General features: G+C 45.7%; 1 protein-coding gene across 1 annotated transcript; it reads right to left on the bottom strand.

Moving 5' to 3' along the window:
- Positions 1-38,926: 38,926 nt before the first annotated feature.
- Positions 38,927-71,431, bottom strand: LOC133083811 (uncharacterized). The gene is made up of 10 exons (XM_061179808.1): positions 71,378-71,431; positions 67,681-67,849; positions 67,341-67,583; positions 57,964-58,065; positions 53,949-53,992; positions 52,220-52,254; positions 51,717-51,819; positions 44,519-45,019; positions 41,219-41,391; positions 38,927-39,161 (listed from the first exon to the last, which is right to left on the bottom strand). Exons 1-9 carry the CDS (start codon positions 71,429-71,431, stop codon positions 41,347-41,349), a joined length of 1,296 nt encoding a protein of 431 aa, XP_061035791.1. The 3' UTR covers positions 38,927-39,161; positions 41,219-41,346.
- Positions 71,432-72,089: the final 658 nt, after the last annotated feature.

The following is a 72,089-nucleotide window of genomic DNA, read 5'->3' as shown; positions in this document are numbered from 1 at the left end:
AATGATGTCGAGCATTCCCTCATGTGTCCGTTGGCAATCCCACAGTATGTTTATTCATTCCCCTGTTGATGGGTGCTCGAGGTTGTTACAATTCTATTAAAAATAAACATGCTATGATGATCCACGTACAAGTCTTTGTATGAACATATGCTTTCATTTTTCTTGCATAAATATCCAGGTGCAGAAAGGCTGGATCATACGGTAGATGTATCTTCAACTTATAAAGAAACAGCCAAACTGTTGACTGAAGTGACTGTACCATTTTCCTTCCCACTAGCAGTGTAAAAGACTTCCAGTTCCTACACTGCCTCACCAATACTTGGTGTGCTTGGACTTTTCTAATTTTAGCCATTCAATAGGTGTGTAGTGGCATCTCCTGGGGCTTTCATTTTCATTTAGATAATAATTCATTACATTGAGCAACTTCATGTGCTTATTTGCATCCGTACACCTCCTTGGCAGGATCTCTTTTTAAATATTTTTACCCATATTGTTAATTTAAAAAATTTTTTCTCATTACTGAGTTTTGAGAGTTCTATACGTGTTAGAGACACAAATCTTTTCAGGTATATAATTTGTACGTATTTTCTTCCAACCTGTGGTTTTTCTTTTATTAATAATGGCTTCCAAAGATGAAACCCAATTTATCACTTTTTTTCATTTATGGATCTTGTTTTTGGTGTCATCTCTAGGAAATCTTTGCTTAACCCAAGGTCAAAAAGATTTTGTCCAAGTTTTAGAGATTTATGTTTTGATCTACATTTAGTTAATTCTTTATATGGTGTGAAGTAGGGATCAAAGGTCATACTTTTGCATATGGCTATCTATGCACAATATCCGTGTGCTATATGCTTCCAGCACCATTTGTCAAGAAGACTATCCTTTCTCCTCAAAATTGGCTTTGCAGCTCTGTTGAAAAATCAATTGTCCTTATATGTGTGGATATGTTTCTGGGATCTACATTCTATTTGACTGACATATTATATCTGACTCTTGGTTATAATATATTCTTTCACTGATGTCTTTTCACTTGCTCATGTAAATAGTCTCCCAGTAATATAGCCTTACCATTTGACTGGAAATACTTAGGTATACCTGAAATGCATTTGATAAATCGATGGATCTTGCACTCAAACTAGGGTTACTTTCCAAAAACACTTAAAATGTTGAGGTGTAAAAACGATGTATTCTACAGCCTTCCTGCCTCAACCAAGTGTATGTTAACACATCCCCACGAGCTATTTTGCATGTGTATGGGGCTGTAGAGTCTGGGGAGTATGAGAGTGGTATGTGCTGTCTATCCCAAAAGATCATCATACGAGGCAAAGGAAACATTAAGGAAATAGATAGGAATAGTCAAATGCCAAATGTTAAAATATTTCTCATGCGTTTTTAATATTTACATTGAGATAAATAAGCAAATTATTATAAAATAAAATACAAAACTTTAGAGAATATTTCAAAATGCTCTTTTTTGCCAGATGCAACAAGACACTAGGAATAAATAGAGGAATTTTCTGGAACCAGCTTGTCTTTCCTTTTTTTATCACCATCGAGTGATGGGGTTGTATTTTATTCAGTCTATTGTACATGTGGGTGTGAATAAGATGGAACTTATCTCAAAAAGAGAAATGAGCAAAGAATATATGTTGTCAACTTGTCTAAAACATTTTTTCATGTTCTGACTCATTTTTCCTTGTATTGGCATTTCAAGGGATTTCGTTTTTTAATTTGACTATTAAAAAACCTTGATAACTTCAGTGAAATCCCATGAAGATAATATAAACAACTGTAATGGAAAATGAAAAGATGATAATAGCAACCAGCACTGTGATATTTCTTGTCAGTGTTCTTTACTATTTAGAATAGTAACAAATCCCATATTAATTTGACTTTTTGAACTTTGGCCTTTACTTTGGTGGAAAAAGTTCCTTTCACTTTGCTTATTATCTGTTTGCAATGAAAAACAATTAATGACCCTACTTTGATATGATCATCTTAGAGTTGTATAGAGGGAGGATAGTTATGCAACTATTTATATATCTATGGGTTCAAGGAAGTTTAAAGGCTTGATATTTGAATCCTGTGGAATGTAGCCTCCTTTCCCACAGGGAAATGAACATATACATGTACTTAATGTAGTTTAAAATAAAGCAACACCTGTTCATAGAGGCACCTTCTATTCCAGGCATGTTTAGGTATAGGGAAGGGGAACAAAAGCCATAAAACATAATTCTTGTCTATAAGGAGTTTACAGTTTAGGGGGGTTGAGGGCACTGAATGACTCAACGGGGATGAGCCTGATGCAGGTGGCTAAAAGGTCACCCTTGGATAAACTCTGCTTTAGGAAAGACCAGCCTACTCTTATTCTGTTAAACTCTTTAATGCAGTGTCCAATAAACCTGAATATCAAGCTCAAACGCCACTTTAGAAATGTTTCCAGGGGTGCTAACAGCCAACAAGTTAATATGATTCCTACACACTTGACACAACTCACCAGAGGTCTTGAATTCGGTGAGCATATTGACCTCCTTTAAGAAAGATCACCATTGAAACTTCGAATGCTAAGTTCTAAGAGAATTAAGTAAGTAATAAGTGATATTCAGGTTCAGAGGTGGAAGAGAAAAGAGGTCTCACCTTGAGAAGAACATTTTGTTGGATTCTCCAAAGTGGCAAACAATAAGGAGAACACTAACCAACTAAGACTCTGAATAAGTTGAGAAATAAGATGAAAGCCTAAGATGGAGGTCAAAATGTCCCCTAGATTGAAGGATACACTTATGCTGAAAGGGAAACTATTGAAAAAGATGTAGAAAATGCTAAATATTTCACAAAAAATTTATTAGAACTAATAAAACAACTTAGCAAAGTTTGTTTGCAGAATATGAAATCAACATATACACATCACTTGCATTTCTGCACATTAACAATGAACAATCCGAAAAAGAAATTAGGAGAACAATTCCATTTATAATAGCATCAAAAAGAATAAAATACTTAGGAATAAGCTTAACCAAAGACATGAAAGACTTGTACACTGAAAACTACAGTGTTACTGAAAGAAATTAAGGAAGACATAAATAAATGGAAAGACATCTCAGGTTCATGAACTATTGTTAAAATGTCCGTATTACACAAAGCTATCTACAGATTTAATGCAATGCCTATCAAAATCCCCTATTTTTGCAGAAATAGAAGAAACAACTCCAAAATTGATATGTAATCACAAAGGACCCTCAATAACCAAAGCAAACTTGAAGACCTCACACTTTCTTTCGAAATGAAGTTTTCTTGTTATTGTGGGTTAAAAATCCAAAGTCCTAAATGTCCATAAATTATCCTCCTAAATTTACATTTTGGTTCATTCTCAGTGACAGGGCTTTCAGTGCCTGAGTGGCATTGGGGGCTCCTTCAATATCTCTAGGTTGGACTCCTGTCACTGACATGGTGTGGGTATCTCAGAGCCTTGGCTCTTTTACCAGTTGATCAAGTCCCGCATGAACCATGCTCAGAAGGGCCCCACGCTTGCTTGCTTTCATGCTCTGCTATTGCTGTCTTGAAATTCTTAATGATTTTATCTTTGAACTTACATTTTGTAAGTAAGGTTTATGGGACAATAAAATATACGCATGAGCAGAGGAGACATGTGCAATATGTGTGTCTGCCACCATTCCTGCTGCCCCATTCACATATAGTTTTCACCCTGCTTATGCTGTGCTTTCCATGACATGCTTATTTGGTACCCATTTGGAGTCTTACTGAGTTCCACCAGAATTCTGTGCTACTGGTCACATCCAAGACTAAGTGAAGGTGTTAACAGCTCCGGAAGGCCATGCTTTCCATTTGAATCTGAACTTACTTCTAACACAGAAAGAAAGCAGTTGTTTTTTAAGAAACAAGAATGTCCAAGGAATCTTATCATATCCTTTCTTACTCGTGTTACTTCCCAATATTAGCCAAACACTTCTGCTGAAAAAGATGACATATACGAGAAAGAGAAGAGAGAACAACCCATAGAACCCATTTAGGGCTCACCCTAATCTAGTATGATGTCATCTTATCTCGATTCTATCTGAAAAAAGAATTTACTTGGGCACATTCACAGGTTCCAGGTGAACATGAATTTGGGGAGGACACTATGCACCCCAGTGCAAATACTTTCAACAACACTTTTTCTTTGCAGTTTGAACAAGAGGCACTATATTTTCATTTTGCACTGGAGCCCACACATTATGTCACTTTTTACTGTTAGAGCCCATGTTGGAAAAAGGAGCTTCATGAGACAGCCAAGTGAGTCTGTCAACTGAATTCTAGAATTATCCAGACTTACCCACTTTGTTGCAGCAAGTTGGTTCCAGGCAAACCCATGTGAAAGGGGCATGTCCACAGTGGAGCAGAGAACTTTTGTCTCTCTATCACCAGACTCACTCCCAAGATGAAGGAAAGAAGAGCTTAGCAAAGCATGGCCAGTTATTCTTCCTAACTTTGCCAGTCAAGTAGGTCACCTCACCCAGCCAGTGTCAGTGAATATAAGAGCAGGGAGGTTAAAAGTTATACTAATCAAATTCCCTTCACATGGAGGTACCATTAGGAACGAGAAGGGAAATTGTCACTAATGCTTCCCTGTTTTTTTTAATCTCTTAACCCACTCAACTATGCCTTTAAGCCTGTAATTAACGCAATATCGCTCTCCCTTCAGGAAAAAGAACAGACCTTTATAGGACAGTCCTGCTCACACTTTTATGGGGCTACTCATTTGAGTGGCCTCCGGGAACTGCTGGTGGACGACTTAGAGTTTCATCCCAGAAGTCTCTGATATGGGTGAGAAATTGCATTAATTTAAATTAACTCCAGGGCTACTCATATCCAATGATCAGCAACAACTTTTTGTTCTACCAGCCATCCACAGCACAGCTAACCACAGAAAGTTGATGAGGTTAAATGACACACTAAGGTTAAATACATAAAAGCATCCAGTAATACAATTCAGAAATCATAGAAATGTTGCAAATTTGAAAGTACACCTTTGCCAGTATCAAATTCTTCACAGAGAAGTTAAAAGGGCACACATTAAACGCTCTTATGAATTAAGGTCCCAAAGTATTAAAGCCCAATTTTGAAATCAAGTTTCCTTGTTACTGTGGGTTAAAAATCCAAAGTCCTAAATGTCCATAAACAATCCTCCCAAATGTACATTTGGTTCATTCTCAGTGACAGGGCTTTCATTGCCTGAATGGGACTGAGGGCTCCTTCAGTATCTGTAGCTTGGACTTCTGTCACTGACACGGGTGTGGGTCTCTTAGGGCCTTGGCTGTTTTATCAGTTTATCAAGTCTCTCACGAACCATGCTTTTTTTTTTTTTTTTTTTTTAAAGTAAAGCCTATCTATCTATCTATCTATCTATTTATTTATTTATTTATTATGGCTGTGTTGGGTCTTTGTTTCTGTGCGAGGGCCTTCTCCAGTTGCTGCGAGCGGGGGCCACTCTTCATCACGGTGCGCGGGCCTCTTACTATCGCGGCCTCTCTTGTTGCGGACCACAGGCTCCAGACGCGCAGGCTCAGCAATTGTGGCTCACAGGCCCAGTCGCTCCACGGCATGTGGGATCCTCCCAGACCAGGGCTCGAACCCGTGTCCCCTGCACTGGCAGGCAGACTCCCAACCACTGCGCCACCAGGGAAGCCCCAAACCATGCTTTTAAAGAGTCTAAAGAGTTACTAAGATACAATTTGATTTTACAGCACTATCCCCAAAATTTAAAAACAATCTCAAAAGCAAGCCAATCCCCCACTCCTAGAAGAGTGAAACTAGCCACATTTTTGTTCCCAGAATCCAGTACAGAATTTGACCAAAGAACATAGCAGAAACTCAATGGCATTTGAGAGAAAGATAAAGTCTCTTTCGTTTTAGCCTCACTAGCATGTCCATTAGTCTATGCCATTTATTTGAAATTTCTGACCTGCGAACTTCGAACCAGGAGGAATCTTTGAAGCCTGACATTGATTTGTCACTATGAATTTGCCATGTGCAGTGCACAGCCCTGAGCATCTGTCACACTGGACTCTTGAGTTATCCTTCCTCCTTGATGACCTTGTGGTTCACACTGCAGTACTGAACTGATTATGGCTTCTGTCGAGTGACATTACACCTCCAGTTCTGATGCGTAGATTTGACAGTCCTATGCCGCCATGGCCATTTTCACTGCCTCCTGCTATGGAACTGCATAGACCAAAGGCGGCTGCCTTTAAGAGAACATTTCTTTCTCCAACATAATTGACAAATCCAGTGTCAGCTTGGGTCCACATGTAAAGGGAGTCACTTGAGCCTACGGTAGACCATATGTGTCAATGCCGACAAGTTCTACAAAACATGTTTTCCTTACAATTGAGTCTTTGTCTCAGTCAAGCCTGCTTGGGAAAAACTGTACCTGAAGAGTAAGGCAAGGTGGACGGCTGCCTGAGACTTTCCTGCCCTGTAAACTCCTGCACACTCTCAAGTCAAGTGCCAGGTAAAGGTGTCTGTATACTAAAGACCCTCCAGGTGCCTTATTCATTCCGCTCCAGGTATTGCTCAGCCACCTGCAACTCCCTAACGCCCCTTTTCTTTATGTCAGACCTTTACTTAAGTGGCTCTAAAGAAACAGCCACTCTCCCACGCCATAAGCTGCAGCCATCAGCCAAAATCAAAGTATCATACGGCTGGTATAGTGGGTTGGATGGTGGACCCCAAAAGGATATATCCATATCCTAATCCTTGACTGTTACCTCGTTTGAAAAAAAAGGTTTTGCAAATTTTATTAAGGATCTTGAGATGGGATTTCCATCCTCTATTATCTGGATGGGTCCTAAATAGAATGACAATTGTCCTTATTATACAAGAAGGGCAGAGGGACATTTGAGACAGACAAAAGAGAAGATACAGACACAGAAAGGGGGTTATGTGAAGACAGAGACAAAAACTGAGTGATGTGGCCTCAAGCCAAGGAAGCTGGCAACCACCAGAAGCTGAAAGAGGCAGGGATAGAATCTCCCCTAGAGCATCTGTAGGGAGAGCAGCCTTGCTGACACCTTGATATCACACTTCTGGCCTCTACAACTGTGAGATAGTAAATTTCTATTGTGTTAAGCCTCCAAGTTTATTAGTCTCCCAGCAAGCACGGAGGACACTTATACAGCATGCATTAAACCTTTTCTAGGCTTCAGCAGTTTACTGCACAAACCTAAATATTTTCAAACAGTCAAAGGTCTCAACTTCCCACCATACATTAAAGACCAAGGCACTAGACTACCTTCCTTGGCAGTACCAAAATATTTTCCACATGGACATTTTCCTCTCCAAAATGTCTGCTCCTTTCTTTTTACTTCTCAGTGTTCCCAGGTAATGCACCAAATGTTAGGGTCTTTTAATTACCTTCCAGCAAGTACAATGCCTTAATTCCATTTGGTTTGGAATAAATTAGGAAATAAGATAAAAGAGAAAAGATGGAGGGCCAAATATTCCGTTACTGTTGATAACCCTGGCTTGAGAATCCAGTTTCAATGAAATGATCACATAACAGAACCCCAGAATTGGGCAGATTTACTAACTAGTAATACACAGAATGAGAGAAACAGAAGACATTCACTCACACTCTCAAGGGAGAGAACAGAATTAGTCAAGGCAAGCATGCTCACTTAATTCTTTTCAAGCTTTCTATATAAGTCACTTGATCACCCTGGGGCAGAGTCAGTAAAGAAGCAGGGCTGAAATGACACTAAGAGCTCTCTTGACAGGACTGAAACATCAGGAGCAGGAAAGGAACATTCCCTCACTCCCCACCACCACCACCCCCAGCAGTAAAAAATGATCATCCACATTGACAATGTAAAAGAAATCAGAAACTACGCTAACTCTGATTCACTCTTAGTATACCAACAGCTAATCAGGAGCCTTGTGCAAAAGCATCTTGATTAGTTGCTAACAAAACTCTTTAGAAGTAGACCCCTCCACATGCCTCAAAGGGAAGATGCAGACCTGTATGCTTCAGGATTTTCTCACCAAAACCCCACACAATTTCTTTACTATTCCAGCCAAGTATGGCCTAGTCCTACCCTCATACCAGTTTTTCTTGGTTTAGCAATAAAGAAACATAGATGGAAATAAAGAAGAGCTATCAGGTAGAAAGATATAAAATAGTGGGAAAAATATTATAAGTAGAGTCAAGTACCACCACCATTTACTAGAAGTGAACTTTCAGCACCAACATTAATATTTTTTCCTGTTGTATCTGTAAAGTGATAATGATAATAAGTAATATGTACATAACAATTTTTAATTTATTCAAATCTCATTTTTATAACTAACTACTTCACAACAAGTAACATGCTAAGGCAGCATCAATAGATGAAAAAAGGTAGTCCCTGGCCCCAAGGAATGTTGCCCAGGAGAACACAGAGATATGTAAAAAATACAATCACAATACAGTGTAGCGAGTGCAACAATCAGGCATGCAGAAGTGCAAGGGTAGCAAAAAGGAGCGTGTGATCACAACACTAAAAAGAAGAGTGCACAAAAGACATAATATGTAAATTGAGTTTTGAAAAATGAAGTGGGTTTCCCAGGTGCCCCATAGGGAGAAAGGAATTCTTGGAGGAGGGAAAAGCATAAATGAAGACAGTGAATTGTTCATATAATCCAGAAGTGAAGTAGGCAATGGCAGGAGAAATGAGTGGACACAGGCGTCATGAATACTTGCATGTCTGCATTTTAGCAAGTCCATTCTAAAGGAAACTTTGAGGATCAACTCGGGGGTGGGGGGCCGCGGGGGGACAGAACTAGTCATTCCTGCAAGAAACACTGTACAGTTGTGCAAAACACTGGAACCAGTTTCTACCAACCCACCAAAAAAAACGACTTCAAAGGCAATGTGGTTATCACAGGAAGGGCTTGTTTTTGTGTTTGTTTTTAGTTCATTAGGCCTCACTTAAAATTCTGATTCCACAATGCACTTGCGCTGGGATCTTGAACAACACTCATAACCTCTGCAAGTTTCAGTATAGTAAGTTTATGTGATTACCTTCATCTGTAATATCCCTGGGTTGCAATCTTAATTAATTAAGATTAATTCATCTTAATCTTAATCTCAAGTTCAGGTCAAAGACTAGTTCCTCTGTGACTTCTCCTCTGAACTGATTCAAAAGCCTTCTCTCCTGTCCTCATTTGGCTTCTGTTCTCTTATGGAATCTCATAAGAACTTCTACGACCTCTTTGGGGTTTTTTTGTTGTTGTTGTCTGTTTGTTTGTTTTTTAATTGAAGTATAGTTGATTTACAATGTCGTGTCAGTTTCAGGTGTACAGCACAGTGATTCCGTTTTCAGATTCTTTTCCCTTATAAGTTATTACAAAATATTGAGTATAGTTCCCTGTGCCATAGAGGAGATCCTTGTTGTATCTATTCTATGCCTTCTTTGAATGACCGTAGCACTTGTTGTCTGTATCATTTTTATGTCTGTTGTGGCTTTGTGACTGAACATGAAAATTTTCTATTTGTTCATGTCCTGGCCCTTCCTTAAAAATGTGTTCATTTATCTATTTCATATTTATTAACTACATCTTAGACACCGTGTTAGCTGCTTGTTCTAGATGTTAGTAAAATATAGACCTTCCTGCTCAAAGGGTCACAGTATTTGTGGGAAAACAAAAAAATGAACAACCTATGTCTCAAATAGCTTTGTACTTCCCGAAGAGAACACACCTCGTAGGTACAATAAATATATGTATTATACGTAAATGTATAAATAGTTAATGGCATTAAAAACTTGAGATAACTGCTTTTCTATTCTGAGGAAATGATGATTATATTTCACCAGGAGCTCAATACCACTCTGAGAATGAGGGCTTAACCCCCATCCTGACTCACTGCATCGCTTTCTTAGATGAAAATAGACAAGTCTGTACATACTCTCTACAAAAAGGCTTATCTGGCATGAATTTCAGATAGCAAGAAGAAAAATTCAGGCGGTTCAGAGAAGCATCCAGAAGCTCAGATGTTGTCTGGCACTAATACAACTTGCTTGACAGGAAAATAGAGCTGTAAATCTCACAAAATTAGATGATCTTTTAAGAATTTCAAAACCTCCTGCTATTAATTGGAAATCCTAGAACAATAGCTTCTTTTAAACTATACTGATAATATGCTTTACAGCTTAATATTCAGAAGCCTATGTTTTGGCTAAGTGAGCGTCAGGAAAAAAGGAAACTTGTGGTTTAGTTCCATTTACTCTGGAACCTCTGGTCAAAACATCTACTTCTGTGCTCAGCCATCTTATCATCTGTAAAATGGAGGCAACTCTAAGAAAACATAGTTACAGAGATGTTGCACAGCTTCATGTGTCATTGTCTTCATTTGTTTCAGAGAACCAATAACATCTAAGCTACGACTGAAAGAGTGCAATGTTATTTGGGGTCATCTAGTGCAGCTCTGTCAAAGTAAAGAAAAGGAAAGGGGCCTAGAATAACTATAATTTTCCCAAGAGGACACAATTATTTTATGGTAAATCTGGGTCAAGAACCCTGATCTCTTTGATGCCATTCCACTGCTCTTTCGTTGGGTTCTGAACAACCCAGGGAAAGAAAGAGAAATAAAATTCCTATGTGCTGTGTCACTGGTACAGGACGTGGCAAGATTGGAATTAGAGAACTACATATTAACAGGTACCTGGGAAATTCTTCAAACTAATTGAGATATATACCAGGTACATAAAAAACAGTATGTATTCTCAAGATGATTCTGTGGAATGAACAGAACTGGTAACTGAAGGTGTTTGTGTGCTGCAGTTCCAAACAGGATGGGTGAATTCTTGTTTTCTGGCACCTTGAAGACTCCACCCCAACATACACATTAAAATAAAATTAACATTTCAACTGGGTCATATTTAACTCTGCATGCTCCTGTAAGTCAGCAAAATATTCCATATATCATTTAAGTTGTCACTCACTTTTTAACTTGATTTTTAATTTCTAAAAGTCTTTCCAAACACAAAACAGAGGTTGGAAAATGGTATATGGGAAGCTGCAGAGATGAAATAAGCTTATTTCATTCGGCGTAAAGATGAATACCCAAACAACTTCTTCATAGCTGAAAGTGTCCAAATCTGCTATCTTCATTTTGTAGTCAAGGCTTCCGGAAAAATATGCTAACGGATTCCTAATTACCCAAATGCCCCATATCTGTTTCAGTAAGTATCATTATATATTATGGAAATTTTTCTCAGTGACAGAGAAAGACATCCTGGCTGAACATCCCCCTGCCCATGACACAGAGATGATGGTCTCAAGCTATCTTGAAGGCGTTGGAACCCACTTTATCCGTTACTAATATTAATGGAGGACAAAACTTAATATTCTGTTTGCTCTGTATTTGTTAAATCACTTCTTCCCTTCATTAAAATGGATGACCCATAATTGAGTCTGTAGTGTGTGTATCATTGGAAACTGAACAAATTTTTGTTGGTTTTATTAATGTCATAGGTTTCTAGGGAGGGTCTACTCAATAACTAAGTCTGGTTTCTCAGTTACAAATAAATTACGATGTAACTTCAAATAAATTAAGCTCATCATAAAGGAAGGATACTGATAGTTGCTACTACCCCTTCATTTAGGGGCTCTTGTAAAGCACTAAATAAAGTAACAGAGGTTTATATGCATGCATATGTTTTCAATGATATTTGTACACACTTAAAAAGAACTCTACAGAATGCATTATAAAAACCTTGATGCTGTGTGTCCCTAGTTCCCAGATCTCTCATTAAAACTATTTAAATGAACAAAATGTTATCTATTAGGATAGCTATCAGAGTACTCCAAATACTACTTCTTGCAGTACCCTGTCCCAACCATTTGCCTTCCTCTTCCCATTAGTCCTTAATTCAGAAACCCCAGAGATTTGTTCATTAATTTATGAACATATTTCTTCATTCAGCCAAGAAAATTGATTGATCCCTTACCAAATTTCAGGCACCCTTCTTCAGTATGTTTTATAGGCATGTTCAGGAAACACAGCAGTGATTAACACAGATGAATATAGCCTCTCTCGAGCTGAGGGGAGAGACAAAAGTAAAGAAGCAAATATAAAATCATAAGTATAAATATGTAAATAAAAATTAAATAAATGGGTAGAATAACTAGTATATCAGGTAAGTGCTGGAGAAAAACAGCAAGCAGGGAAGGGAGATGGAGATTGTTAGCTGGTAGGAGGAGGCTGCGATCTGAAACTAAGTGATCAATGAGGGCTTTCTGGGGAAGATAAAATTTAAGAGGGAACTTAAGGTTGTGAGAGGGAGCAAGGTGCATATCTGGGAAGTGAATAGTACAAGCAGAGGGAACAGTCAGATGGAAGGGCAATGAGGCAAGAGTGGGCTTGGAGTATCCAAGGAGCAGAAAGGATGTCAGTGTGTGGAAAACAGAGGGAGCAAAGTGGAGAGGGGAAGGAAACAGTCAGAGAGGAAACAGAGGCCCAGATTTCTAGGGCTGTGGAGGCACTTTGAGGACTTTGCTTTTCCTGTGAAGAAGCCATTGAAGAGACTTGAGTGACGTGATCTGACTTATGTTTTAACAGGATCTCTCTGGATGCCATGTTGATTAGAGACTGTAGGAGAATAAGGACAAGCCCCAGAAGACCAACAGTTGATTCAAAGAAGTGATTTACTCAAAAATGCCCCTCCCCCTCAGTGAGGATGTAGAGCCGGGATCGGCAAATACTGGCCACAAATCAAATCAGGCGCTCAGCATGGATCTGTGTGACTGTGAGCTAATAATGGTTCTCACGTTTCCAAAGGTTGTTGAAGAAGAAAGGGGAGGAGAAGCTACAGAAACTGTATATGGCCCACAAAGCCTAAGACATTTAAAATCCAGAAAATGCTTTCCAACACCTGATGGAAGGCATCTGGCTGGTAGGAGGTCCTCAGCAAAATTTGGAAGAGGAATACATGAGTCAATTAGTTCCTGAAAACATTGTAAAGTGATAGGTGTAAGAAACATTTATGCCTTCACCCTTAACCTTCACAAATGATGCCATTTCCATTGAGCTATTGAAAAATATAATCTGGCTTTCAAAACAATAAACCAGAAGGCATTTTCTCACATAAGCAAGGTCATAAACAACTGTCAGCTAAAGTTGAAATAGCAACAAATCAAATAATAACACAAAACATTTTTTTAGATTTTTAAACCTTACAAAGCATTTTCATGTTCATTATCTAATTTAATCCTCAAATCAACTCCATGAGATAGTTATTATTTTCCCATTAGAAATGACCACATATTAAATCCTTAGTGATTGCTCAAGAAAAGCTGAAATCTTGAGTGTTACATCTATTAATGCCAAGGTTGGGTTTTTTCCGATGGGAACATTGGATGCTAAAATCAACAGGGATTTTCAGCTCAAGATGGCAGACTAGGAAACATTTACTTTCTGTTTCTCCTGAAACCATATTTAAATAAAACTGTAGAAATACCAAAATTAAGCAACCAATAAAAGCCAAGACATTGTGGAAGTCATCAACCACAGAAAGATTTCAACACATTTTGAGAAGGCAAACAATGAAATGGAGGAGCCATGAATAAAATAATTAAGAAAAGACTACCCTAAGTAGGGTCTGCACAAAGCCAGTCAGCTTTTGCTGAGCTCTGGTTATAGTAAAGGGCAGAGGAAAGAAGAGGGGCTGAAAACAAGGAGACAAAAATCATTTTAGGAACAAAAGTTCATTTAATGAGCTCCAGGGAACACTCAGCCTGCTGCCATACTAACTCATGAATTACAATGGATTGTTGGTAAGCAAGACAAGAAAACAGGGAACAAACAAAACAAACAAGAATCAAGACATTGTTTCTTACTGAACTCTTCTCAAATGAGATCAAGGAATTATGGTTCAATGCCACAGCTGTAAATCATTTCTGCTACTGGAGAGGTTAGAAAGGGCTTATAATATTTACCCTTTTCTTTCAGACAGAATTTAGGTCTGAGCAAAACCTTTTGTGTCCTCAAACCTCAAAGTTTATTGGGGATGGAAGTCCAAATTAGCTGTCACATATCATAAAAAGAATCTCATGGGCAGAGGGTCAAACTAATTTTGGAATATATGAATTATGCCCAGTGTTACTTTCAATAGATTTTAAACTAAAATATATAAATAAATTTTTACTGATCTATATGACTCTGGGTTCTGAAACTTCTACATGTCACATGCGTGATACATAACACACAATGTCAGCCCCAGGAGAGAGAAAACACTCCAATGAAGCAAGCCAAAGAAACAAGTTTCAAACAAGGTAAAGTGATGTGTAGACCAGGATTTTTCAATTCTTTCCTGTCATGCTGAAGCTTCCAGCTCCTGAATAACAACACGTTTCCCTTGCCCTAGACACCCAAGAGTATGTCTCCTCTCTTGGGCATAAGAATCGCTAGAGTTACATATGTGTAGTAAACAGTGGACCCAGCTGGCATACTCACAATGACCAAATTGTGTTGATCGTACTTTAAACCAATACGTCGCTCCACGATGAAGTTGCAATAAATGATATATTTGCTTTCCAGACATGAATGAGATGCCTTACTGGATATACTCCAGGAAGGCCAGAGAAACTGGAATAATTTACTGGTGAATTTTTTTCCGGATAGCCCATGATTTATCTAGAATATAATCTTTACATATCTGGATCCTTCAAACTAGACCAAAGGGAAAATCTGGGCTGCAAGCCTCAATTAGAAATGTGGGATGCTGCTATGCTGACAACTGGTGCTCCCTGACCTGTATATTCTGAGACTAGAACCCAGTGTGGTGGATGACCAATTCATGAGTTGAACAAAAGAAGACCTCCTACAGGGCAGTGTATGTGTTCATTACACGTATGGCACTTAGGGCTACGTACCATAAGGGCTACAAGAAAAAAAAAAAAAAAAGTAACACATGAAGCATATATGATAAGGACGCGCCACAGTCCAGAGCACGAGCTCTGGAATCACACAGGCTTGCTTCGAATCCTAGCTAAGCCACTACCATCTGTATAACCTGAAGAACAGTCGAAGGTTTAAATGTTGTTTTACCAAATTTCGAAAAAGAAGTGAAGAAAGAACCTATCTGCCAGGAAGGGACATTGTGGGGTGCAGCATCCAGTAGGGTCAGGGCTCTGCATCCCCTGCTCAGAAACCTTCGCCACCTGGCTCACGGTGATGCTGGCAGCTGAGCAGCCCTGGAGAAGGTGCTCCCGTCATCAGGCCTCGCAGAGAAGCTAGGGAGGTCCCTGGAGGAGGCTGGCCACAGCCTGGCAAGCTCTGGGTGCCTCCTGCACTCAGCTCTGAGCAGGCTCTGGCCTCTGAGCCCCTTGTGGGGGAAGGGCTGGCCGATACATACGCAGGGCTGAGGGGCCTGCAGAGCCGGTGCCCAGGCAGGGTGAGCTCTGGAGGAGAAGGCTTCCACAGTCCCCAACAGTCTCTGCATGGTGGCCCATCCGGTGCTAAACACCTGCCACCCACAGCGAGAAGTCCCAGCCACTAGAAAGTCCAGAAGGGGTCGGGCTCTGGGGCCCCGCCCTTTGCCCTTGGGCCGGGGTTTCTCCACGGGCTGGGCTTGCATGCGCCCCCCGCCCCACCCCCTGCCCCACCCACCCTTTCTTTGTGACAGGTAAAATGGACATGTCACAAGCGCCAGGCTGAGCCATCCAGTGTCCAGTGCGTGCTAGACCTTGAGAGGAGGTGAAGCTAAGGAGAAGCTCTCCCAGTTTCACACTCTGTTCTCAGATCGCTTGGCGCACAACCGGTCCTACATGGGCAATTTACTATGCAAATTTCGTACCTGGCTCCACCACCGCCGCCGGCCCCGCCGCCCGCCCCGCCGTGGGGCCCCGGTGGGCTGTCACCCGCTGGTTTTGCCCTCCTGGGAGGCTGCCACATCTGACCGGGACCACCCTGCTGCTCCAGCGCCTGCCTTCTGCCCTGAGCAGGGAGTCAACGTCAGGAAGCCGGTACCATCCAGTCACCTCCCACTGAGGAGAGGGGGGCTGGGGAAAACAGGGGCAGAATGGAAAATGACAGCCCGGGAAGGAGGTGAGAAGAGGGAGGTGAAGGTCCCATACCATGCCGTGGTGTCCTCTGCCCCAACCGCTTGCTGCTCCCTGCTGCTGGAGAGGCCAACAAAAAAAGTGCTGGGTGAAGACCACCGGCCCAAATCACCAGGCTCACTGATGTCTGGGAAGGAGCTGCAGCGTGAAGAGTCTTCACGCATCCCAACAAGAAGCTCCTCTTCCCTGCTATCTACCAGCAGTAGGCCCTGCAAGCGGAAGATTCCCCTGCCGCTTTTTCTGCCGCTGCCAGGGCTGAGGTCGCCCCCGTCGGGGAACGAGGCACTGACATGGGATCGAGGTGAGCTGCCCCCTCCTCCTAAGCTTCCGTGCTTAGCTGCTGCCAAAAACCCAGGCACCTTGGAAAAGAACATTCAGTGTCGCTGGAAAAAGATCCCCAAGAATATAAGGAAGGTCCAGCCACCGTCCCATGAAAAAGAACCCCCAACACCCATCTGTGTAGATTCTACCCCTCCTTTATACTTACCTACCCCTCTTCCAGTCCCTACCATCAATCCCCCTATTTTAACTGGGCAGCCCATGACTTCTATGGCAATCCCTTCCACCAGCGTGGTCACGGCATCTGGAAGTTTGACCTTGCAGCCTAGTGTCTACATGGACACTACTGCCCCTTCCCAAGCTATCATTTTCAGGTCTCCCCCAGGTTTCAGGGTGGAGCAGAGGCACCCTGCAGGGGTACCAGTGTCCATCAGCCCACCTGTGCCGATGGTCCCCTGTGCCACCCCAATTTTTAACCATCCCTTTGGCCCCCAAACCAACCCTCAGCCCATATTTGGGACCTCTGATGGGCAGCAGAGGGCCTCTCTCCCTGGTGCTCCTGTTTTCTCCAGCCGCCCATTTACGGCTTCAGCTCCTGTTTTCCCCAGCACCCCATTTATGGCTTCAGGTCCTGCTTTCCCCAGCCCCCCATTTACAGCTTCGGCTCCTGTTTTCCCCAGACCCCCATTTACGGCTTCGGCCGTCATTGGTGCTTCAGCAGGCACCACCTCTGACACCAAACCTATGGACACCACACCTCCTTCCCAGGCTGTCATTTTCCATTCTGCCCCTGTTTTCCCCAGCCCCCCATTTACGGCTTCGGCCGTCATCGGTGCTTCAGCAGGCAGCACCTCTGACACCAAACCTATGGACACCACACCTCCTTCCCAGGCTGTCATTTTCCATTCGGCTCCTGTTTTCCCCAGCCCCCCATTTACGGCTTCGGCCGGCATCGGTGCTTCAGCAGGCAGCAGCTCTGACACTGTACCTATGGACACTACACCTCCTTCCCAGGCTGTCATTTTCCATTCGGCTCCTGTTTTCCGCAGTCCCCCATTTACGACTTCGGCCGTCACCGGTGCTTCAGCAGGCAGCAGCTCTGACACTGTACCTATGGACACCACACCTCCTTCCCAGGCTGTCATTTTCCATTCGGCTCCTGTTTTCCGCAGTCCCCCATTTACGACTTCGGCCGTCACCGGTGCTTCAGCAGGCAGCAGCTCTGACACTGTACCTATGGACACTACACCTCCTTCCCAGGCTGTCATTTTCCAGTCTGCCCCTGTCTCCAGGCAGAACCAATAGGCATTTAACAGGACTGTTCCTAGTTCTGGGAACACACCACCCAGTGGTAGCAATGACTCAGCCCATGCCTCGACTCATTTACCTGCAACGCCGGCCAACAGATAGACCAACACTTCAAGCTTCCTTAGACCCAGGTCTCCCGTCTCAGGCCACATTAGGCCAACGATGGGCAGAGGCCTAACGATTATTTTCTATTGGGAAACGCAGCAGCCTCAGCACAAGATAAAGTCCTAGTTGCTCCTGCAGCCTAGCCACCGCGAGTCAGCATCATGCCGTCAGCTTTGCCAGTTTCCCTATTCGCCACCACCAGCAACACGCAGCCAGCCTTTGGCGACAACCCAGGCATTCTCCCCAGGGCTGTGTCCATTGCTACTGGCTTTGGAGTTGCCACCAGGATGCCCAGTACTGGGGACAGTAGCTCACTGTTTGCCGATACCACACCGGGCCCACTGTTCATGGGACCTGCAGCCCCTACGGCCGGTGGGAGCCTTGGAGTTGGTGTGCCAGCCCCAGGCCTCACTCATTCAGAGGCATCCAGACCACTTAACTTTGGGGCAGGACTAAGTGGGGCACGCAGCACCGCTTCTGTTCCTACTTTGGGCCAGACAACCTGCCATCTACCTGACCACGGCAAGGCTGCTGCAGTAGGAGGGGCAGGCACCATCTCAGCATTTGGGAACATACCTGATTCCACCTTAAATCCAAATACCTGGGGCCTACCTGGGCTGAATACAGGGGGTACGGTGATGGCAGGGGACAACACCATCCCCACGATGGGAGGCCCTAGTGTTTCCACTTGCCGTCACTGCACACAGCGCCCATCTGGACGTAGAAAATCTACTTTTAAAAGTTCCATCACCAAGGAGAAGAAATCTGTGTCAAGGGACATGTCAGTTTCCACCTTCCATCAGAGCACACCACATCTGTTGGAGTTGCAAGTGTGCTTACCACCCGTGGGTTTCAACACACTTCTAGTTCTACCTTATTTCCAAACACAAGGGGCCCACCTGCCCACAATCCAGGTGGTGGCCATCTAGGAGGGAACAACATCATGCCCATGACTGGAGGACCTGGTATTCCCGCTTACAACTGGGACCCACCTGGCCAATACACAGGTGGTGCGGATGGAGGGCACAACATCTCACCGGTGCTGGGAGGCCCTGTGTCAATAACTGCCATTAGACTTGGAACCCATCTGTGCAGAGAACCGGGGGTGGGGGCATGGGGGACAGCACCACACCTGCTGTGACTGGATACACTTCTGGTGCCACATTCATACAAAGCACCTGGGTCCCCCCCGGTCAAAACCCAGGTGGTGCCACGGGGGATAGCACCATCCATATTTAGAGAGGAACCTCTACTCTCAGGAAGAACACTGGGGTCCCCAAATCAGGACACCCCTCTGACTTAGACGAGCCAGCATTATGTTTGGAGGCTCCTGGTCAGGGCAGCTGTGCCTGTGCTCATAGGAGTCTGGCAGCCTCATAACCTGCCCAGGGCTTCATAGGAGCCATCAGCTAATTCCTTTCTTCTATGAAGAAACTCAACAAATGAAGAGCAGATCTTATTCTGCAAACTGTGTGTAACCATGAATGGACTTTGCCTCACTGGAAAGCGGCTCAGCCCCTTTAAGTGAAACTTAACCTCCTCTCTTCCTACAGCAAGCCGGAGGACCACACCTCAGGGGTGTGCAAGAGTGTGTGTGTGTGTGTGTGTGTGTGTGTGTGTGTTGGAGGGTGAGGAGCATATGAGCCCACTTCAGAACTACACCAGACTTGAGAAGTTCCAGTTAGGAGAATGGAAGAGAGCTGGCTGTATCATCCACTGTGCCATCCCTGGCTTGACTGTTAACTTGGTGGACCCAAGCTCCTGGCCAGTTTTCCCTAGACTTGGAACTGGCGGGATGCCCACTGCTGTTTTCAGATGCTTCCTCTCCCCCTATGCATTTGCCTCAATGGGCCCTTCTCTTTCCTAGCTTTATGTACATATATATATGTCAATAAAACCTTGTTCATATTAATCTGCTTCTGTTAATGTGTCTTTACTCACTGACTCAGCTGTAGAGGAAGAACGGACATATGTGAGTGGTGATGTGTGAGCCAGACTTAAGACACCAAAATTTTGTGTCTCAGTGACTGGGATGTGGAATTAGGCACACATTATGGCTGCATGTGCTGACTCCTGAAATCTGTTTTCAGTGTAACGAGTGACAATCAGGAGGAACTAAGATCCAGAGGAGGGAGAGATGGGGTGACTCACCCTGGCTTCTCTGTATGTCTCTCTGTCCCCTCACCACTCCGACCACACTGGAGGCTAGAGAATCCCTGATGTGTGATAAGGAACCACACTTAATGACTGTACTTTTCGAAAATGTTGAAATGTCTTTTGGGGCATCTTTTTATTCAATTGAGACTTCGGCCAGTCATCTTCATATATTCCCTTTACACCCAGAGAGGACGGATTTGGCATCCAGGTTCATGTGTCTAGAGAAACAAAGGAAGAGTTCATACCTGCTCTGTAATTATTGAAAATTTAAGTTGACCTCAAATGTACCATGCTGCTTAAAATAGCAGAAAAGATCCTCTTTAATAACTGGCTTGGCTCGGAGCTAACCCACTAAAATATCAAATCACAGGAGTTACAATTGTGCCCAGTTCTGGCTGACCCTAGAGTTCTACGGGGCCTCCACTAGGTTTAATGATGGCAAAATTCCTGAGTCTGTGCAGCCTATCTTCCAGTTGGAAGGGAGAACAGAAACCCATGTACATTATCTGGTAGGTTCCCCAGGAATAAATGCTATGGAGATTATGCAGTATATGGTGAGGTGAGATTGTGGGCAGAGAGGAGCAAGGCTTTCAACGTAAACGGTAGACAGGATAAGTCTTACTGGGAAGGTGGAATTTGAACAGTCTAGAGGGAGGCAGGTGAGTCAGACATCTGAGGGAAAAGCATTCCAGATCATGGGAATAACCTCTGCAAGGCCCAGAGGAAGGATGCCAGTGTCCTCAGGGAAGAATTAGTAAATAATGTGGCTGGAATAGAGTCAGCAAGTAGGAGGGAGGGAAGGAGGAAAGGAGGACAGAGAAGATGTGTGTAGAATTCCCTGCATCACCATTTATTGACTGAGTGATCACAAACAGTTAATTCAACCTTCAAGTGTTTCAGTGAACTCAGTGCTTTTCCTATGGCCTATTGACCTCTCAAGAGTTTTGGAAGGATAAAATAATGTAGGGAAGTGACTTATAAGCCACTGTTACTGTTCTATACATAAGGACAGATGGATAGACAGGTAGATATAGATAGACAGATATGTAGATAGATAGATACATAGATGATAGATAGACAGAGAGATAGATAGAGAGATAGACAGAGAGAGAGAGAGAGATAGAGATAGAGAGATAGAGAGATAGACACACAGATAGATAGATACACAGATAGATAGATAGAGAGATGGAGAGATACACAGATAGATAGACACACAGATAGATAGATAGATACACAGATAGATAGAGAGATAGACAGATAGACAGATAGATAGGTAGAGATAGATAGAGAGATAGATAGACAGACAGACAGATAGAGAGATAGATAAACAGACAGAGACATAGATAGAGAGATAGATATAGATAGATACATAGACAGACAGATAGATACAGAGATAGATAGAGAGAGATAGAAACATAGACAGATACAGAGATAGAGAGATAGATAGAGAGATAGATAGATACACAGATAGATAGATAAGTAGGTAGATAGATAGATAGATAGATAGATAGATAGATAGATAGATAAATTAAGGACTGAATTTCTGTGCCCCCCCCAACCAAATTCATATGTTGAAACCCTATCCCCTTATGTATGATGGAATTAGGAGGTGGAGCCTTCAGGAGGTAATTAGGTTTAGAAGAGGTCATGAGGGTGAAGCTGCCATGATGTGATTAGCTCTTATAAGAAGAGGAAGATACACCAGAGCTTTCCCTCTCCACCATGTGAAGAGACAGCAAGAACGTGGCCCTCTACAAGCCAAAAAAGGAGGACTCACCAGGAACTGGATTTGCCTTGATCTTGGACTTCCCGGACTCCAGAACTGTGTGAAACATCTGTTGTTTAAGACACTCAGTCTATGATATTTTGTTATAGCAGCCTAAGCAGACTGATACAGATAGGTAAACAGGGAGATAATGATTGACAGATGATAGATAGATAGATAGATAGATAGATAGATAGATAGATAGATCGATCTACATACATTCATACTCACTTCAATGACAGATGGAGATACTGCACATATATGTATGCTTAATGAATTCCTTCTAAAGCTTTCACTTGGCAATTCAAATGGGAGATCCCCTTTTTAAAGGAAGCATAAAAGTGCTTACTATTATGAAGTACACACGTGGAAAAATATAACAGCCTAAAAATGCACAGCACTGAGCCTAATGCAACATTTATGAGATTAGACCTGTAAAAACAAAGAACACCATCACAGAGAGGCTTCCAGACTCCTCCAGGCACCCAGGCGCCTGATTCATTTACTCTAAGTTGTTTGTTACGGTTCCAGAGGATCAAAACTCCTGCTCCCGAACCTTTTCTGTTTTGATTTTTTTTAGATTCCATATATACGTGTTAGCATATGGTATTTGTTTTTCTCTTTCTGACTTACTTCACTCTGTATGACAGACTCTAGGTCCATCCACCTCACTACAAATAACTCAATTTCATTTCTTTTTATGGTTGAGTAATATTCCATTGTGTATACGTGCCACATCTTCTTTATCTATTCATCTGTCGATGGACACTTAGATTGCTTCCATGTCCTGGCTATTATAAATAGAGCTGCAATGAACACTGTGGTACATGACCCTTTTTGAATTATGGTTTTCTCAGGGTATATGCCCAGTAGTGAGATTGCTGGGGCAGGACAGGAATAAAGACGCAGACGTAGAGAATGGACTTGAGGACACGGGGAGGGGGAAGGGGAAGCTGGGACAAAGTTAGAGAGTGGCATGGACATATATACACTCCCAAATGTAAAACAGATAGCTAGTGGGAAGCAGCCACATAGCACAGGGAGATCAGCTTAGGGCTTTCTGACCACCTAGAGGGGTGGGATAGGGAGGGTGGGAGGGAGACGCAAGAGGGAGGGGATATGGGGATATATGTATATGTATAGCTGATTCACTTTGTTATAAAGGAGAAACTAACACACTATTGTAAAGCAACTATACTCCAATAAAATGTTAAAATAAAAAACAAACTCCTGCTACCTGGCTTCAGAGAATCTCCTGCCCTTGTAGTCAGAACTGCCTCCCAGAAGCAGGGTTGATATCCAGGTTGCTTCTAATAGTTCCACACCTTCTCTCTGGGGTGCCTGGCAACATTATCAGGGACAATTTTTAATTTTAAAAACTCATACTTCTTGGCTTTTTATTTTTAAAAAATGGCCTTCAAAGCTGATAAGAACGATCCTGATAAGGCAAGCATTTAACAAATGTATGAGAGATTTAAAGATAATTTTGAATTTCATGTTTTGATGCATTTACACAGTTGAAGCTATTTCTAAATAAATTAAAGTATTTTTTATGAAAATAATACATGAACATGATAGCAACTCAAATAATACTGAAATTCAACCCGTCTAACCCCAGTTCCCCTCTCCAGAGACAGGTTTTCGCTACTTCAGTGTCACCCCCATAATTCTAAACATTATGCTTATCCTGCTATATCCATTTTAGATCCATTTTAACACCCTAACATGAAGGAGGAAGATAAGCTCCTACCCCCACTACTACTCATCACTCTTCTTTTCCAATACATCATATTCATGTCATTACTCATGCTGCTTCTCTTTTGTAACTTCATGGAGTTTTGCTAGCTGTATTGATGGGAGAAGTGGTAGCATAGTAGCTAAAAGCACTGGATCTAGACATGGACCACATGGCTTGGAAGCTTTCTTCCTCAGTTAATTAGCTCTGCAATCCTGAGTAATTCATATAACCTTCCTGGGCCTCTGTTTCCTCACCTGTAAACCGAGGAAATGGATGATACCCATCGCACGGAGTTGCTCATGACGATGCAAATAATAATAAGGCATTTGCAGCCTTTAGTATCCAACACCCAGAAGCTCTCAAGAAATATTAGCTCTAGTATATAGCTATACTCTCAACTTTCTTATGGTATCAACTTTCCCCCTAATCTCATCATTTTCTTTCTGCCTGAGACTATTTGTGTCCCCACAGCTCTCTGTCTTTCCTCTCCCCTTGTACAGCTCACCTTCTGTCAACACCATGTTTGTTTCGTTTGTCTGTGCTGATCACATTTACATTTTCTTATGCAATCTCAGCAAAGGGTCCTGTGTTTTATCTACAGGTTGACAACAAGGGTTGAAAACCAAGAAGTTACATTAACTATTTAAGTTTCGCTCAGTCCTGGGGACAAGAGTATGGTAGGACTGTATTTTCTTCTCTCTAGGTATGACGCCCCTACTTCTGTCGTTACTATCAATTATTTAAACTCATGCTATATTTTAGTTTGCTTTTGACTTCAACTATTATCTTCTCCCAAGATTTCATTACTTTTCCTAAAATTTGACCCACCTTCTTCTTTTTTTCTCCCTGCACTATTTGCCCATAATAAATTATTTTTTTAATTTTCAAATTCAATATTGTTTCCTTGGCTGGGTCCCATCCTGTGCCAGAACGCTTGTCCCTCCCTTACTCAGTTTGGAAGCTGTAAGACCAAAGTAAGGATAAGATCTTAAAAGAAAGGGGACCAACTTGCTTTTAGGCTAGGCCGGAAATAATGACTAATTACTAATTATGGAAAATGCGTAATTCTGGCTCCATCATCCTAATTTCTTTGCTTTGTGGGACAGCTAACAATCTCAATTTCAACCAGCACTCCAGGTTATTATGAGGCAGGTAGTCCTTATTCCATATTGAGCCAAATACTGCTCTAGCCCATCAGTGAGATCTCACCAAGGGGGGGCCTCATGTATCTTGTAAGATTAAAAATTTGGTAAGGCACTGCAGGCTAAAACTCTGATTAGTAATAAGCAGGGTATTTTCCCTGCATATGTCTCTCAAGAATTAGAAGGTGGCTTGGGGAAGATTTGAGAATTTCAGACTCATGGATGCATGTCTTTCTTGTCCTAAATATTTTCTTTTTAGAGATCTAGAAACAGCCCTTGACTGTTATGAGACTGCCCAGGCCCTCCCTGAGCCAGTCACTGCCGTGAACCCAGGTTGATGTGATGTAGTGAGGCTGCCTGACCAGCAGTTCATACTTTACCTGAGACAGACCTGGGCGTGGTCCTCTCAGCAGTCCCAGGACAGGAACTTTCTCTAATTATTGAGAGACACATGCAGGGAAAATACCCTGCTTATTACTAACCAGAGTTTTAGCCTGAAGTAGTGCCATACAAAATTTTTAATCTTACAAGACACATGAGGCCCTTGGTGAGATCTCACTGATGGCCTAGACCAGTGTATTTGGCTCAATATGGAATAAGGACTACCTGCCTCAGAATTACCTGGAGTACTGGTTGAAATCCAGATGGTTTTCAGATGCCCCTCCCAGGTAGGAAAACCGAGGCTCGGAGAATCCCACAGGTGCTAAGTGGTAGAGCCATAATACGCATCTCCTGGATTTGTCCAAGGCTGAGGGGCTGGGAGAGACAGAAAGACCAAACCAAACACAGCCACTCATGAAAAGTTGTCTCTCTGAGGTAAATAGTACTTTTGCCTTAAATTCACGCTAAGTTGGAGATCAGAGAGTTTCTTAGAAGTAGGTTTTCACAAGACAGAGGACAAATGAAAGTTTATGTCTACAGATATGGGGATTGGTTGGGGTTGGGGGGGACACTGAGATAAAGGGTTCAAAACACGAGCTCCAGCAATTTCTAGTTTGCTACAGGACTCGCCCAGGCTGTTGTATAGAAACTTGGAAACACTGACTGTGGTGAAATATCTAAGCTAGCCACGTGGACAATCTCTCAAAAATACTTTTCTGTTTCCCTTGAAACACGATTTTATTGATTTCACCAAATAAATATCTCAAAGTTATGACAGAAAGTTGAGTAACTTATATGCTTGGAATTGCATTTATTATTCTTAACAAGCACAATTGTAGTGCTTAGACTATAACAAGTACTATTCTAAGTGCTTAGCAAATATTAACTCACTTAATCCTCATAATGGCAACCCTATAGGTAGGTATTATTCATAATATTCACCTTTTTTGGAGGAAACTGAGACCCAGAGAGGATGAATAGCTTGTCTAATGTCACACAGTAAGTAGGTGGCAAAAACCCAGGATTAAAACCAGACCGTCTAGACTTTCATCACTTTGCTGTGTCCCCTTATTATAAGTTGTGTTTAGGGAAGCGACTAAATTGACAAGACTCTGAACTAAAAGGAGAAGGGAGAAATGAGAAAATGAGTGATCCTAGAAACTAGACAGGATTTAGGCCCAGAAATTTCTGATGATGTGACCCGGAAGAACAAGAACTTGGTTGGAATATTAACTTGGGATAGTATCTGAATCCATTGAGAAATGGTTTTGTTTTCTTTAAAATTTAGAAAGGCCAGTTGGATGAAGATTAATGAAAAAAAAAAAAGTAGAAAGGAAAAGAAGAAGGTGCCTTAAGTGAGACATAACCTCTTCCCTCTAAGTACTAGGGGTGGGCGTCCTGTGGGAAAGGATGGAGCTCTCTCTACAAGTTTGTCACAAGGATGAACAAGGAGAAACATGGCAACCATTGTACTGGTTTTGATGATCCCTCAAAACCAAGGCTTCAGTTTCCAAGAACGACCTACGGTAGCATACCTACCGTGTGTCAGACATGCCACTAAGTGTGTTTCCAGTCACACATTTTAATTGGAGAAATAGTTCCTATGAGGTACGCATTAGTTCCCTATGGCTGCTGTAGCAAATTATTACAAATGTGCTTGCTTAAAACAAAACACACTTATTTTCTTATGGTTCTGCAAGACAGAGGTCCAAAACCAGTTTCCCTGGGCTGAAACCAGGAGTTGACAGGGCCATCCATCCTCCTTCTAGAGGCTCTAAGGGAGAATCTGTTTCATTGCCAGCATTCCTTGACTTCTGGCCACATCAATCCAACCCCAATTTCATCATCACATTCTCTTTGGAGTAAAAACTCCCTCTGCCTCTCTCTTACGAGAACACCAGTGGTTACAGTTGGGCCCATCCAGGTAGTCCAGCAGAATCTCCCCATCCCAAGACCATTACTTTCATCCCATTGGCAAAGTCCCTTCTGCCGTTTAAGGTGACATTCACGGGTTCTGGGGATTAGAATGTTGCTATTTGGGGGCAACGGTATTATTCAGTCTACTACAAGGTAGATACTATCATCTTTCTCAGATGCAGGAAATGAAGTTTAGGGAAGTAATTTGTCTCAGGTCTACAATTTCCAGAGTAGAGATTGAAATTCTGCCAGTGGGACTTTAGGACACACTCTAAACAACTTTAATCTGTGTCCTTAACTACTGCATAATCCTTGGTTAAGAGTCACACTTAGGTATCAAGACCCAATTGAATACAACACTATGTACTGTCTCCTCTTTCACTTTATTTGCCTGGTGTATTCATGAATCTTGCCCAGAGCAGAAGAGTTCAGAAAATTGTTATGCAGGTTTACTAAGAGAAAGCATTTACTGTTTGATGTGCACGGAGTAACGGAAGGCTTTTTAAAATAAAATATGCCACCAAATAGTGTTATCGCCATTTTACGTATTTAAACAACCAGACAACAACAACGAAAAGCTACAGATGCAAAGGTGTCAGGGACATGTCTAAAGGCAACCTGCCAGAAAAAGGGCTGGAACCAGATGCCAGATGCCAGGCCTGAATTCTTCCTATCCACTCCTGATTAAGCACCTGTTCAGAGAGCTTGTGGCTCATCACCCAACACCTGAGTCTTTATATCCCAGCTTCAAGACGGAAATTAGCCGAGGGATCACAGATATTGTACTAATCACTACTTCATAATCTGCTATCCCCATCCTTTGTGGGACAGAACTGGGGCACTTCTAAAATCCTTTTCTGCTTGAGAAAGAGCAGAGCAGCCTTTGCTCCTCTGACTGTGACCTACTGTGCTTTGCAAAGGTGATTTGGCAAGTGGAGCTGCAAACCCATCTCCAGTATCACACAGCTATGGAAAATTCCAGTCAGGTTTTAGACCCAGCCGCAGTACATTTTCCTGAGGATCAGTAATGATTTGCTGAGGATCAGTAATGATTTGCTGAGGATCAGTAATGCTCTCCGTATGCTGGCTGACAAGGCCATGATCTCTGCACTTACTATACTCCATTTGTCAGCTCCGCTCTGACACAGTTGTCCACGGGATTCCTTAGGAATATTGGAGGTATTTAGGCACAATTTCAGGGGCTGCTCTTGCCTGTTTCCTCTCATTTCTTAATCAACATTTCCCAGTTAAGACTATAAATAATTCAACTTGGGTGGGCTATCAGAGGCATTCTTCCCTACTCTACTCCATTTGAATCTCTGTGCTCTTTAAGTTTCACATACGTGGCATCACATATTTCCCATCATCGCTATTTTCAACAGTCAGGGCTACAAAGGTAATTGGCACGTTCATTAGCCTTTCCATTTCTTTCCCTCTTGATAGTTTAAGAGTGATTTGCTAAAGACTGTGCGTTTCGATGTTTTACAAAGCTCAGTGGTACAGAGACAATATTGGAATTCTGCCCTGGAGAAATAGACATTCTGTTAATTGTTCTCCTTCTCTTATAGAACAGAAAAGAGATTCATCTATCACACAGTTACTCAAGGTTTCTCTACTTGCATTGCCAAGGATCTGGATAAGACTGGTAATACTCCACATTTTCTGTTGGAAGGTACTTTGCATTCCATAAAATTAAATCCACACCATATGAGAACTTTAGTCTAACCTCTCATCTATTGATTCATGAGGTTTGGCTCACTGAGAGTTCCCCTCCCATACTATTGTGCAGAAAAGGAATTGTTGGCCAAAACCATGGTCAAATGTTTATATTACATTTCCCAGTTTGTCAGTTATTTTTATGTTTGGGTTGCCTTTTGCCGTGAAGAATTCTTTAATTTTTATGAAGTCGAATCAACTCTCCTTTTTCTTTATGATATCTCAGTTTCATGTTCTGCTTAGGGACAGACTTCCTCATAACAAGAGTATGATTTCTCATCCTATTTTACATTCTTCTAGGTATTTGTTTCTTGCAATGGAATATTACCCAATGTATGCTACACATGCAGTCCTCGCTCTGAACAGTTTACCCATGCATGAATTTCAGTTGCCATGATTTAGTAAAACAATCCCAGGACCACAACAAAACAATCAAATTTCAGTTACTGCCATATTAACTGTGAGGAAGGGCATAAAGTACAAACTTCACAGCTAGTTCTTAACTCCACAAATCACCTGGGATATAACAGATGTGTATCATGGTCAGTGAAGAATCAGGTCCCTTCTTTCAACGTCTGTAGGTGATTGGTCACTGTGCATGTTACTCAGTTCACATACAGACAGCAAAATCCATGTATTGCTTAGAATAGACCATTTGATCTTCAAGTTGGAATTTTCCAGCTTTGCTTTTGTTATTGATTTCCAGTTTGACCTCACTGCAGTCTGAGAACAGACTTTATATGATTTCTGATGTTTCAAATTTATTAGAGTGTGTTTTATGGCCCAGAATGTGTTCTTAGTGTATACTTCATGGGAGCTTGAGACAATGTGTATCCTGCTGTTGTTGGATGAATTAGTCTGCAGATGTTTATTCTATCCGTTTGGTCGACGGTGTTGTTGAATTCAGCTTTGTCTGTACTGATTTTCTGCCTGATGGATTTGTCCATTTATGATAGAGGGGTGTAGAAATCTCCAACTATGATAGTGGATTTATCTCTTTCTCCTTGCAGTTCTATCAGTTGTTGTGTCACGAATTTTGATGCTTCGGTGTTAGGCACATAAACATTAAGAATTGTTATGTCTTCTTGGATAGTTGACCCCTTTATCATTATGGAATGATAATGCCCTCTTTGTGCCTGATAATTGTCTCTGCTCTTAACTCTGCTTGGCCTGAAATTCATACAGCTTCTCAAACTTTCTTTTAATTAGTGTTAGCATGATGTAGCTTTCCCCAACCCTTTACTTTTAAGCTATATGTGCCTTCATATTTAAAGTAGATTTCTTATATTTGGATCTTATTTATCGATCCTCTGTGACAATCTCTGTCTTTTAATTGGTGTATTTATACCATTGGTATTTAAAATGATTATTGATATCATTGACTTAATATCTACCATATTTGTTACTGTTTCATACTTATTGCCATTGTTCTTTGTTCCTTTTTTATATTCCACTCTTTTTCTGCCATTTCTGATTTTAATCAAGCATTTTATATGATTCACTTTTCTCTTCCTTGAAAATCCAGACACGACGTACTGGTGAAATTCACTGCAGTACATAGTCCTTTAGTGATGTGGTGTTATAGAAGCATTGCATAGTCTTATGATTAGGTCTCAGTCTGGTAATGAGCATGTGCTCCTCAGCTATGAATGTCACAAGTGCCTCTCAGTATTTTCCCTCACCTTAGGTGAAACACAATGGCCGGCAGGGGTCAGGGTAGGATATTTCCCTTCCCCCAGGTCAGTTAGGCTCTGACAAAACCCCATAGGTTAGGCCGCTGGTACAACAGTTTCTCCTGAGGGCAGGCCTTATGAAGCATAGCAGAATGCTCTGGTGTATTTCAAAATTGCTCCTTTCACCCTCCCCCTGCCAGAATTCCAAGGGGATTTTCCTTTGACCTTCACCTGGTAGTCACAACCTGGTAGAGCTCAAGAGACAAAACTCACAAAAGGATAGGGGCTTCCCTGGAGTTTTTTACCTCACAGACTTTTCCACACAAGCCTCCAGCAATCTGTCAAATACAGTTCAGGTTTTCCTACCTCACTATTGCTTTCCACAGAGATTTCTGCTCTTGGGTATCTGTCCCAGCAAGTTGTTATTCTCTGTATCTGCCATCTGCCTCTCCAGTTTGGGGCACGGTGATTTTTCCTGTCACCTCACTTCTCTAATGAATCTAAGAAGAATTGTTGATTTTTCAGTGTGTTCAGATATTTACCTTTGAGGACAGAGTGGCAACTTCCAAGCTCCTTCCATGCTGGACTCAAAACTAGAAGTCTCATAAGTTTTTTACAATGGAATAAAACATGTTAATTCTCAATATTTCTAATGTTTTAGGTTGCACTGTATTAACTAAATCGAAGGTTTACTAATTTTTTACATCTATCTATAACTTCACAACCAAGAAGAAAGTTTCTAGTGTTTTTGTCAGAAAAATTTTAGGGTCATAGAACAATAATACTTTCCCCATCGATCATTAAGATCAACTTTGCACAGTTCAGCTTGGATGATCATTTTTGTAGTTCCACAGTGAGGACAGCCTGTACTTTACTTACCCTATATTTTATTTCTCATATATACATGGGTTCGTATTCTGCTTTAATAATATACTGGTGTACTGTTATAGCTTATTAGATTTTTTTAAACTACTGAAATTTGGAGTGTGTTTTGATATTCGATACGGACATTTCTTTCCTCGTTCCAACTTTCCCCTACTTTAAAAAATCTGCTTTATGGTGATAAATCCCTCTTGATCATAATGACTTTTTAAAAATATCTTGCTGGAATCTTTTTGCTAATATGGGGTAGAACTTAAGATCTTAAAAGAAATGTACTTCTAGTTACTTTTTGGGTAAATTTTCCATATCTGCTTTTTGTATTAGGACTCTTCTAGCTTTTTTAATACATTGGAAAATGACTGATGTCTTTCTAAGGTGTATATCTTTGATTATATTTTCTATTTTCATAAAGCTACTTGTATTCTCTACTCAAAATAGGAGTAAATATTGGGTGCATATAACTTATCAGTAATCAGCCATTTTGTCCAGATTTTCAAATGTGTTGGTATAAAGCTAGCATAGTATTCTTTTGTAATTAAAAAAAAAAATTCTCTCTGTTTTACAGCTAGTCCCATCTCTATTATACTTGCCAAATATTGCTTACTTTACTGGTCTTTCTAAAGGACAACGTTTTGGTTTTATTTGTCAAGTTTACTGCTTTTCTTCTCTATTTTTGACTTTTCTCTTGATTAATTTTGTCCTTCCACTCTTTTGGATTTACCTTGTTCTTTTTCTATGTCTACTGTCCATTTCCTGTAGCTTCAAGAGCCATTTTCAACAACTCAACGAGCTCTGCCGGCTGTGTCATGGCCACTTCATCATATGCCATTAAAACTTAATCTCATACACTGGGTGAAGACTCAGCAGTCTTATTTTGCTTTCAAAATTGTTCTATGGCCTTGGCTCCTTCTTCATCTCCTAAATTACCACTATCATCAGGGAAAATTCTACTGGGCCTCACACTGCTTATAAGGCTTGCCTTTCCTGCAGTTTAATAATAAAAGAAAAAACATTTCCACCCTTTTTTTGATGTTGATCGAAAATTTAGCAACACTTCTTTGCACTGTATTCAAATTCCGAAATATAAGCAAGCCTTCATGCATACGGGCTCACTGAAATGTCATAATTTTAAACTATGTATGACCTTGAACAATGTCCTTTCCAAATACTCCATGCTCCCCCTTTCTTCCTAGGTGTTCAGACTTTTTCATTCCTACAACATCTTTTATTTACACATGGTCAATTTGTGTCATAAGCTCTTCCTCCCTCCCACTTCTGAGTATATATCCAAAGGAAACATCATCATTATTTGAAGAGATATCTGTACTCCCATGTTCATTGTAGCATTATTCACAAGAGCCAAGGTATGGAAACAATCTAAGTGTCCATAGTAGATTATTGGATAAGGGAAATATGGTATATATATGCAATGGAATATTATTCAACCTTAAAAAAGAAGAAAATCCTATCATTTAAGACAACATGGATAAAACTGGAGGACACTATGCTAAGTGAAATAAGACAAATAGTGCATGATATCACTTATATGTGGACTCTAAAAAAAGAACTAAATAAATCAACTCTTCTTCCCTGGACATTTTCCTCAGCAGAAGCTAGAAGCCTCTACTATGAGTCTCATCTTTTTTTTATTGTTTGTACCAGATCACAACCCCAGGGAACCTATGTATTTACGGATATATATCTAGATTATAGTGTACCGTTGTTCGTTTTCTTTGCAATTCATTCCTTCCACTTCTGGCATCAGAACCTCATTTTTCCTTTGGAGAAGTCCTTGTGATTCAGGTAGGCAGTGTGTCTCCTCCCTAGGCTGTGTGACTTGGGCCTGGCTAGACACAGTGTTTTACATATACTCCATATGTCTTATGTACTTATTTCTCTGTTTTCCATGCTTCTCCCTCGAAATTTTACTGTAGTTATTTTTTAATTGACATTTGTAATACTTTCTTTTGTTTGACTAAGGTGCTGCTAAACTGATCTTCTGAGTGCTTAATTTCAGCTTTTTTAATTCTAGAATTTTCCCTTGGTTGTACTTCACAGATAATTTTTGCTTAAATTGTATATGTTGTCCTTTTTGAAGACATTAATCATAATTTTAAATAATAGTTTCATTGAGATATAATTTACTTTCCATATTATTTAAAGTGTACAATTTAATGTGTTATGCATCTACCACCACAATCAATTGTAAAACTTCATCCACCCCCCCAAAGAAAAAGAATCTATTATAAGTCACTCACTCCCCCACTTCTCCAAATCCTAGGCAGCCACTAATATACTTTGTCTCTACAGATTTGCCTAGTCTGGACATTGCATACAAATGGAATCATACAATTACTTAGCATGTTTTCAAGGTTCATCCATGTTGTAGCATGTATCGGTACTTGATTTCTTTTTATGGCTGAATAATATTCCATGGTGTGGATATTACTGTGTTTCATTTATCCATTCACAGTAAATGGCCATTTGGGTTAGTTCCACTTTGGGGCTCTTAAGAATAATGCTGCTGTGGTTGGATTTACATGCAAGTTTTGTATGCAGGTCTAGATTTGTTTTTTAAATTTATAGACTATTTTGGAGCAGTTTCTGGTTTACAGAAAAATTAAGCAGAAAGGAGAGAGTTCTCATACCTCCTTAGCTCTCTACCCAGTTTCCCCTATTACTAACATCTTACATTAGTGTAATATATTTGTTATAGTTAATGAACCAATATTGATACATTATTACTAACTAATGTCCATGCTTTACTTTAGACTTCACTCTTTGTTTTGTACATTATATGATTTTTGACAAATGTGCAATAACCTGTATCCACCATTACAGAACCATACACAGGAATTTCTCTGCCATTAAAATTCCGGGCTTCACCCATCCTTTTCTCCCTCCCCACAACCTCTGGCAACCACTGATCTTTTGATTGTCTCCACACTTTGCCTTTTCCTAAATTTCAAATAGCTGCAATCATATAATATGCATGTAGCCTTTGCAGATTGGCTTTTCTTCACTTAGCAATATGCATTTAAGCTTCTTCCATGTCTTTTCATGGCTTCATAGCCTTTTCTTTTTATTGCTGAATGCTATTCCTTTGTACGGATATACCATAGTTTGTTTATCCATTCACCTATTGAAAAACATCTTGGTTGATTTCAAGTTTTGGCAATTATGCAAGAAACTGTTATAAACATCCATGTGCAGGTTTTTATGCGGACATAACTTTTCAGTTCCTATGGGTAAATACCAAAGAGCATGATTACTAGATCACTGTATGGTAAAAGTACGTTTAGTTTTGTAAGAAACTGCCAAGTATCCCGCTAGCTACAAATGAGAATTCCAATTGTTCTGCATCATCACCAACTTCGGTATTTCAGTTTGGGGATTTTAGCCCTTTGAATAGGTGTGTAGTGGTATCTCATTATTGTTCTAATTTAAAATTCACTGATGACATGGAATGTGTAGCATCTTTTCATACGCTTATTTGCCATGTGTGTATTTTGTTTAATCATAGTTGTTTTGTTGTTGTTTTTTTTAACCAAGGCCTGCTAACTCTTGTCCTCCTGTGTCTCTATATTGTCTTTTTTCTTTCTTTTTTTTTTTTGAGCTTTTGATCATTTCGTCGTCTATATTTTTTATATTAAAATTGGGTTTAACTTATTTTAGGAAACTATAAAGATACCTCCACATTCTGGATGTTGTTATCTTTCTCTTGAAAAGATTTCCTTTTGCCCATGGCAGACAGTCAATATAGGGACTGGTAACCTTAGTCCATTCTCAGTTTGAGCTCTTTCAAAGCTGTTTTTCAGTCTGTGTGAAGGTTCATCTATTTCTGTCTTGTCCTTCCTCTACAGGTGTTGCCCTTTGGGATTACCATGTGAACGTTTGGATTCTCCCTATTCCCAACTACCCTTGTATTTGTTAGGCTTTAAATGTAATGGTTCCTGCAGCCCTGCGAGACTAAAGATACACTTAGCTTGTCATTCCATTAGTTGTTGCCTTTAGCTTGAGCTCTTGCCGTTTGGCTTCTGTGGTTAGAGTCTTTTTATCTCCTTGGCTTTTCAGCTCCTAGGCTGTAAGATTTGAATCAGCAAATACCCCAAGGAGAAAAGCTGCACCAAATGTCTAGCTTGCGTTTGTGTTTCCCTTCTCTCCAGAACTTGGCCCACATGTCTTGGTGTCTCTCTAACATTCTGATGCCAGCAAACAGATGTTTTCTTACTTTATCCAGGTTTTCTAAAATTTCTTTAGACTTCAACTGATCTTATGTTATTACTGAACTATCATCTCAATTACCCCTAGGAAGAAAATTTACAATTTTATGTTTTATTTTCTATATTACCTCAGTTTCTGTAGAGACCTTTTACCTGATTGTTCAGTCTAGTTCCTGTGTTACCAGTAAGATGGAGATAAGGTGGAGGCTAAGAATATTGGGGGGAAATCACTGATTAATGGTATGTCTCGTTCTTTTTGTTTTTCCTCTCCTTATTTACTCTGGCAGCCTACATTTGCCTTTCTTCATTTGACCCAGTTGCCCAAATAAGGAACCCACTCTGGCAAAGACCTGACTTTACTCTCATAAATGTCTGCATGTTAGGATTAGCTAGATGATGAACACCATGCCAAAGTTCTTTGTGTGAAACTTTTGCAGACTTTCATTAGCCCTTTAGTTTGCCTCTTGCCAACACTGCTCAGATTGTTGAGGTTTTCTAAGTTTCTGTAGGTCAAACCTCTCTACCTGCATACCAGATGAGCCCTTCTCTCTTTCCTGAGCTCATCTGTGGGAGGTTAGACCTCGGTTTTTCTTTTTCCCCATCCAATCATAATTGTTCATGAATTCCAAAAAGCCCTCAAAGTACCTGTCGTCCCTTTCTCTCTTCTCTTTTTTATCAACACTGTTAAATATTAAGCATATATTTGCATACCTCTTTCTTACTTACAATGGAATATCGAAAGGCTCGAGCATTGTCTGAGCTCCACCGAACTAGGCCTCATACAACACTCTCCTACAGGCCTCAACTTGTGACATCCACTGGGTTTCTTATAATATCTTACATGTATCTAAATTTGTAATGATTTAGTTAATTCCTGAGTTATGTGACAATAAGGAATCAGTCAAATTAGCACGACAGAAGTGCAGCTTAGCTCTAGGGACCAGAATCAAGGACCACAAAAACCTGTTAACCAATACGTTTCACTTGTACTTTATGTTTAACAAGTGCTGAGGGTGAATGGGAAGCGAGGGAAAAAGAGTTTAACTTCATATCACAGAAACTTGCACTAAAATGAAGAGGAAAATGACCCAGTTCCTGGTTCAAGTCACTATAATCTGCTTCAATAAATAATAACAGCACATAAGAAAAACAAACAATATATGATAGGAACAATGGATAATTAATTACCAGATCAGGGAGGACAGATTACACTTGCTATGGGATTTCATTAAAGAAGGATTCCAAAAAGCACTGGCTTCTTCTGAGAAGACTTCTTAGAACAGGTAGCATTTAAACTGAGTCTTGAACAAGTATATAGAGGGTAGGGAACAGGCCTTCTGGGCAGGGAACAGGCACAGTGTCAGGAATGGCACAGAGGGCTTATGGAATAGGGAACAAAACTGGCTGAACACAGGAGTGCTACGTGTTGGGGAATATGGGGGAAAAGCTGGCTGAGGTGGGTTAAATGAAACATAATTAGAGGGAAGAGAAAGTAGGTGAAAAGACACATGGAAGACTGTGAAAAGTCCCTGAAGATGGAGGTCAGCATAATAATATTAAGAAATCAGTGGTATTTTGACACTGTATGAATGTCTAGGTTTAAAAAATCAGGAAAACACAATAAAAGAATAAACTACTGATATAATGATATGTAACCAAAGGCCAGATACCAAAGAATACACACGGTGTGTTTCCATGTATGTCATATATGGTGATAGAGGTCAGCTTGGGTGTTGCCCTGGGGGAGTATGGAACAGAAAGAAGTAACAGAGAACCTTGTAGGGTGTTAGAAATATTTTAAAATATCTTGACCTGGTGTTGGATACATGGGTGCATAGAGATGTACAAATTCAGTTATTAGCAATGCAATTGGTGTTTATTGTTTGTATGCATACATTAAAAAAAACTCTAATAGGTTAATTAGGCTGTCAGTTGTATGAAGTAAATTTTGGCCAAGGAATAGCCAAGGTAGTAATGCAGTAATAAGTTATACATGTGCTCACTGTGCTCTAGAATGTCACGATTGGAATACAAGAAATATGTGTAAGAAAAAAGACAAATATTCAATATTGATGGTTGGATGAGCTGAATAAATTAGATCACTCTACTTTCAACTTAAGAAATTGGCCAGTGTTTGGATACCTTTGAACAAAGAAAAAATGGAAATACAATTTTTATTACGCATATGCTATGTATCAATCCCTGACTTATAGTTTGACACATATAAACATGGGAAATATTGCACCTTGTAACTAAGACAATGAAGATGAGCGAGGTAGCTGGTTTTGACACTAGAGGCTGAGAAAACAATCAGCTCATAATCGTAAGAAGTTTGAAGTCGGAGGAAAAGAATCAAGAGGAAATAGTGGTAAGTGCCAGGAGCTTCTGGAAACTACATAAGAGATGAAGACCCCAGAATTGTTGAGCTTTCTAAGAGGCCCAATGACTCAGGTAAAAACAGAAGGCTTAAAACTGAAACCTGGGGATATATGTATACATATAGCTGATTCGCTTTGTTATACAGCAGAAACTAACACAACACTGTAAAGCAATTATACTCCAATAAAGTTGTAAAAAAAAAAAAAATCCTGCAAAGTAACAATTGTTAGGATAAACAGTAAAGAATTATAAGAAAAATAATCACATGCCTGTCCCAACACAGAAATATCCTAAGCTCCATCTCAGCATTTCTCCGATTGGCCTTTCACAAAATACAGTCCCATCAGCTGAATATAGGTTTGTCAAGTAAGTGTGAGTAAGACTGAATTAAAAAAATGAAATCAATTCCTTCCTCCAAAACTTTTCAGAGTATGTAATGTAACAAAGTGAAACCTGAATTTCATGTCAGGATGTAGACTACGGCTCTTCCCAAATGCTTCTGTCTTGTAACTACATCAACATCATCTAAAACCAGTGTTCCTCAGGACAGAGATTGTGAAACGCTGCTCTCATCATGTAAGATAACAAGTCCTTCTCAAAATCCATTCTTCCTTCTGCCCTTTCTCATGTTGTCCCTGCCACCTGGAAGGTCTCTCCTAAGCTCCACCTGCCAAAACCCTACCCATTTTTAGGATCCAAGAGATCATAAAAGGCTTCCATTACTGAAAGGCAGAGAAAGAAATCCCTTCCTAGGGATCTAAATTTCCTTCCTAGGGAAAAGAAAAATTGTGAAGTATACCACAGTGACCTTAAGTCTATGAATGTAACTATGTTGTGCTACTTTGAGTTCTGTAAAAGTCAATGTGCTACAATATATATGGATATGAATGTTTGATCACTTACAAGTAGAACTTGCTGATAACTTTCATCATGAGCGAGGTTAATGATTAAGGGAGCCATTGTATTTGGCTCAGACCTTATAACCAGGGAATATTAAAATTGGAAAGGTCCCTAGATATTAGCAAATCTATCCACCTCATATTCTAAGTAAGAAAACTGAGACCTTCACAGATTGGATATTTATATTAACAAAGGATAAGGATATAAGATATTGGCAGAATATCTTTTTTTTTTTAAATAAATTTATTTATTTATTTTTAGCTGTGTTGGGTCTTCGTTTCTGTGCGAGGGCTTTCTCTAGTTGCGGCGAGCGGGGGCCACTCTTCATCGCGGTGCGCAGGCCTCTCACTATCGCGGTCTCTCTTGTTGCGGAGCACAGGCTCCAGACGCGCAGGCTCAGTAGTTGTGGCTCCCGGGCCCAGTTGCTCCATGACATGTGGGATCTTCCCAGACCAGGACTCGAACCCGTGTCCCCTGCATTGGCAGGCAGATTCTCAACCGCTGCGCCACCAGGGAAGCCCAGATATATCTTTTAGATTAAGAATTTTGAGATTTTTATAGAATACTAGGACATTATGTCCACTGATATTGAGACAATGTGTTTCTTAGTCATCATTTTCTATTGCAGTGACCAAGCGAGGTGGCAGTCAGTAGTTGTACAAAGGGAAAAAGGTAACTTTAGAAACTCCCAATTTATATACACAGGGAAATTCATCATTCATGTTATTTAAGCTAACTGGATGCAGTTTATCAGCTACATTGAGGAATGGTGAAGTGAAGTGTCTATACAATTAACATGTTAGTTTCTGTCATGAGCTCCCTGTTGTTCAAGTGAGTTAGCACTCAACTAGGCACTTAAGAGTCCATTATAAATATGGACTAAAACGTTTATCTGTGGCATCTTTATTCTTCTTCGGTGCCCTTAGGCAGAATTAGCTCTCTTATGTTTTGATAAATTCTAGTATTAAACAGGGCTAAGGTTTCACAAGTTCTTTGGCCTAGACATGGGGGTAAGGAAGACCAATGAGCTGGAGTACTTCTAGATTTGAGAATGGTCAGATTGAGGAAGAAGAGTCTTATGCCAGAGGTGAAAGAAGACTGATTATAATTACCTATTTTTAAAAATTCCAACCCTTTTCAATGTTCTAAAATGATCACGAAGTACATGGGTATGCTAGGAAGTAAGGGAGTCAACCACGAATATTCTGTAAGAGTTTGTGGATGGCAATGAAGAGGCAAGAAAGAGAACATACTAGAAAAGGTTTCGGTTGGCCATAATAATGAAGTCAGAAGGAGAAGAAGAAGAAGAATGACACATGCAATGGGAAAGAGAAAGCAAGAATAGAGAAGCAAAACGGAAAGTAGAAAAATGAGACAAATTTGGAGAAGGAAATGAGGAAGAAAACTGGGTGAAAGAGGGAAGCACTGATGGTAGACCACATGACACTCAAAAATTAACACGATGCACATTTAAGATGTGCCACCAATGGCCATGGTCATTACCCTCAAATAGTTTACAGTATGTGTTTCAAAGACATTTATAAATTGAAAATGCCATTAAAATAAGTGCCAGGGTAAAAGTATTCATGGAATTGTATGGGAGAATAAAAAGTCCCCCGTCAAAGAGCCTTCTGAGACATAGGAAAAAAAAGAAAAACCTAAAAAGCATAAGACTCTTCCTATTTTCATTTCCAATGATACATCCCAATCTTGATGATCAATCAGCGATTTAAATATCAACTATAAACCCAGTATTTTATTAGCTGCTATGCAGTATACTACAGCAATAGAAGAGAGAGGACCTCAAACCCTCTGTTCCCTCAAATTGAAAGGTAGGCTTCCTGACCCCTCCAGACCACTACTGGACACAGAGAACACACACTAATGTTTCAGGACCCCAACCAACAGTCACCTGCTTTGTGATTACTTCCATGACACACCCCCACTAACACCACTGACTTTGCTGCTCCTACGGGACATTACATATATTTCCTTTTTTAACACATACCACAGTGCATTTTAATTATGATTGCAGATCGATATTCTAACAATTTAAAGAGAATGATGACTTTTTTGCTCTTTACATCTTGCTATTTCCCTTCTCATAATATTTCTTGAAGAGAAACCATAAAAATATAAACAAACACAAAAAACAGAAAATATACAAAATGTATGCTTTGCAGCTTAACACAAACTTAAGTAAAATTAGTTATGACAGTATCCGGCATGACAAACTTCCATGGTACAAATGAGAATGGACCAAGGTTTGAGCAGGTACAGGAGACAATCCAGGCATGAACAACACCAAGAAAAGGGAGACAGGAAGTAACATGGTGTGTAGGAAATCACGAGACCAGTCTGATGGGAAGAGACTTAAACAAGACTGAAACTCACTTTCTAAACCTCCACCTCCAATTGGACAATTCGCAAGACACAGGTGCCCCAAAGTGGCCGATTTATTCAATCCCTTTAATGGGGAAGAACAGTTTAAAATTTTACCCGTTTAGTTTGCCATAAAAGCAACTATCAAATGTTGGCAGGACACAATGAAGGCTTACCTTTGTTAACGTAGTTAAGTCTCTCTCTCTCAGAACTAGCCCATTTAGCTCCAGGTTCCTTAGCGCACCCGACGCACTTACACAGCATTTAAGAGCTTTACACAACTGGAAGGTCACATCTTTATTTCTTATTGCAGGAACACAACTTCTGGAAACCTTATTTCTGTCAGAACCTAAAGCAAAATTATTGTAAAATGAGTGATTTAAACCATACATTTTATCACCGTTAAAAAGCACCTAAAAAGAAAAAAAAGCATCTGCTCTGTGCTAAGGATTAGAAACGACCCCTGCCCTTAAAGCCTCATTAAGGAGGGACATGTATAAACTCAAATTTTCAATCACATGAGATAAAGAACCATAACCTTTATGCACAGAGGTTCCTATGGAGGCAAAAAGTTATATCTAAGTGACGGCTTCATGATAACCCTGAAGTACAATCGAGAAAGATGAGGCTATGCAGAGTTGGAGGAGGAGGTGCATTAACTGCAGAGGGAGCATCTGTGCAAAGACACTCAAGCCTGACACCTGCTGTGCACTGTAAATACTGCAGGTGGGGATAACTAAACGCCAGGGGTCCAAGTGTGAGAAGGGACAGAAAATAGAGATGTTGGTCGAATCAAGCCTGGGAGAGAGCATGGCTTGTATCCCACAGGTGATGAGCCCTGGGGCTACCACTGGCTGAGTAAGGGTGCCTCCGCTGCTTAGAAAAAGGTGCCCCGCTGCTGAAGGAACAATTAGATAAAGGGAGTGATCACAAAAAGCTCTCCTTCCTCAGGGCCAAAGAGCCCCAGGAGGCTTGGCAGAGCACAGTTCAGACTACATGCCTCTGTGCAGAGCACACGCTGGGGGGCTAGTATGCACTAACTCCGTGTGGGCAAGCCATTAGCAGCATTATTTTAGGCGTATCTTTTCATGTTAGAAGATCACTCAACCCGAGCAGGCAGATGAACTTAGAGGAACTGAGTCCAGGGGCCACGAAACCACCCAGGAGCTTCTGCCATAGTCCAGGCAAAATGTAATGTGAATGAAGAAGCAAATTTAGGAGGAGGCCAATATCTACAAGCTAGACCCACTGGATGAAAGACATAAAGAAAGTTCAGTGAAGGAACTCTGAAGAGAATGGGCTCTGCAATAAATTTTTCTTACAATCAATATAAAATATTAGGCAAAATTAAGTACAGTGGCCTTTAAGGTCCCTTCCAGCTCTAATTTCTTTTGATTTCTAACTTATTACCCTGGTTAAGTAAAGTCCCTTCAGAGATACAGAACAGTTCCTACACCTGAACGGGATGCAAAGAATAATCTGACTTCTCTTCACCAGGGGATGAGTTGAACTGTCCTTGCAGAAGAGATAACACATGGCGAGAACCCCAGATCCTAGAAAAGGGCCAGGCACACGATAAGTATTCAGCTTTTTGAAAACAAATGAACAATCATTTCCTCTCCTAGATCTTCACACCCTTTCTCTGCTGGCTACTTTCTTTCAGCTTATAAACATCCTCAATATACCCACTTAAAAAGCCCTCAGACCTATGATTCTTTGGATCTTCTTGTGGGTAACCTAAGTCTCTCCCATGCCGTCAAACACCTGTCCTCCCAAAAAGCCCAGATCTGTACCTTGGGCCCAGACCTGTCTACCAGGCCCCTCTAAAGCACTGAAGATGAAGTAAGATCCTCTCCCCCCACTGCCAATCCCTTCGTACTGTGCTCTGTATCTCACAAAAAGATGCAGCTGTAAACTGTCACCCATACTTGCTGCCCTCCCTTTTCTAACTGGTCACCAGGCCCCACCCATTCCCTCTCGGATCTGCAAAATCCAGTCCAACCTTTTATAACTTAAGTGGGACCCTTAGATTACAATTCACCCTGCACCCAATCAAGTGCCTTCCACATGGAGATCCGAGTGAGTCTCTAAACCAGAAGTCCATCTCACTGTTCTTTAGGGTTTCCCACAGCCTTCAGGATAAACATCTAAATTTCTGACAGGACAAACAAGCCCCCTTTCTGTTGGGCCCCACTAGGTTTCCAGTATCAACTCTCATTTCTTTGCCAAACCCGGAGTTCCACTCGTGTACCTTAGTTTTGCCATATTTTCTTATATTTCTCAAACTTTGACACACACTGCTCCCTCCTGCCACCCCAGGAGCTTCTACATATCCTTAGAAAGGATGGCACCTCCTCCAAGAAGCCTACCCGGAACTTTCCCTTCCAAGATTCTGTGCTCTGCAAAGGGGAAAGATGGGGGGGAGGGATACATTAGGAGTTTGGGATTAACATATACACACGACTCTATATAAAATAGATAATCAACAAGGACCTACTGCATAGCACAAGGAACTCTACTCCATATCCTGTAACAACCTGTATGGGAAAAGAATCTGAAAAAGAATGGATATATGTATAACGGAATCACTTTGAATCACTTTGCTGTACACCTGAAACTAACACAATATTGTAAATCAACTATCCTCCAATATAAAATAAAAATTAAATTAAAAAAAAAAAGATTCTGTGCTCTGTAGCACCAGATCTCACTTTTTCCAGAGCACTGACTACTGTGCTTGTGTTTACCTGCCGCCCAGTAGAAGGGGAGATTACCTAGGGCAGAAGCATCATCTCCAGCAGCCCTCGGTTCTGACAACTCATTCAAGTGCCAGGATACTTCACACACATAACCTGCTTAATTAATTCTAAGAATCCACAGAAAGAGTGGTTTTTCATGTCATTTTACAAGTGTGAGGATTGCAGTTCAAAAGTAACCTGCCCAGGCCACAGAGAGCATAAGCCCTGGAATTCAAACCCTAAGCTGCCTTCACACCGGTGCTCTTTCCACTATATGATACGACTACTGAAAAAAAGATTTTTTTTTTTCCTGAGCCCTGTTTTAATGGAAAGGAAATGAAGCTGGGATATATCCATTTCCTAAACGCTTTGGCGTGTACCAGGCAAAGTCGTTCAACAGACCAGGTAACATCTGTGGAACAATTAACAATGCTCCAAACTGCGCTAAGTGTTCTACATTGTAGAGTCTACAAGCATTAACAGAATGCGACCTTGTAACCGCCACAGAGAGTGAGTCCTGTTCAGCCCATGCTACAGATGAGAACACTGAGACCTAGAAGCCTTAAGGCACTCGGCCGGGGTCACCGAGCCGGCAAGAGTCCTAGGCCGCACGCCCCGTCTAGTGCACGCACACCCGGGCACTGGGCACCGGTTCTAGTGCCCACCTCCACCTTGCACCATCTAAAACCCCGCTTCGCAGCGCCCACACGAGAGCCCCTGGAAGCGGGAACTACAAACCCGTCTCGCCAAGCCGTGGCTGGAAGAAGCTCTGGATACAGATCGGGGGCAGAGGGTGCTCAGGGGCGGCGCCCAGTCCACCCCGCGGAGGCGGTCGGCGTTGAAGTCCAGTAGGCCCTCCCGCAGGGAGGCGCGCACGGCGGGCAGAGGCACCGAATCCTGCAATGCGCACAGGTCCTCACAGTGCCAGAAAAAGTCGGCCGCGCTGTCGCGGCGCAGCTTTACTGAGTGATTATGGGCCGAGCGCGGCCTTGGGGACGCTGGCTGCAGACAAGATGCCCACACACGCCTGGAGGCCCCGGCTGGCGTCCCCGCCCCTCGGGCGGCCACCGCAGTCCAGGGAGTCATAATAAGGAGCAAAGTGGTAAAAGTCCTGCATTCTTCTTCTTCTTGCATTATTTCAAAACCGGCATCGCTGGCGTCAGGCAGTCCAGTAATTGGGTCCGGCGGACCGGGAATTGGGTTCATTTGCCTCGGCGTTATCTGCCTACCATCTGCTTCCTGAAATGCAAACAGCTACACAGGGTGATTTGCTACAAGAGAGGGCACGGAGCTTAAGCACCAGATGCAGGATGTCATTTACATAGACAGCTAGGGAGTGCTAGGAACAGAATGTAATTTAGCTTTGTGAAAGATAAATCTAGTTACAGACACTACAGATTAGTAACAGTTTAAATAAAACTAGGATCGATTAACCCTTTCAGGCCAGTTTATGTGTCTTCTCTAGCCTGTTCACTGTCCCCTTTACTTTCCTTATTTTCAGGAGAGGAAAAACTTCATTTCTATTTTTGCTGCAACACTATTATGCTTACTGAAATAAGTCAAACAGAGAAAGACAAATACGGTATGTTATCACTCGTATGTGGAATCTAAAAAATAAAGAATAAATGTAACAGAAAGGAAATGAACTCACAGACATAGACATCAAAGCAGTGGTTACCAGTGGGTAGAGGAAAGGGGGGAGGGGCAAGATAGGGGTAGGGGAGGGGATTAAGAGGCACAAATTACTATGCATAAAATAAATAAGCTATAAGGATAGCCAATGTTTTATAATAACTTTAAATGGAGTATAATCTATAAAAATATTGAATCACTGTGTTCTAGTATATTATTACAATATAATACTGTTAATCCACTATACTTCAATTTAAAAAATGATCACCACAGTATGTCTAGTTAACATCCATTACCATACATGGTAGAAATCTTTTTTTCTTGTGATGAGGACTTTTAAGATCTACTCTCTTAGCAACTTTTAAATATGCAATATCGTATTAACTATAGTCACATACCCGGGACTTATTTTATAACTGCCAGTTTGTACATATTGACCACCTTTACCCATTTCACCCACCCTCCACCCCCTGCCTCTGGTAACCACCAGTCTATGTATCTATGAGCTTTTTTTAAAATTCCATATAATGTGAGATCATACAGGATTTTTCTTTCTCTGTCTGACATATTTTACCTAGCATAACGCCCTCACAGTCCATTCATGTTGTCACAAATGGCAGGATTTGTTTCTTTCTCATGGCTGAATTTTATATATATATATATATATATATATAAAAAAATATATATATATATATATATATAATTTGGCATATATATATATGCCTAATGTCTTTTATCCATTTATCCATTGATGAACACAGGGGTTTCCAAGTCTTGGCTATTGTAAATAACGCTGCAATGAATATGGGGGTACAGATTTCATTTTGAATTAGAGTTTCTGTTTCCTTCATACAAATACCAAGTAGTGGAATTGCTGGATCGTATGATAGTTCTATTTTTAAGTTTTTGAGGACCTCCATACTGTTTTCCCCAGTGGCTGCAACAATTTACATTCCTACCAACAGTGCACAGGCTTCCCTTTTCTCCACACCCTTGCCAACACCTGTTAGTTCCTGTCTTTTTGATATTAGCCATTCTAACAGGTATGAGGTGACATCTCTTTGTGGTTTGATTTGCATTTCTCTGCTGATTAGTGATTTTAGGTGTCTTTTTAATTATCTGCTGCCCATCTCTGTATCTTCTTGGTAAAAATGTCTATTCAGACTCTCTGCCCATTTCTTAGTTGGGTATTTTTTCTATTTTTTTTGTATGAGTTCTTCATATAATTTGAATACTAACCACTTATAGGATATATGATATGTAAAAGTTTTCTCCCATTCGGTAGGTTGCCTTTTCATTTTGTTGTTGGTTTCCTTTGTTGTGCTTTTTAGTTGGATATAGCCCCACTTGTTTATTTTTGCTTTTGTTGCCTTTACTTGGATCAACGTCTTTGCATAAGTTCTGGAAACAACTCTTTCATAGTTTCCATGGATCGTTTTTAGGGGAGAGGGTGAGATGAACTACTAGTGAAAGGAGGGTCAGTGGGTGGAACTATAGCCTCTGTTACTGTAGGTGGCCTCAAGGCCACAACTGATAGTCATTGTCTCCCTCCTGTGCTATCCATTCTCAAGTCCCCTCATCCTTGGATAATATCTCTGCTAAAATGGATGGCTTACTTGGTGGGGTGACCCTCACCCTCGTCCCTGAGTGAGTGTTCTGAGCCCTGGTCATCATTTCTTTCTCAAACCATGGATGCTGTACTTGACCATTTACTGTGTACTTGACCATTTACTGTCGAAATTGGGAAAGGCAGTACCAAGAAATACCCCACAGACTTCTGTTTTTAATCAATCATTTTCCAATTAAAAAATTTTTTCTTCCCACAGACATTTTTATCACCCCAAAAGGAAACTCTGTACCCATTAAGAAGATACTACTTCGCTCTCTCTGCCAGGCCCTGGAGACCACCAATCTGCTTTCTTTCTCTATCGATTTACTTATTCTGGATATTTCAGATAAATGGAATCATACAATGTGTGACCTTTGTGTCTGACATCTTTCACTTAGCATGATGTTTGCGAGAGTCATCCACACTGTAATATGTATTAGTATTTCATTTCTTAAAAAAATGTTTTTGGCCGTGTAATTGTTTGATATTTAATTGCTCCATTCCTTTTTTTTTTTTTTTAATTTATTATTTATTTATTTATTTATTTGTTTATGCTGTGTTGGGTCTTCGTTTCTATGCGAGGGCTTTCTCCAGCTGCGGTGAGCGGGGGCCACTCTTCATCGCGGTGCGCAGGCCTCTCACTGTCGCGGCCTCTCTTGCTGCGGAGCACAGGCTCCAGACGCGCAGGCTCAGCAGTTGTGGCACACGGGCTTAGTTGCTCCGCGGCATGTGGGATCTTCCCCGACCAGGGGTCGAACCCGCGTCCCCTGCATTGGCAGGCAGATTCTCAACCACTGCACCACCAGGGAAGCCCCGCTCCATTCCTTTTTATGACTGAATTACTATTCCACTGTAGGTATATACCACAATTTGTTTATTCATTCATCCATTGATGGACATTTGGGTTATTTCCATGATTTTTCTATTGTGAATAGTGCCGCTATAAACATGTGTGTACGCAGATTTGAGTGTTTGTTTTTAATGATTTAGGAGTGGAATTGCTGAGTCACACGGTAATTCTATGTTTATCCCAAAATACACACCCCAAGAAACTTCCTGAAAGTCTGTCCTTGTCTCAGAATCAGCTTTTCAGGAAACATGACGTGCAACAGTATGGACAGTGTCCCATGAGAGCTTATTTGTGATGCCTGGGGGTCTGGAGTTGGAAAGGGCTTCCCTTAGGAAGTGGCAGCTAAACTGAGGGCAAATTCAATGCTTTTTCCTTCCTTCCTTCCTTTCTTCCCTCCTTCTTTCCTTCAGAGGGATGACACAGATGTTTTACACAGTATATCCTTTTAAAACTTTTGCATTTGAACCCTGAACTTATTCATAAGACAAAGAAATGATTATTTTTAGCAGGGTATTAGGGCTCAAATTATTAATATCATAGAACCATTATAGTGACAACATGGATTGGAAACAATTTATTAGGAAAAAATATGGAAACTTTTTTTATAACAATTTTGATAAATAAAAAAGTTGACAAATCAGAGTGTATAGAGAGAATCTTGGTTATTTGGGAAATTGTATCATAAAATGGATGGGCTCCACAAATTCTTCCATTTACTTGAAGAAAAGAGTGCTAAGTCAGTTTGGGCCGCTGTCACAAAGTACCATAAACGGGGCGGGGTGGGGGCTTGTAAACAACAAAAATGTATTTCTCAGTCTTGGAGGCTGGAAGTCTGAGATCTAGGTGCCAGGATCATCGCCTTCTGGTGAGGACTCTTTTCCGGGTTGCAGACTGTCCACTTCTCATTGTGTCCTCACAGGGCAGAGAGCAGAGAGAAAAAGCCAGCTCTCTCATGACTCTCACAAGGGTAAGAATCTCATCATGAGGGCTCCATCCCGATGACCTCATCAAATCCTAATCACCTCCCAAAAGACCCACCTTCTAATACCATCACATTGGAGGTAGGGTGTCAACATGTGAACGTTGGGGGGACCCAAATATTCAGTCTATAACAAGTACTAATGGGGAAATGAGAGCTTCTCTTGAGGATGTTAAGGGCCGCTACAAAGATCAACGGTACATGTGTTTCCAGACAGAACTACAATATAGAATAAGTTCTATAAGGCGTTCACAGAATAGATTCATCTTTCTTCCCCAAAACAGTCCTTGGTATCCAGGGACCCATTCTTGGAAATTCACTCTTGCTCAAGGAAATCCATCCTCTCATTAAAAAAAAATCTTATGAAGCTACATGAATGACACAAAGGACTTTTCCCAGCTCTAAGATTCTGTGTGTAAAACCTGTTAGTCTAAATTTATTTCCAAAAGATAGACCCTCCGCGGGGTCTGCTCCTGCGGGGAAGGTGGGAGCCCCGCTTGTGCCGCGGCCCCCAGGTGTGGCTTCCTCAAGTTTGGGGTGAAGCCCCAGCCCCCTTGGGCTCTGCAGCGCTGCGGTGGGCTCGGGGGACGGAGCACGGTCTCTGGGGTTTCTCAGCAGGAGATGCCGGGGCTGCCGCACAGGAACCCAGCGGCCCTGGGTGGGGCGCAGACTCGCCAGGCCTGGGTGTCCCTGCTGCACACGGCTGCTGAGAACAGGGTCTGCGACGAAGCTCTGCCTGGCAAACGGGGACTGTGGGCGGCTCCATCCTCCCCTTCCGTCGGCACAGCCCCATCGCAGCCCTCCCTTCCAACAGGCAAAGCCTGTGACCTGTGGCTGGACGGCTCCACACCCTCAGGCCCTGGTGCTCGCCCCACGCTGGGAACAGGCACAACCCCTGGGCCGGCCTCTGTGGACGGCTCGAGTGGGACGGCTTCTTCGGCGCGCCCGTCACCCACCCCGAGCCCAGGGGCCGGCAGCGAGGTCTGAGGGCCGCTCGGGCCTGGGCGGGGCGGAGGCATGGGCTTCGCGACTGGGCCGGCCCCCCTCGCCGCCTCCTGCCTCTGCGCCTGGGCCCGGGCTTCCCGTGGCCCCGTCTCCTTCCCACTCCCGTCGCGCCTCTTGCCCCCGGGGCCGCGGGCTCCACCCGGAGCAGCACCGAGTCGTGAGGGTGCGGGAGGGCGCCCGCCCTCGGGGCTTCCCCGACACCTACCGGCTGTTCAGACACCTACCGGCTGTTCAGCCACGTCCCGGATGGGCAGCGGCAGGTCAGTGGAGCGGAGTCGGCCCTGGTCTCCTCCCCACTGAGGAGGGGCGACCGGCACCGCGCACGAAGCGGCCCTGGCGGGAGGGAGACCAGGGCGGAGGGGGTCGGTGGGGAGCTTGACTCGCAGTCACTTCCGAGGGGACGCTGAGCCCCCAGAGCTGGGGGCTGACTGGCCTCAGCACTCCCACGAGGGGGTGGTCAGGAAGGAGGGACCCTGTCCCTGGGGCCCAGGGCACTCCCAGGTCAGGCGGAGTCGCCAAGTGTGTAGGGTGCCGTGGACAGCTGAGGCACATTTAGCCCAAAGGAAAGTTCCAGCGCATTGCAGAGAGCAGACGAAATACACGGTGGTGAAAACTCACTGTTGCTAAGGGTTGAAACGAACTAATAATTCCTCCTGTTTCTCAGGGTGTTCCGTTTGGCTGTTAATGAAATGTATTTCCAAGGAAGGCAGGCATGTGGCTGAAAAGGCCAGCAGTGCCTCGGGGTCACAGCGAGACCCTCCCATCTCGCCCCCCTCGGCCATCCTGTGCTCTGGGAGCAGAGTTATCAGCCAGAAGTGAAACATAGTAGCTTCCCCCTTCTCTGAGTGGTGCTTGACCTGCTGGTGTTTGGGGCGGGAGGGTGGGCTGGGTGGAGGGTCTGAGCGCCATCCCGAGGGAAGGGCTTTGGAGGCCTGTGTGAGCCTGAGACCAGGGGGCCCAGTGCACGTGTCCGAGGGGAGGCTAGCGCTGACTCCAGCCATTCCGAACCAGACGTCGCCCTCCTTCTCGACAATCCAGCAAAGCCTGTCGCTCAAATTCCTGGCTGTGCTGCTTACACTTGCCCTCTGGGAAGGTCAGACTGGCAGAGCTCTGTTCCTGCCGTTTGGGCTGCTGGTAACTGAGTACCTAGCCTGGGTGCTGGAGGGGAGGATCCATAGATGGTGGAGGCCCAGTGCCTGCCCAGGGTGCTGCCCCTCTGCTGAGCTGAAACTTCTAATCAACGTCTTAATAAAACCAAAAGGGATGTGATATTGTTCTACCACCTGTGCCCGACCAATGTCAGCCCTTTGTCGTATGGGGCAGTGCTGTCTAATGGTAAAGCTTCCAGTATCAGATCCCCAATCCCTTCTCCTACCCCTCCCTCCCACGGGGGTTCAGTGGGTACATCTGTATTTCATAGAACCTTAAACTCTGATTTTACAAAGGAGCTGGAGGTCTGGGGAAAGAACTGGTCTGATCTCAGTTAAGAATGCAACTTTATACCTGGATGATACTAGAGCACTTTAGCACGTCATGTGTTTGAAAATGAGACCTTCACAAAGACCTCATGGGCAGGAGACGCAGGCAGGAGAGGGGACAGACTGAAGCTCTGTGACTGACTGATCAAGTAGCAGAGGTCCAGCTGACTTCCAGGCCTACCGCTGATTTACTATCACCAGAGCCACGTAACACACCTTCCTCATAGAGAACCAGCAGAAAAATGAGTTTGAAGAGCATTTTAGCTAAATCCAAGGTCATTTTGATCATTAGTGAAAGTCATTCTGTTCCTACACGCTCCCCACACCCTGACCCCCCTTCCTAAAACCAAATGGGTTCTGAGATTAAGGTGGAAGTGACAAACCTGGAGGTGACCAGGCTTTACTTTATCATCTCTTTCTTCTTCTTCCACATGTGTTCCTGGTCTTACTCTTCCCGGTTCTTCTGCAGGGAGCGGTCCAGCAACTCTGTCAAGCAAAATCACACACCCTAAGGATGACTTTCACAGACTCCTCCCGTGGAGGCAGTTTTCAAAAGGTCTTCCTTCCTATCCACCCCCCCCCCGCACCAAAAATCAATCTTCATCTCAGGAGCCCTGAAAGGCACATATTACCTCAACATTTAATATTTAATACAACCTTTAGATCTAGTTCTGATAACTGCCAGTTGCCCCCAATTCACTCTTAGTAAGACAATTCTACCTGAATCACAAGGTTAATAACCTGACCGCAAACCCAGCATCCTTAAGCTATCTATGGTCACCCTGGCAACTCACTATAAAGTTCTTCTTTTTAAAAGATTTCAGAAATGTAATTTTAGTCATCAAGATTACATATTGCACAGAACAAAAAGCTTTATTATTCTTACCGTTCTCTGGATGTAACTCTCCGTCTGTTTTCCTCCTATGTGGAGAGAAGGGAAAAAGAGAAAAACAATCTTTCAAAAGAAGATCAAAACCAAAAGCATGAGTCAAAGTATTAAATAAATACATTTGATGTGGTTAAAAACAGGGGTTGGGGGGTAATCTGGGTTTGGGGGAGATCTGGGCAACCTTCAGTCTGGTGTTGATGTCCCACCACCCTCAAAACAAAGAGAGGCCCAGGAGCTGGCCCGGCACATGTCTGCGCACTAGAGGTCATCTAGTGATGCTACGTAAGTCAAAGATCCACCTCATGTCAGGAATTTGTTAATACTAGAAAAAAACCAAAGTAGTAATTTGGGATTCACATCAGGAAGTGATGATGACAACCTAAACTGGACACCAGCTCTTCTCTGATGAATACCTTAGTACACTACTTCCCTAAGTTCACAACACTTGCCAACTCAAGGATATCTGTATTTATGTATTTAAGAGGGATAAAAATATTGTGGTGACGAAACCGATCTACGTCTTGTTTGAGGTGGAGGTTACAAGAATGCATGCGTGCATACACGTGACCATACATGCACAGTGAATAAAGTCTGTAGATTATGTCGATGTCCATTTTCTGGTTTTGCTATTACAGTTATGTGAGACGTCACCATTGGAGAAGTTGGGTAAACTACACAGAACCCCTCTGTACTATATTATACGGAATTCATCTGTATGTGTATACACAAAATTCTGCCTCCAGACTGCCTTTAGACTTGAGCTACAACATCGACTCTTCCCTGGGTCTGCCTCTCTTGGCCTGTCCTGCATATTTCAGACTCGCCAGCCTGAAGTCGTGTGACTCAGTTGCTTAAATTAATCTCATATACACAGACATCACTGGGTCTGTTTCTCTGGAGAACCCTAAGATAGATTTTATACTAATATACTACAGTGATATATACATACATATAACCTGAAACAATACAGAAGAAACTGATAAATGCTCGCCTCTCGAAGGAAGGACAGGACGGAGAGGGGGGAGTACCACCCCTATGTACCAAACAGCCTTTTGTACTGCTGCCAGCCCGGCCACCCCAGATTCAAGCAGACGCAATGGCGTGTGGCCCAGGCAGTGGCTACACAGCTAAGGATTTTAAGGCACAATGCAGCGAGATGCCAGGGCCACGGTCACACACGTGGAACATTCTAAAGCCAAGAGCGGTTGGTTGCAGGATTCCGCGCATGGGCCCCCGAGGCCACTCTGGAGGCCGTCGCAGACCCTCAGGTCCCACATGAGGAGACAGCCCACTAGAACACAGCAGGCGGCCCTCCTCCCAGATCTCACCCGGGTCAGCCTCCCGGGCCCCCGGCCTCCTCTGCACAGCACGGGGCAGGCTCACAGAGGGAAGAGCGGCCCAAACCCAAAGGTCACACCAAACCCCATGGGAGAAGAGTAAAGCAAGGTGATGAGGGGAGAGGGGAGGGGTCCCTCGGGAAGCTGCCCACTCAGGATTTCCAGCCTCTTCCACAGGAAGCCAGCTCATGAAGCACCAAGACCTGTCCTGGGTCACACTCAGAGGACTTGACCCCCTGACTCCACAGCCCCGCTTCCCAAGCCTCCTCGATGCTGACGATGCTGACGCGGATCAGCACGGAGGAATGGGGGAGCGCACGGCTGGGGGGCTGCTGGGAACTCAGGACTGGCCCACCCTGAGGCCCTGCCCCAGCAGGCGCCACACTCACCGGATGGTCTCGCTGATTTCGTGAGCAACATCGTGGGGTTTGTCCTGAAAGACAACGGGACAGGGTTCAGAGCCGTCCCTCCCCGCTCTGGTGATGGGGGCGACCAGAGGAGGCGGGTGCTGCAGCCCCCGGGACTCCCCGCCTCATTTCCCGACCCGCGGGACCCACCAGAGAGCTCCACCCACAGCGCTGGGGCCATGTCCTACCAAGTGGGACACGCTGGCTCCGGGAGCGCCTGTTCCTGCAGCGCCCTGCCGCCCAGCGGGCTGCGGGAAAGGGACCGGGACGGACTCGAAGCCCCCGACCCTCCTTCCCCAGGACTTCCCCCGGGCGCTCCTGCAGCCTGGAAGCCACAGGCCTGCCTCTGAGTCCCTGAACCACCGCAGGCCTCGGTTTCCATCTGTACAATGGGGAAACACCACTCATGCAACCACCGGGAGCGGGCGGGCGAGCAGCGGTCCTCCCTCCCAGCCACAGCGGCGCTCTCCTGGCCTCCCTGCGCCCGGCGGGCTGGCCTCGCCGCTTTCCCCGAGGAGCACGTCGGGGGTCGCTCTGGCCTTTCGCCGGGGTCTTGGCGGCCAGCTAACCCAAGACCCCGCAGAAACCAAGTGAGGACGACGCATCGTGTGGACGGTCTGTAACTCCAGACTGCACCTCCGCCCCGCTAGTGAAGGTTCCTATCGCGGTGAGGAGGGGCCTCGAAGAGGATGCACAGCGAGAGGAGGGGCCACGAAGAGCACGGGCTGAAGCGGAGGTGAGATGGTCAGGCCCAGAACTGCCAGCCCTGCCCCGGGACAGCGACTGCCCCTCTCAGACCAGGCCACCATTTCCACGCTTCACAGTGGAGGACGGCAACGCGGGCAGAGCCCCTACGGGCCAGGGCACGGATGCCCGGAAGGTCCCAGGACAGGGCCCCCCACGGCGCAGCGGTCCTAACAGGTCAAACAACTCCGGAAACACCCTTTGTGTCCTAAGCCTCATCTTTGCAACAGCAGCCCTACTGAGATATAATTCACACAGAATGGGCCCCCGCTTCAAGTATACAGTTCAGTGGGTTTTAATACATTCAGAGCTGAGCAACCATCACCTCTATCTAGTTTCAGAACATCCCATCACCCCATTAGCAGACGCGCCCCAATCCCCTCCCCAGCCCCTGACAACACTAATCCACACTCTGTTTCTGTGGATTTGCCCCTTCTGGACGTTTGTAAATAGAATTACGATATGTGACCTTTTGCCCAGAATCTTATTTTTTAAGGCAAAGGAAAAAAACAATCTTCTATCGTTCTTAATAATATCCTCCAACTTACCAACGACGGAGCAGTAAATATCCATTGAACTCATATTACTTAGACAAGGCCGGGGGCGGGAGATGGAGCACGCGCGGTCCAGCACAGGACAGCCCTGCAGACCAGTGGTTCCTGACACCGGGGAACCGACCCGCAGCGTCAGCACCACTGCTGACCCAGAAACCCTGGGGAAGAACCACTGATGGGAACAATCGGCCCCAAGGACTCCTGGCAAACGGCAGAAAACAATGAGGACGGCTGGGTTTGGAAAACAGTCTGGCAGCTCCTCAAAGGTTAAACAGTTAGCAAATGACCCAGCAATTCCTCTCCTGGGTGTCTGCCCAAGAGAAATGAGAATATTCGTCCATACAAAACCCTGAACATTGGGCTTCCCTGGTGGCGGAGTGGTTAAGAATCCGCCTGCCAATGCAGGGGACACAGGTTCGAGCCCTGGTCCGGGAAGATCCCACATGCCGCGGAGCAACGAAGCCCATGCGCCACAACTACAGAGCCCGCGTGCTGCAACTACTGAAGCCCGCGGGCCTAGAGCCTGTGCTCTGCAACAAGAGAAGCCACCGCAATGAGAAGCCCGCACACTGCAACAAAGACTAGACCCCACTCACCACAACTAGAGAAAACCCGCGCGTAGCAACGAAGACCCAACGCAGCCAAAAAAAAAAACACACCAAAAACCCGAAAATTAATGTTCACAGAGGCGTGATTCACAACCGCCAAAAGGTGGAAACCACCCAAATGTCCATCAACAGATGAACGAATAAACAAATGTGTCCCTCCACACACTGAAATATTATCCATCCATGAAAACGAGTGAAGCACTGACACTCGCTACAACGTGGATGGACCCTGAGAACACGATGCTCAGTGAGAGAAGCCAGATGGACAAGGACACACAGGGTGTGATTCCACTGATGGGAAACGTCCAGAACAGGCAAGTGCACAGAGACAGAGAGTGGGTTCCTGGTTGTCAGGGGCTGGGGAGGGGGATGGGAGGGATGCTAATGGGGATGGGGTTTCCTCTCGGGGTGATGGAATGTTCTAAAATTGGTAGTAGTGACGACTGCACTCAATGAATACACTACAAAGCAGGGAACGGCACGCATTAGGTGGATGAGGTGAAGAGTATGGGAATTACACCTCAAAACAGCTATCAACAACAACAACAACAACAACAGGGACTTCCCTGGCGGTCCAGTGGTTAGGACTCTGTGCTTTCACTGCTGAGGGCCCAGGTTCAATCCCTGGTTGGGGAACTAAGATCCCACGAGCTGCACAGCATGGCGAAAACAAACAAAAAACAACAACAAAATCTACAGAAGGAAATGCGAGGTATTGTTAAAAGCACCTCCACCTCAGCAGGAAAATACTGAGCATCTAAGACACTCACGTGGCCGACAGACTCTGTTCCTGGTCCACAACATTCAGTGAGTCCAGACAGACAGTCCTGGCAGCCCTGAATTCCCTGGGCTCCTGTACCCACTGAAAGCAGAGAAGACGCCACGCTGTCCCGCAGGGTCTGCTCAGAGACAAACGCACACAGCACAGTGTACAAGGCGCTGAGGTAGTCACAGTATGAGGAGGAGGGTCTAGAACTTTCCACCAACGCTCTCCCGCGTCACACTCCTCCTGAGGGGAGCCGGCCCCCGTGCACTGAGGAGCCTCAGCAGCCCTGCGGGGGCCCACGTACTGAGGAGCCACGGGAGGGGCCTCCTGGAAGCCAGGCATCCCGCCCAGTCCGGCCTTCGGATGGGGCAGCCCCGGCTGAAGCCCCTACTGCAGCCTCCTGAGGGACCCTCGGCCAGAATCCCCTGGCCCGCCTGCTCTTAATCCCTGCCCTCAGAAACCATGGGAGGTCATCAGTGTGCATCATCTCAAGCTGCTAAATTCATGTCTGCGTTTAGGCCAATACACTACCCTGCAAGCACGGCCCGTAAGAACAAGTCTTAGAGCCACAGGAGGACGTGACAGTACCCAGGAGAGTCTCATTCCGGTCACCACTGTGGAGTTACAAAACAGCGTGCGCGCTCTGAAAGGACCCCGTGAGCATGCGCGTGTGCCTGAGCGTGCGCCGCGTGGCAGGCCCGTGCCGGCTCGGACTGCACTCCCTCCCTCGGCCCCCCAGGAGGCTGGACGCGCCCCAGAGACGCTCCTCCTGCAGGGGCAGCAGGGGCCCTCATGGCACGCGGGCCGCAGCCCTGGCTGAGCCACCGCGTCTCAGGCTGCATCACGCCGACCTGGGAAGACGGGCCTGGAATGTGGTCTCATCTGTGATGAGATGAACTCAAGCTTTCCCAAGCTTTACAACCAGAACGAAAGGAAGGAAACAGTTTACGACGTGCCTCCTACGATCTGAGGATGCTGCTTTAGGGACTGGCCAGCTTCCAGCGACCGTCCTGAGTCGTATGATTTAAGATGCCCTGATCACCATCGATGATTCAGAAGCTCTCACAGCTTTTCGGCTGTGGCCTCTTCTTCTGCTTCACAGGCCTTCAGAACAGAGCGACGCCAGAAGCCGATCCAGAAAGGTCCGACTGACAACAGCCCTGAGGAAGCCCGCGCTTAGGAGCACCCGCACCTCCTCCCCCGGGGGAGCCCTGGAACTCCGGGGTTTGAGGCCAGCCCTGGGCTCGCTGCACGGGACGCCCGGCCTCCCCGTCCCAGCCACAGCCCCGGCCCGCTGCTGGCTGCTTGCTGAGTCAGTGACTCACCCAGGCTCTTCTCACTAACGGTGTCAGAGCCTCCGCAGGAAGCCGCGCACAGGCTTAGCGGAATGCTGCTCACCACAGAGCCGGCGGCCTCACTCCGGGATCCTGGGAAAACAACCGCAATAAGCACAACCGTTCCCGCCTGAAAAAGCACCCCGTGCGGAAGCCGGAGGCTGTCATCAGGCCTGAGCCGCCACCAAGCCCGTCCTGTCCGCCAGCTCCCCTCCCCTGCCCAGCTCAGGTGAGGGCGGGGTCCGCCCACAGGGCGGGGGAGTCTGGCTGTCCCACTCGGCAGGCCCCTGCCTCCTCCTTGACCGTGAGGACAGGTGTGGGAACAGGAACTCCACCCGGACGCCCGCAGGTCTGGCTCTGCCCCCGCTCTTCCCCGCAGGCCCTGCGCCCGGTGTGAGGAGCCTGGACAGGAGGCCTCCTGGGTGCTCGCTGCCAGGGCACGGCCCACCCCTGAGCACGCAGGCTGGTTCACGGTGACAGGGGCACGACATCTGGAGACATCGTCCCTGGAGGACCCGGCGAGAGACAGGGGGCAGAGACTAGGGAGGAGACAAGACGTGGACTCCGTCCTCCTCTTCCCACTTGCAGCAGGAAGACGCCGGGACCCAGGGGGCCTCCGAGGCAGGGGCATCACACCGGGACGAGCATCAGAATCCCTGGTCAGAGTGGAGTTCTGGGGCCCACCCGCAAACTTTCAGAGTCAGCAGGTCTGGGCCCCAGGAACCCGCATTCCTAACCAGTTCCAGCTGGTGGGGAAGCTGCTGGCCCAGGGGCCCCACTCAGAGAACCACCGGCCTGAAGCAAGCAGGGACCACACTCTCTATCACCATCTGCTGAGGGCACGAGTGCCCAGGAGGTGCCGAGGGGGAGCACCCTGGGCCTCTGCCTGCGGTCCCCGCTCCCCAGCAGGCTGCAGGGGGCACGGCCTGTGGGCTGGGGGTCGCTGCCTTCTTCCCCGAGGCTCTGCACACTTCCGGAGCCCTGGGGTGGGGGCCAAGGCAAGTGGGACAGAGCGGCCAGGGTGGGATGCACGCACTGTTTCCCAAAGTGGAGAAGCACAGCGGGAAGAGTCAAAGGCAGGGGAGATGGAACACGGAGGGAGATCTACCGGCTGTCTCTCTGCCTCTCCCAGTGGCAGGGCTTTGAGAGCAGACATCTGGCTGGAAGAGTGGAAAATCCACAGAAGGCTCTCCATCTGGGAGGAAAGCCAGGCAGGTGAGCAGAGGGCCCCGAGGCCCAGCGAAGGCGCTCAGCCTCACCTCTCAGCCTGCGGCCCCGCTGGGGAGCACCCACTCACCAGGGGGAGGGAGCAGGGGGTGAAGGGGGAGGGGGAGGGCCAGCGCCTGCGGTGGGCCTGAGTATTCAAGAAGCGAACAGGTTTTCACTTGCAAATGAGTGCATCTCACACAGGGGCGGGGGTGGCAGAGAGACTGGCTGTGGAGCATCACACGGGTCTCGTCCACAGTCAGCCCCGGACATCCACAGGCCCCCAGCAAGGGGGTGCTGCCTGGCCCCAGGACCGCACCGGAGGACAAGCCAGGCCAAGGAGGGGAACCGCCTGGTAAAGCAATGCAAAGGAGAGAGCCAGGAAGGAGGCTCTCCTCCCACCGCCAACCCGGCCCTCTCCCCGCAGGGCCAGGCGACAAACCAGGCTGGTCTCGGGACCGAGCCGCGTCGCAAAACCCTGCCCACGAGACCGGCACTGCAAGGAACCGTCAACATGGGAAAACAGGAAGGGGCTGCCGGGACCCCATGAGGCCAAAGTCCAGCTGGAGGAGGAAGAGAGAAGAGAGAGCAGGTCCGTGGCTCCCGGGCCACGGACACGGTGGGCCCGTGGCCCTGACCCGGGCGGGTGGGACCCGCTGTGCACACAGGGGCCCCGATGACCAGGGTCCAAGGAAGGAGCCCCCACGAGGGAGAGGGGTCTAGAGCCTCACTGTGCCCACAGCGGCCCCTGGCCACCTGGACGAGGGGCAATGGTGTGCGCTGGCCCACTCCAGTGACATGTGCTGTGGGCACAAGATGCACGCGGATTTCTAAGACAGAGCGTGCGCGCGCGCACACACACAAAGTAAAAGTGCCCTTCAGTAACTCTTTAAATGGCACGTTGAAAACGTAGCGTTTGGGCCGTACGCGCTTACGTACAATGTTATGAAAACGTACCTCGCCTCCTCCTTTTGACTCGTCACGTGGCTCCCAGGAGGGCACGCGTGTGGCTCGTGTGCCACCTCACCTACCGCCACACCTGCGGGAGCATTTTCAGACCTGACCCTGAGCCTGAGCTCCAGGCCTGGGTCCGCAGCTCACGGAAGCCAGTCTGCGCAGAGCCAGGACTGGCCGGGACGTCCTGCTGTCCGGGCAGCCGTCCTTCTGCAGGACGGGCATGGGTGTGTCCACAGGAATATGGGGCGCCACGGGGGCTCCAGGGGTGACAAGACCATTTCAGTTGCTTCAATCCAAACTAGCCCACCTGTAAGAGCCCAGGCCGCCCAGCCACCCAAGGAGCCGCTGCAAGTGCTGAGCGCCTGACGCCGGGGGTCCGCGTGGAGGGGCCGTCGTGGAGTGACCCCGGTGGGACGGGGGAACGCGACGACCAAAAGTTCACCACCAGAACTTTTCTCACCCTCACCAAAGAAAATGCTTTACTGCCACAGAGCAGTCCGGCCTGAGGCCGAGGCCGAGGCCGAGGCCGAGGCCGGGAAGGGAAGGGAGGGAAAGCCCAGGGACAGAGGAGGCCCTTCCGAGGGGGCACAACTGGAGAAGGACTCGCCCGGCGCTCCCCAAGCGACAAGCGGCAGCACGGCCTCCACCCCGCGGTCTCAAAGGCCAAGACGAGCCGCGCCCTCAGCCTTCCAGCTGTCTCCCACTCCAGCAAGGGGTCCTGTTAGCACCGTATCAGTGCAACTGGAGTCACCCCACCCCAGGACCAAACCAAACGAACGCCTCTCCAGGGGCCTCGAGACCCCACGACCTGGGCCACACGCACGGGAGCATCACTCAGCCACGCAAAGGGGTGAAGCCCTGCCACGCACAACAACGTGGACGGACCCTGAGAACATGATGCTCAGTGAGAGAAGCCAGACACAGAAGGACACACAGTGTGTGAGTCCACTGATGGGAAACGTCCAGAACAGGCAGATCCACAGACACAGAGAGGGGGTTCCTAGTGTCAGGGGCTGGGGCAGGGGACTGCGGGCCCTTTGCGCTGATGGAATGTTCTGGAATTAGAGGTGATGGCTGCACAGCTCTGTGAATATAGTAAAAGCCATTAAATTGTACACTTCATATGGCTGAGTTCTCTGGTGTGTGAATGCGATCTCGACAAAGCTGTTATTTAAAAAGACACAAAACCCACAAGACTCAGCGCGGCTCCTCCTCCCCTTGTCCCGCCCCTTCACCTGGTGTCTGTCCCAGACCAGGTGTGGGCCCAGCGTGTCCTGCGGCCCCAGCACCTGCTCCCCGGTGGGAGCCTCACTCAGCGCGCAGGGTGAGCACAGAGCAGACGCCAGGGAGCCACCTGCACACCAGGGGAAACGTGAGCCACCACCACCACGAGATGTGGAAATCCTTCCCGAGAGCTCCCCGCCCCGAGCCCCACGACTCCCGCCGTCCCCGTGGGCACCACCCCGTGGCGGCCCCCCACCCCCCAGCACACAGCCTGCAAAACCCCTTCCCCACCCGGGAAAAAACGCGTCAGGTTTTCAAAGGACCAGCGTTCTCAGAGGTAACCTCTCTCACACACCGGCTACCCGTGCACCTGGTGTGAGTCTGACGCGCTTTCCGGGCATCGGCCGCGCACCCCATGACTAACTGAGGGGATTCAAACGGAAGCCCCTCAGAGATGAGGAGGCATCGTCATCCAAGGTCAATACTCAGTGAAGCACACAGCCTCCGACCTCCCAACTGCAGCTCACGGGAACCTGTGACTCGGCAGCCCTGCCAGGCGCCGTGGACAGGAAGAGGGCCCGGTCCCACACGGGGGCGCCGAGGAACAGAGCCCCGGGCTAGGCACCGCGACAGCAGCCGTGGGTGGGGAGAGAGAGTCCGGGAAGGAAGAGAAAGGCGGGTGGTGAGGGAGGCACTACAGAGCCACGCATGAGCTGCGGAGGACCGCGGACAGACACCCGGCACATCCTCTGTGAACAGCCTCGGCAGGAGACCCAGCTGGTGGGAACGGCAGGGACAGCCTGAAGGGACAGAGAAGATGCCAAAGAGGCCTCCAGGCAGCACCCTGAGTGGGAAGAAGGAAACAGGACTGTCATCCCACAGCCAGGGAGACAAGGCGCACGCACTGGGGAAGAGCGCCAGGACCACGAGACGAGGACACGGCAGAAAGAAAGAGGGAGGAGAGGGGTTTCCTGGGAGACGTGCGCCGGGCCCGGGACCCAGGGATGCGCAGACACAGCCAGTCGCACCCTACAGGTCCCCGAATTCAAAAGGGACACCAAACACTCTGTATCTTGATTGTACCAATGCCAATGAAATCATTACATCGGTGCGTAGCTTTGTAAGATGCCACCATCGGGAGAAACTGAGTAAAGAGAACGTGGGATGTGTCCGACTTATTTCTGACGGCTGTGCAAGAATCTATGATCATCTCAGAATAAAAAGTTTAACTTAATTAAGGAAAAAAGGATGCAGCTCCTAGAGGTAGACTGGGGGCGGGTCCCCTGCAGCTCTGCCGCCTCCTGCCTAGTGAATATCCAAAGGGCCGGCTGCCTCTGGCTCCTCCCACCAGGAACAGAGCATACAGGCGGCATTTGGATGTTAGGGACCAAAGTACGAAAGCTAACAGCCACGTACGTACAGAATACCAGGCTTTTCCGGTGATCCCTTCCTCTTTAAAGAGGCTACTTCACCCACGGAAAGTCGTCAAAGGGTTAACCTGCCTTCCACCTGAGCTCAGATTAGGCAGGACTCACACCAGCAGAGGTCAGATCAGAAAATATTTTCTGAGTCACAGGGAGGGATGGCTCACTCGGCCGCCCACTTCAGACACTACTCACAGTCGAGTGAAGGGCGTGACTGCTCAGCGGGCATTCATCAGAGACTCGTGGGCTCTCAGGAGGAAGCCAGAAGCAGGAGGGGACAGTCACGCTGGGGCCGCTCCACGCCCACAGCCTCAGTGAGTCACGGAGGGGAAGGACCACTGCACGCCCTCGCTGGCTCCTGCCTTGCCATCAGGCAGCGGAAGATTCCACCTGCTTCCTCCTGAGCTGAGACCCGGTTTTCCCACCAAAAGAAGGGCCATCCTGCTTTAGAAATGTCACCGTGAGCTATAAGTGGATATCTGGGAACTCTCAGTCATGGAAGGAACAAAACTTGCCCTGCAGCCCGCCCTCCTATTTGTCAATTGCGCAAAAGTCCATTTTGAAGGCTGGACATTTCCGCGTACAGGCGGTTGTGGCTGTTTGCACTTCATCCTGCGGGTGTTCCCTCCTCAGAGAAGCCACCCACACCTCCCCCAGGGCAAATCTGGCAGCCCCACCCTCTGGGACCTCAGCTGATCCCATATACGGGGAACTACACCTCAGCTGAACTTCTGTGTTTATAGATCACCTACCGTCCTTAGTTCATAAGTTTCTTGAGAATAAGAATACTGTCACCCTCAGAATGGGAGAAAATATTTGCAAACCAATCAACGGACAAAGGATTAATCTCCAAAATAGATAAACAGCTCATGCAGCTCAATATTAAAGAAACAAACAACCCAATCCAAAAATGGGCAGAAGACCTACATAGACATTTCTCCAAAGAAGACATACAGATGGCCAAGAAGCACGTGAAAAGCTGCTCAACATCACTAATTATTAGAGAAATGCAAATCAAAACTACAATGAGGTATCACCTCACACCAGTTAGAATGGGCATCATCAGCAAATCTACAAACAACAAATGCTGGGGAGGGTGTGGAGAAAAGGCAACACTCTTGCACTGTTGGTGGGAATGTAAATTGATACAGCCACTATGGAGAACAGTATGGAGGTTCCTTAAAAAACTAAAAATAGAATTACCATATGATCCAGCAATCCCACTACTGGGCATATACCCAGAGAAAACCATAATTCAAAAAGACACATGCACCCCAATGTTCACTGCAGCACTATTTACAATAGCCAGGTCATGGAAGCAACCTAAATGCCCATCAACAGACGAATGGATAAAGAAGTTGTGGTACATATATACAATGGAATATTACTCAGCCATAAAAAGGAACGAAACTGAGTCATTTGTTGAGACGTGGATGGATCTAGAGACTGTCATACAGAGTGAAGTAAGTCAGAAAGAGAAAAACAAATATCGTATATTAACGCATATATGTGGAACCTAGAAAAATGGTACAGATGAACCGGTTTGCCAGGCAGAAGCTGAGACACAGATGGAGAGAACAAATGTATGGACACCAAGGGAGGAAAGCCACGGGGGAGTGGGGATGGTGGTGTGCTGAATTGGGCAATTCGGATTGATATGTATACACTGATGTGTATAAAATTGATGACTAATAAGAACGTGCTGTATAAAAAAATAAATAAAATTCAAAAATCAAAAAAAAAAAAAAAAAGAATACTGTCTACTGTCCTCAGCGCCCCCTGGAACACTCACTGTAAATATCCAGGAGGTGCTTGCAGAATGAATGAATCAATGAACAAACAAGCTCACTCATTTCAAACGTGCGGTCACATGAGTAATCTGACCTTCTCAGAAGTTAAGCTTCTGGAAGGAGCCCATTTTCTTAATGTATTCAGCATCGAGTCATCACAAAATATGAACTCTTATAAAGTACTGCCCCCTCACTTCCCATGAGAAAGCAAAATTCCTCAGCAGGGAAATGGGAGGGTAACAGACGTTACTCGCAAAGCTTTAGGAAGGCTGCGGCTCGCTGAGCACTTCACTAGGGCCCCTGACCGCCTGCCTGGTAGTAGGACAGACACACCAGGAACGGCTGCTGACCGGCAGAAAGAGTGCCCGGCCAGGCAGGCAGCACACCCCGCACCCTGCCAAGCGAGGTCCGGTCAGCAAGGGAAAGACGCTCTCCACTTCAGAACCGCCCACCACTAGAAAGCCAGGTCCTGCCAGGGCCTGGGCACACGAGGCCTCCCTTACAAGGGTTACAAATCTGTGGTCTTGCTCTGCCTCGAATAAAAGACAGTGATGGGGACAACGTGACCATCTCCAGATGAACTTTCAACTTCGTTTCAAGTGCCTGGGTGCTGGGTCACAGTGGATTTCTAAACTCTTCCAATACTCAAAAATACCAATTTCTAAGATGCAGAAGGGTTGTTAAACATACACTTAGCACAGACTCCAGTCCCACTCCTGAGTATTTTCTCAAGTCAGGTAAAAACCCAAGTTCACATGGAAACCTGCCCTGAGATGTTTACAGCAGCTTTATTCCTGATCCCCTCAAAACTGGAAACATCCCACAAGTCCTGCCACCCGCAGGCGAATGGACAAATGGAAAATGGAATACAACACAGCAAGAAAAAGGAGTGACTTCTCATACCCGCAACAACAGGGATGATGGGCTTCCCTGGTGGTCCAGTGGCTAAGACTCCGCGCTCCAAATGCAGGGGGCCCGGGGTCCACTCCTGCTCAGGGAACTAGATCCCGCACGCCGCAACTAAAACATACTGCACGTGGCAATGAAGATCCCATGTGCCGCAACTAAGACCCGGCACAGCCAAGTAAATAAATAAATAAATAAATAAATATTTAAAACAACAACAACAACAAAAAACAAACCAGGGATGAATCTCGCATAGGTTTTGCTGAGCCAAAGCAGCCAGAATCAAAAAGCTACATGTTGTTGTTCCGTTTATCTGACTTTCTGGAAAAGCCAAAGCCTTAGGGACAGAGAGGAGATTAGTGGCCAAGAGGCTAGAGGCGCGCTGGCGCCAAAGGGCAGCAAATGGGATGACGGGATTGCTCTGCCATCTGACGGCGATCATCTGTCAAAACTCCTACAACTGTGCACTACAAGTGAACTATGCTTCACGGCTACTAAGGTTAAACAAATTATTACATTTTGAAAAATGCGCCGGCCAGCCAACCCGTACATGACAAGTGCAGTAAGAGGGGTGGGGAGGCGAGGCAAGTGGATCAGCTGGAGTTCTGAAGGTTCTCCCCACTTTGTTTCCCTCCCCTGGGATGTCTCACCGCCCTGCCCACTGCTCAGGCCGCCCACCCGGGCCACCCAGAGTTACCCAACCGGAAAAGCCAGAGCCCAGGCTCAGCCGCGCCTCCGGGCACAGGAAGAGCAAAAATAGAAAGCGCCAGTGTGCAGTGGCGGGCTGGAAACCCTCCGACCTCGGAGAACTGCGGAGAACCGGGGACCGGAGTCAACAACGGCTCCCAGGTGGTCCCAGCGTCCCGACCCCGCCCCCGGCCGCGACACAGTTTCCACAAACTGACACACACGGAGCCCGCGTGAGGAGCGGGTCGCGCGGGCTTCCCCGCCGGGTCCCCTGGAGGCCGGTCCCCCGCAAGCCGAGCACACGAAAGGGCGCCCCAAAGGCGCCGGCCCAAGGCGCCCGCTGCGCTTTCCCTCCCGAAGGTGGGCTGCGGGGCCCAAGCGTAAACCCTGAGACAAGAACACACGCACCACGCCGCCACGGGGGACGAGAGGCCGGGCGCCCACCTTTCCGGACACCCTGCATTTCTGGAATCACCGGACGCCTGTGTAAATTTCCGTTCGGCGTGTCATTTTCCAAAGGCCACTCAAGACCAGGGGACAGGATGCCTCCTCTCCAAGGGTCCAGCCAGCCCACCCACTAAAATTACGGGACACAATGCCTCCGTTCCAAGGGGCCTGCCAGCCCACCCACTCAAATTAGGGGAGACAACGCCTCCTCTCCAAGGGTCCAGCCAGCCCACCCACTCAAGATCAGAGGAACAACATGCCTAACGAAAACAAAACAAAACAAAAACACAAAAAACTGGAGAGAGGGAGGAAAGGGTGTCCTCAAAAATAAAAAAGCTAAGCACATTGACAGAGCTAAGAATAAACTACCAGGAAAAAGAAACCCTACATGTCAGATCATAAAGTACGGAAGGGCAAGCCCGCCGGCAGTCCAGGCCCAGGGGGACCGGGGTCCCCAGCCCTACAGAGCCAACGGCAGCCCGGCTCGGGCGCCCCTCGGAAGCGCGGGGTCCCCGCGGCCGAGTCTGCGCCCCCGGCCGGCCCCGGCTCCCCTCTGCCCGCCCTGCGCGCGGGGGCTGGAAACGGCCGCGGAGAACCACGGCGGGGCGGGAAAGGGGGCTCCAAAGAGGGTCTGGCGACTCGAGTCGCTCCGTTTCTCGGTGGGCTCAGCGCGCGCCGTGGGGCAAGAGGGGCGGGGGTCCGGGAACAGGGGACGGGCGGCACTCACGTAGACCGGCAGCGGCCACGGGTAGACAGCGGGCTCGGCCCCCACGGGCGACTCCAGCCTCAGCTCCAACTTCTCCCCCATGTCTTTGCGCGCCGACCCCGCACCAGGCTTGTCTGGCGGTTAGGGGAGGGGCGGGGCGCCGCCAGCGGGGGCGGGGCAGGCGGGCGGGCGGGAGGCTGAGGAGAGGGGGCCTGGCCTGGGCCTCAACCGCCGCCGCCGCGCTCCCGTCCGGCCCCCGGCTCCCTCTTTGTGCTCACAGGCCCAGGACCTCCAGCGCTGCCGCCAACTCGGGCCGGCGTGAGGCGGGCACAATGAGCCGGGGCCGGGCTGAACGACTCACTCGCGGCGCGCGCGCCGCTCGCCCCGTGCACTCGCCCGCTCTCACGCACGCGTGCACGCACGCACGAACGTCTTCGGCTGCCCCCGGCCACTCCCACCGGCCCGAAGTGGGGACCCGGGGAGACCCCTTGGGGTCTGGGGTGGCGGGTTCGACTCCCGCCCTTGACGTACTGTGACACCGCCCCCCCCCCCCCCAAATAATAAGACTATAATTCCTCATTAAGTATGACAGCCGGAATCCCGGCTTCTGTTCACAAAAATGCCGTGTATTTAGCCTATGCTAGGCACCAGACCCTGGACGCTCAGTACTGGGAAAAAAGGAAATGCCCTGCCCTCATGGCGCTGCCATTTTAATTGGAATAGTAGTGACAATGGTCAAGGGAGAAAATAAAGTGTCATCATCGCCACGGGGATGGTTAATCTCATGTGCGCACTGCGTGGGGCCCCGGCAACCACAAACATTATTCCAGATGTGGCCAGGAAGGTATTTTTCAGAAGAGATGAACACTGAAATTGGTCCACTTTGCCTAAAGGAGATTGTCAATGCCGCGGCGTGGGTGGGCCTCGTCCATCAGTTGAAGGACTGGAGAGAAAAATGAGGTTCCGTAGAAAGAGGGAACTGTTCCTCCAATGGCCTTGGGACATCAGCTCTTCCCTGTGTCTCCAGCCCAGAGTCCTGCCCTGACTTGCCTGCCTCACGGTCACATGAGTCAACTCCTTAAAACAAAACTATATATGTAAAAATACTGAATATATACAAGCCTATTAATTTGTATATGTGTGTATACATACTATATATATGTATACACATATGTTTATATGTGCGTGCGTTTGTAGTATATGTGTAAGTACTATATACAGTATACATACAAGCCTATATATTTGTGTGTATATATTGTATACATGTATGTATGTGTATATATATAGTATACATATTACAAATGTGAACATGCTGTATATATACACACACCCATATATTGATATATGGGTGTGTGTATATATACAGTATATGTACACTGTATGTATGTATGTATACAGTGTATATTTATATATAGGTGTGTATATATGTTGTATACCTGTATGTGTATATGTTTCTAGGTATTATATGTATATATGTATATACTATTATATACACACTTGCGTATGTATTTATATGTGTATGTACATGCGCATATTTACATATAGGTGTGTATGTGTGTGTATACATTGTATATATGTATGTGTATATATCTTATATATATGATATATGTATGTATATATACGATGAATTTATATATACAGTACATATATATTTTTATGCTATATGCTTTTATATGTAGGTGTATATGTGTGTCTATATGTATGTACGTGTATGTATTGCATATATTATATGTGTATGTATGTATACTGTCTATATACACACCTAAATATCTTTGTATGTGTGTATATATGTATGATCTATATGTACCTAGGTGTGTATATTGCATATGTTATACGTATGTGTACATACTGTATATATACAAACTATGCATTTTATATGTGTGTATGTATGTGTGTATTGTATATACTATATGTGTATATGTGTGTATGCATACTGCATATATACACAGCTGTATATTTTTGTATGCGTGTACATATGTACGATTGTGTGTATATACACACACACACCCTATGGATTCTGTTTGTCTGGAGAACCCTCACTGATACGGACACTTATGACAATTGAGCACCTGCTCTTTGCCAGCCAGGGAGCCAAAGGCTTGTCCTTTCTGTGTCTCCCTTAAGTGTCACAAGTCCCAGGAGGCAAGATGATGCGACTCCTACCAGTTGAGGTGCCTCAGGGTCAGAGAGGTGCACAGGGCGGGGGGCTGGAGCCTGGTGGAGCCCAGGTGGAGTTCTAGCAGCAGTACAGCCTAGCAGTCCCACTTCCCTGGGTGCTTCTCACAAAGACGCCAAGGGAGAGATGGGATCTGAAGGAGGGGATGAGGGAGCTTCCGTGGGTCTGCAAGCCCAGACCAAGGCTGACTCGTCAAGGGTGTTAGAGGCCAGGACTGTGGTTACCCTGGGGGTGGGCTTACACAGAGCCATTCACATTCTGAAAAAGTATCCATTCTGCTCTTGTTTGTATGTTTACCCCCCTCCCCCAAATCTTTTAAAAACAGATTCTCTTAGTTGCTGGGAACACACACGGGGAAGTTGTGTGTGAGGGGCTATGATCCAGGGAACAGGGAGGATAAGCCCCCCACTCGTAGGGCCAGGAGTGGCTCAGCTTTGTGAGCTGAGGATGGCCCACGAGGTCCCAGAGAGAAGGGTCCCTGCTCTGTCCCTGCTCTGTGCACCCCATTCCCAGCCTGAGAAGCCCAGAGCCACCCCCACACACACACACACACACCAGGGAGGAGAGCCAGTCACCCTGGCTCCCAGGCTCCAGCTCCAAGGCTCCCGGCACTAGGAGCTATTTTCAGCTTTCATGCTCTGTCTGTCTCTCTCCCGCCCTCCCTCCCTCCCTCCCTCCTCCGCTTCTTCCCCTCCCGCTCCATCTGTCCTCCCCTCCACCCTGCATTTCTACACAGGATGGCTCACAGACAGCTGCTCCCCGTGCCCACCTGCCACCATTAGATGGATGTCAAAGCAAGCCCTGGGGACTTCCCTGGAGGTCCAGTGATTAAGACTCCGAGCTTCCACTGCAGGGGGCGGGGGTTCGATCCCTGGTCAGGGAAATAAGATCCCACATGCCGCACGGCACGGCCAAAAAAAATAAATGAATAAAAAATAAAGTTATAGTGATGAAACAGCCCTAGTGGTGCAAGGATGGGACGTATAGCTCTATGGTATAGAATAAAGGTCCAGAAACAGATATATGAGAACTTGATATGACAGAAAGTGGGGAAATTAAGGAGTTTTCAATAAATGGCATTAGGACAATTGCATATCCATGTGGGAAAAAGTAAATTAGAAAAAAAAAAAAAAGCAAGCCCTGGTCAGGTGTGACCTTGGGCCCAGGGCCATTGGCACACGTTGTCATGTGGGACGTTTTTCCTTAGACTCCTCCCTCCCTCCTGTGTCACTGTCACTTCCTCCAGAACCTTCCTGGACTCCCCTACACAAGCCCGGGGTGTGCCCTCACCCACCCTGGATCACAAGAATTCCAATCCCGGCCCACCCTTCCCCGCCAGGTAAAGAACTGTGCATGGTCAATAAGACCTAGAGGTCATTGGCCATTGCTATTGCAGCTGGAATTGTTACTGTGTTTAGATAGGGTGACTAACACCCGCCCCCAGTTTGCCCAGGACCGCTCAGGTTTGCGCGCTGGAACTCTGGGGAAACCCTCAGTCCTGGGGAACCCCAGAAGGCTGGTCAGCCTATTTAGGACGGATCTTTCACTTGATCTCCCAACCCCCGAGAGCCAGACAGGGAATCTCCCCCCTCCTTCCACTGTAACCTTCATTCATTCATCCACTCATCCCTTTATTCAACTCCTTTATTCAGCAAGTATTTATGAAGCATCTACTACACAGCAGACACTCTTCTAGGTGCTGGGGACATAAGAGCATCCCTGTCCTCAAAGAGCTCACGTTCTAGCGAGGGCAGCAAACAGTAAACTGAGAAGGTGTGATTTATTACATGGGGATGATGTCTCGGAGACCACTGCAGGGCAGGGGAGGTGGGAGAGGAAAGGGGCAGTTCTAAATGCAGGCGCTGACGGGATTGGGGCAGACCTTGCCCTGGGCCAGGCTGGTTGCTTCAACACAGCTGTCCTTGCCCAGGGCCATCCTGCCCCTGCCTCACCCAGTTCTTCCGTGATGTGTGGGAAAAATCTGTGGTTGTCACAACTGGGGGGGGAGGGGTCCCTGGAATCAAATGGGTGCGGCCAGGGATGCTGCTAAACCCCACACAGTGCCCAGGAGGGGCCCGCAGCAGAGGATGACCAGCCCCGAATAACCCCAGTGCCGCGGGGGAGACCCTGCACTAATATTATTCAGACCCGCTGGTGCCCCCAGATTCCTGCACAGGCAGGGACTCTAACCGGGTCACCTCTGTATCCCGAGGTGACCTAGAGTGGGGCAGCCAGGAGGGCTGAGATGAGTATCGGGGGTGAAATGACAAATCTCTGTGCCCACTCTCCCCGCCGCACCCCAGGGGCGATGGCCTCTATCTCCTCCCTGTGCAGGTAGCTTTTCCCTGAGCCATTTCTTCTTGTCAAGGTCCCTGTCACAGGTTGGGTTCCCCGAAGATGACGTTGAGAGCAAGGATTGGAGTGCAGGTGGTTGATGTGAGACGTGCAGGAACAGATACAGCTGCCATAGGGTCCCGCAATTCCACTCCTGGGCATAGATCCGGAGCAAACTCTAATTCAAAACTATACATACACCCCTGGGATTTCCCTGGTGATCCAGTGGTTAAGACTCCGCACTTCCAGTGCAGGGGGCA

This window comes from Eubalaena glacialis, unplaced genomic scaffold (assembly GCF_028564815.1).
Source record: "Eubalaena glacialis isolate mEubGla1 unplaced genomic scaffold, mEubGla1.1.hap2.+ XY scaffold_668, whole genome shotgun sequence".
Classification (NCBI taxonomy): domain Eukaryota; kingdom Metazoa; phylum Chordata; class Mammalia; order Artiodactyla; family Balaenidae; genus Eubalaena; species Eubalaena glacialis.
The sequence above is the reverse complement of the archived record's forward strand: the minus strand, read 5'-3'. Positions and strand labels throughout refer to the sequence as shown.

What these genes read in the sequence shown, in the direction of transcription:
- LOC133083811 (XM_061179808.1), bottom strand. Translation starts at nt 71,431, where the DNA reads ATGGCCCTGGGCAAGGACAGCTGTGTTGAAGCAACCAGCCTGGCCCAG. An exon ending in CGTGGCCGCTGCCGGTCTAC is followed by an intron (nt 58,066 to 67,340) that starts GTGAGTGCCGCC and finishes TTGTTTTCCCAG; the next exon opens with GATCCCGGAGTGAGGCCGCC. An exon ending in CGTTAGTGAGAAGAGCCTGG is followed by an intron (nt 53,993 to 57,963) that starts GTGAGTCACTGA and finishes GTTGTCTTTCAG; the next exon opens with GACAAACCCCACGATGTTGC.